This window comes from Ambystoma mexicanum, chromosome 9, assembly GCF_040938575.1.
Source record: "Ambystoma mexicanum isolate Mex_15411 chromosome 9, UKY_AmexF1_1, whole genome shotgun sequence".
NCBI classification, from domain to species: domain Eukaryota; kingdom Metazoa; phylum Chordata; class Amphibia; order Caudata; family Ambystomatidae; genus Ambystoma; species Ambystoma mexicanum.
In genome coordinates, this window is record NC_090931.1 from 25417778 (window position 1) to 25482490 (window position 64713).

The following is a 64713-nucleotide window of genomic DNA, read 5'->3' on the forward strand; positions in this document are numbered from 1 at the left end:
GTAAACACCCTAGGACTCTACCTTGATGCATCCCTGTCCATGACACGCCAGGTCAATGCTATAGCCTCCTCCGCCGCACTCACCATCAAGGTGATCAATGATGTTAAGCCCTTCCTCTCTACTACAAATTGTATATCTATTGCCAGAGCCACAGTAGGTACTAAACTGGACTACTGCAATGCTCTATTCCTGGGCACCTCGGCAAAAAACCTTAACAAACTTCAAGTCACACAGAACAATGCCCTCAGGGCAGCCTGGAGTCTTCCCAAAAGGGACCACATCACACAGGCCAGGAAAGATGCACACTTTTTACCAGAAAAGAAAGCACAGGCTTCAAAATGCTGGCAATCACACACAAGTGTCTTTCAACCGATGCCCCTCCTTATCTGTCAGAAAGAATCACACTCAACCCATCCAATAGACCCATTAGATCGCACCTGACTAACCAGATCTACGTGCCAGCCTTCAAAAGAACTAAAGCTGGAGGGTCCAGCTTTCAACACCTGGCTCCCAAAAATTAATTGGAATGCACTGTCCACAACCCTTAGAAATGAAAGATCTTACACTGCCTTCCGCAAAATGTTGAAAACCATACTGTTCCGCTAGAACTAACCAATATGTATAGACATGCTGCTCAACTGTAACCTTAGTGACAGCTTAACATGCAATTCTCTGTACTATTATGCCTGTTTTCTATACACCGTCAATCTGTTTTATGATATGCCTGTTGCCTAACAGCGCCATGATGCCCTAGGGCCGATGTGCACTTTATGAATGCAAATAAATAAAACAGCTATCAGGTTCTCAGATGGCTTAAAAGTCTCTTTCCAATTAAAAGTCTCTTGCCCTTGAGGGCCTGATAGTTCCAAAAAACAAACACACAGTTCTACTTTGGGTGATGACTTCACTGCTGGGTCCCCCTCCTCTGGGTGCTGACTCTTCACGTTCTTATTCCACTACTTCTACAAAGTACTTCTGGGTGATGGTTTCAGCCCTAGGTCCCCCTCTTGCAGACCTCTCAAACACATTGGATGATAGCTTTCCCCCCTGAATCCCCCTCGGTGGGGCTCAGACCCTAAATGTAATGCGGGACAGTGTACTTCTCCTGCCTTACAGTATTTCTTGGTTTCTCAGTCGGTTGGGCTCAGACTCCAAATGACAAGCGGGACAGTGTACTTCTCCTGTCTTCTCTTTAGTGGGATTCACTTCCCATGTCTTTTCAATGTCTTTTCAAACAGTTCATAGTGGACATCCCTCGGCCGGGTTCACTTTGGTCAACACACTGTTTCTTGGGACTTTAGACTTTGCCCCCTTCTCGTCAGCATCCCTCGGTTGGGTCCACTCTTGCTAAATTCACATTCACTTTACTTTTAAGTGTTGTGGGATTCACGTCCCTTGCTTTCTCTCAATATGGTATTCACTTCCCTTACTTTCTCTCAATTTGAAGTTCAAAGTCTTTTGATTGTACTGGGATTTTACTAGACCTCCTGTATGACCCTTTTGACCTCTTTTGGCAGCTCTCCTGCAGCCTTCTGGTACCTGTAAATTTGATCAGATGGGGATCAACCATAGTCTCTTGAGATCGCAGAAACCTGGTGCAAGTTTCCCTCAGCTGCTGGTCTCCCCTTAACACTTTCAGAGTTCCTTGGAACTTTCTTCAAATAGCCACTTCACAGCTTTCATTTAACACAGTTTTGTTCTTATCGGCTTTCCATTTGACTCACCAGAGCTATGATGAATCGCTTAGCTTCTCTTGTATCCTTAGTCAAGGCTGTTAGCATAGTAGCAAGAGCTTCCCTCGCTTCTGCTTATCGGCGTAGGCTTGCCCTGTGTACCGTTGACATCTTGTGCTATTTTTTGTGGTCTTATATCCTTTTCTATGAACGTTCCGTGGGCCTGGGATGAAAAGGGCAAGGTCGCTTCCCTCCTCACCACCCTCTTGATTCCTGCCACCTTTCTCCTTCTCTGAACTGCCGTGCCTGGTTAGCAGTGCCATCGTGCTATCTGTCGTGCTCGTACTGTGCTGTCTTGTTCCACCTTTTATCCCTGCAGTTAAAGGAAAGGGCTTTCAGGTGTGTTTGATTTGGGTTAATTGCCTGACTTTGCCTGCCCCTTGGGTTGGGACGTATCAGGTGAACAGGTTTAACATTAGTCTGTTTACATTGCAAAGAAGTGTTTGGGTTGAAAAAGAGAGGCAATAGAATTATTGATCATCCGACATTATGGGTTAGGAAAGGTTTATGAAATGGATGGGAATGACCGGGATGGAGAACAGAACATAAGGGATTGTGGGAACTGTAGTAATTTCTTTGAGCAGGTTGGGAGTGGGGAAAATAATAATCAGGGGGACAGTAAGAATAATGATTAGGAGTATTCGGATATGGAACAAGAAAACAGTGTTTCTGAGAGAGATGGTTTCTGAATACAATGGGGTGTGGAGTCTTAGGGGATTTTTTACCTTCAGAGGGGATGGTAGGTTTGGGTAAGATAGATTCAATGGGAAGAAGGTTGGTAAAGTATTATACCCTACAAGGGGCCCAGGTATATTGTCCTCCTCACCATCTTCCCAGGTACAATATTGCATCTCACCTGGGGCAATTCCCCAAGCATAACCTCGGGTTCCTTTACCCAGGTGATCCTCCCTCACTCGTCTACCCCCAGAGTTGGTATCTAAGAGAGACAGCCCTCCACTGGCCACCTTAATAAGGGTTTGCTGAGTTCTTATTGGGGTATACCCTCAGGTTTCTCCCCCACACCAGTGCAACATGCGCCGCTATTGGACAACCCTATAACGGTACTAAAACTCACATTGGCTATCACTGTGGTGAGTTGCACAGCCCATACTAAGAGAAGAACACACATGATTTCTCATGCTAACAAAGCCGCAGATGTTGAAGCAAAAAGAGAAGCATATTTTCGAAATATTTCTAATTTTGAAGTAGAAAGTGTTAAGCAAATTTCAGAACGATACATGCTCATGAAATAAGACTTGAATATGTTATCTATGGTACAGCTAATTGAGCTGCAAGGTCACGCGCCACAAGAGTAACAGGATATATGGAAAAGATGGGGTGTTCTTTATCCACCACAGAGGCTTCATGGAGACAAGATAGTACTGGAAAGCCAGTTATTCCGCCAGCATTATTGAAAGTTGCGCTGGATCAGCTTCATTATCCTGCGCATAAAACCAGAGAGAATCTTGCTGCCATAATTGCAGACAACTGGTTTTTGCCCAATTTGTTAGAACATGTTGCACAGTTTATTGTGAATTGCCATGTCTGTCAGAAATTCACAGCAGGGGATACCTTGCAAACAGTGAGAGGAGCAATACCCTGTCCCAGATGTCCTTCTCAGCATCTACATATGGTTATGTGGATAGGTTGCAAACATCCAATGGCTATAGATATATGTTAGTAATAGTGTGTCTTTTTTCCAGATGGATTGAGGCAGGTCCATGCACGCATCTGAGACCTCATCTGTTGCCAATTTTCTCATATGTGTGGTGTTTCCTAAATGAGGTGTATGCAAAGTCCTGTGGTCTGACGATGGGGCACATTTTGTAAATGAGATGTTCAAACAGATAACTCTTCGATTAGGCATAAAGCATACATTTTCAGAAGCTTATTACACACAAGCAAATGGTATTTTGTGAGTGCTTAAATGGACTCCTTAAAGAAAGGATGGCCAAGTTAAGATGACATTGAAGTAGGGATGACTATATGGTCTACCTCTTGCCCTATTTTGTATTAAGATGATAGCCTCACTCAGATCCCCACCTGACTCCTCATGAGTTGGTGACTGGACGCTGTATGAGAATACCCCTTTCTCCTTCCTCTGATGCCCATAATGTAGCAACAACATTGGGTGATGGGATGCATCATTATTTGACATATATGACCGCTAGCGCTTCTTTTATTAACCAACAGATCAAAAATCTTAGGGAAGGGTCAAAGAAGACTGAAGAAGACAGCAGTCAAATGATCAATCCTATAAACTTGTTAAAGCTGCCTAGTTTGTATCCAGAGGACAAACAGCTTGTAAAGAATTTTCTCTGCACTTGGAATAAGCCCTGTTTTAAAGGACTGTATCTAGTAGAGGGGGTCACACCCGCTGCCATGAAGATGTAAGGAAGATGAGCTTGGCTGCCTATGAATGACGTAAAGCTTTACAAAGGAGAGACCCTCACCCCTCTGGCATCCATTGACAGTGAAACAAGAGAAGAAGTTCAATGAATGAAGACCACATCGGCTACCAAGAGACACCAAGAACAGATGAAATAAAAACAATTCTAACTTTCAATTATTACCAGGTTTAAAGGGTAACAAAAATGTTTTAATGATCAGAGAACTATTTCTGACAGGTTAAAGAGACAATGGGCCTCATTCCGAGTGCGGCAGTAAGGGGTTAACGGCACCAGTGAGGATGCCGGTGCCGTTAACCCCTTACTGCCGCATTCCGAGGTCCTTTAGCGGGCCCCGCTAGCCGTCCTTAGCGGAAGCCGCCAAAGGACCAGGGAGCTAATAACAGGCCCGTTATTATCTCCCTCCCCATACCCATTGAGCCCTATGGGGGCTCGAATGGGAATAGGGATGGCTTCCCTGAATGGGGAAATACCGGGTCCTCCAAGGTTGGAATGACCCGGTAAGTCCCCATTCAGGGAACCCGGACCAGGTATGCGGTATAGGGGTAGCCATGGCGCTAATAGCACCATGGCTACCTCCGTACTCGTAACGAGGCCCACTTCATGCTGCCTTTAACCTTGGACACATTTCTCCATGCTGTTTTCACTTATATACTGCAATCTTTTCAAGCTCTAATGAGATGAAATGTTGATATTGTTATCTTTTTGGGAAATCCCAAGCCAGCTCCAATCATTCAAAGGATCATCATTGCAATATTATTACCATTTCTGTTATTAGAAAGTGTGGTTCTTACTACAAAGAGTAACAAGAACTACATTTGGATAAAAAAACAAAAAACAGATTGGAAATTTTGCAGTTTGTGAGAGACACATTGCTAATGAGAAAGCCGATTAATATATAGAATACATTACGGTGCATCAATTATTTTGCAATATTTCTTGTAGCTGCCGTTTTTTTTGTACAATGTATTGGCTTTTCTTCCTTATTCTTATAGCATTTCGTCAAATTATATTTTACAAAATAGATGAAGTGCCTGACAATGAGACAGCTGTTTTAATCCCTAACAAAAGCACAATTGATATTTTCCCTGCGATTTCCAAACAAATTAACCGAATTAAGAGGGATGTTGGAGCAGATTATCAGAATATAAATACATACCTTAATAATTCAGCCCATTTAAACAATGACATGTGGTATCAACACATAAGTGAGGGAGGGGGTGTCAGATGAGAGCTGCTATGTATGTTCTCTTATAACTTAAGCCATGAGCACAGCCAGAACATTAATAACAAGATAAATACCTATACACAATGCAAAGGGCCTCAGCCATCTAGCAGCATGCATGACAAGAGGACGAGATGAAGGGAAATGGGCAGGGACGTCATTTCACCAAAATGCCTGGGGTAGCGGAAGTGACATCACATGACCCTTGACCCCTGATTGACCCCACCCCAAAGTGATATCACGGGTAGCGATGGAACACAACTTTTCACCCGTTGACAAAACAGGAAGTGGCATCACATAGCATTGTACACTACGAAAAATATGGTTACGATATCACTATAATATGATGTACATTTCATACAAGAATGGATCACCATATGTATCGAGTGTGTATAGGCCCATATTACCAAATTACTGTGAATGCAAGCAGACGTCCATGACCAAATGATAATGATGTTTTATTATATATCACTTACGCTTAAGCGCTTTAATAGAAGACATATACACCCAATATCACCCAACCTGTGTTGATACCCATTTATCGACCTCAGAAGGATGAAAGGCTGAGTTTAGGTGTTTAAGAACAAACTAAATCAGTGACTCACCCCCTGAAGTGTGCCTGAAATAAACCTTCAATGAGTCTGGCAATTATTATATAGAATTCCAGAAAGACACATTTTTTGGCATTCCTATTCTTTCTTATTTAGGGTCAGTGCTGAAAGCTTTAGACTTGTGGCACTCCTGTTCTTATTTTTCTTATTTTTTTAAGGGGCCTGAACAAGAAAGCTGGCCACTCCAGAATTAAAGAGCCACATGGTGCTGGCCACAGCCCAGGAGCTTGCATTGCAAAATAAAACCAAACTAAAAAAATACCTTTTCTTTTTTTAGAGGTCACAAGGGAGACCACAGAGGTCGCAAGGGAAACGTCAGAGGTCGCACTTGCGACCTCTGGCGACACCCAAGTGACGTCCCTGGAAATGGGCAACCCTACGATGGATGTCAAAGAGAATGTTCCCATATGAAGATGCTTTCATAAAAATGCAGAAGATGATAAAAGACCGAGGTTGGAGGAGTAGAATGATCCTGTTCTTATTTAGTGGTCGACTGGAGGATCGATGGGAATTGTTGAACAAAAGAGACTGGATGGTGCAGAAACAAATGAGAAACACCAGGATTGCCAGGATGCTGCAAAAGACCTCAGTTATTGGCATATGGACATGTAGTCACCAGTACAGGATGGGAAGAAGGAATTATGGGATGCAGTGCACATGTATTGATGGCAGTGCCCGTAAAAATAGTGCAAGTAGTAAATGATGGGTGCCTTAAGGAATAGGCTGAGTATTTGAAATTATTACATGGGTTGAAGATGAAGCAGGACCTGTATCCATACTACTGATGAAGAATGCAACACTGTGTTTCAGAAACAGAGGTCTGAGATGGAGAAAAAAAAGGATGTAAGCATATAATTGATGTGCCAGGAATGAAAGGGGGGACTGCTGTGAAAATGGACCACAATTGGGCCTTTGGATCCAAGACTTATATGAAGCTACTAAAAACTGGAGAGGAATATGTTCTATAGTGATAATACAGGTTCCTGCATTGGTGATCCCCCAAAGTGATCTCCACATTGCCGACTTTCAAATAAGGAAGCACACCAAAAGAAGAAGAGGTTGCTCAACCTCACCCCAAAGAAGAGAGAGAACTATTTTTTAGCAAAATCAATAGAAGCTTATCATGACAATCCAGATGAGCACAGATTGTTCATTAGGGCAGCAGTCATATTTACAGCTGTATTCATGCCAGGAATTCAAGCTGCAGTGAATGCCCCAGATGGGAGTTGCTACAAATAATTAACAGAATGATAAAATGATTCAACGTGATTAAAGAAGAATTGATGGACATCAGACTCATGACCCCCTAGAACAGGTATGTCCTGGACTTAATTACAGCAATGAAATGAGGCATGTATGCCAAAATTGGGCCTTCTTGCTGTAAATAAACACCTGCCCATGATGGATTAAATGGAACACTGACATTAGCAATATCTATGTTGTCAACCTGCATTCGAATATGGTGGAGGAAGTAGATGAAACAGAAGATGAAGAACGGTTATCGTCTCTGTTATTGTGGGTACCACCCTGAATGGCAAATGCCTTCAAATCGTTAGGAGCAATACTAGCGTTAGTGTTGCTAGGATTCTGTCTTATAAGAATAATCATAGGACAGTGAAAGAAGACAACGAAGAAAGCAATTGCAAAGAAGATAATGATTGATGTGAATACTGTGAATGATGAACACACACAGACCGAAAAGATCACCAGTGAGCACTTGAAAGGAAGTACCTTGGCACAACTAGGAACAAGGTTTTAGTATCCTAAGGACCATGAGAACTGTGTGGGGAGTTGGGTGTTCTGTTCACCGACTAGTTAATGCTGCTACATAACATGGAGTGTGGATGAACATATAAAAAATGCAGGTGGCCTGAGGGGGGTGACAAAGATATGGATTCCAAAGAAACCACAGTATGAAGAGAAGGTGAAGAAAATTGTTGTCTGCCACTGTCGACGACTGCTGTCGCCGACCGGAGCCGCCGTGCTCCCGTTTGCCTAAGAACTTTCAAATCCAAGGACACTCTCGTCCGCATCGTCACCGCTGTATCCCGCTGGAGAAGGCATGAACGTCGACGCGCCGAGGAGCATCTGCCGGTGGGTTTCCCACCACCCAAAGACCACAGAGACACTGACCACTCGACGCCCCCTTGTGGGCCACAGTTCTTCAAACTCTTTGCGGTCCAGAACTATCGACACCGAGGTGCCCGGCACGCCTCTTCCTTGCTGGACGTTTACGCTTCCCCATCAACGAGGAACGAAGCTGCCACTTCACCGTTGTAGCTCACCCTGTTCTCTGTCGGACATTCGACGACCTGTGACTCCTGCCTTAAAGGGAGGGCACTCAAGAAGGGCCGTTGATTCCCCAACGAGGAACACTACAGCGCTAGGTACTTTGGGGTTGCAGAACTATTGGGAAGTCTCTTGTGAACAATATATGGACTGGGCTTGTATCTTTATTCTATAGGTTGCCCAGGTGGGGGGGATCTCCACACAGAGCTGTGTTTAACAGTAGTGACCAGTATATCTGCCAATTGTTCATATCAACTGCTTTCCTCTTTCCTCTATTGTTGGTTTCCTTTACGACTTGATTTGTGTGCCATTTAACCGTACTGTTGATGCACTTTAAAGAGATCTAATAGTTATTGTGGTACTACGTAGAATTGTATATATTTGCCATTATAGATAACCGAGTACAAAGTGCGTTATCGTGATATTGTATATAACCTTGAATATTAATTATATAAAGACTGTGTTTTAACCGATACAGTGTGCGGACATTCTTTTGTGGGTGTTTAAGAACCAGCCTGCATCACCTTACCGAGAAGCTAGGCCTTGATTGCTCGACCACGTACCAATATTGAGAATCTTGGCAGGGGTCCTCTGTGCCTCTCCTCTACCAAATAGAGAGCGGAAGTACAGATCCCCCATCCGGTCCCTCACAATCCTCCTGCCCCTTCTGAGCTGAACCAGCAGAATGTGAACTCTTCCTTGTACGACTTGGGCCTGTTTCCCTCTTCAGATGGCGCAAACCTCGCGTCTCCTTAACCCCCAATGAGTGATTTTGCATGTGGACGAGGCTCTGTGGAAGCGCAGGCAGGGGTCCAGGGAGGAAGCAGGCTTTCATCGAAACTCTGTGGAATCGCTTACCTCTGAGGCAGGCTTCGCCGCATCCACCCTATGTGTAAGTGCTGGTGTGTTGCCATGTGCAGCCACGTGCCTTTCGCCACCTAAGACCTTTGAAAGTTCATTGGGTTGCCTGCTTCTTCCCTGCACCTCACAGAGGGTGGGCCTTGGGTTCAGAGAGGGGAGAGTTGCTCCCTCAGCCAGGGAGTCCCCAGGCATTCACAAGTCAGAGCCAGTCATGACATGAGCTGCTAGTGAACTCACGAGCATGCCACTGAAATACCCTCCAATGCCAAGGGTTCTCTGGCTATTCACACTGAGTTGCGCTTTCCGAGCCTCTGAAACCACACTATTTCTACTCCTGTACCTACCCTTAAACCTTTAAAGGTGTCTTTAGGATTAGAATGCTGCTTGCAGTGTCCAAATTAACACCTCACAACGCCCCCCCCCCAATCAGATCTCTGCAACCTTTGGCTGAACAAACCAGTGACTATGCTCGCTAGGGATGATGGGAAGTGTAGTCTAGGGATGATGGGAAGTGTAGTCCAAAGCATTTGCAGAGCCAAAGGTTGCAGGCCCTTGCCCTAAATTCGTACAACGGAAACTAGGTTCCGGCCTTGTGTGCAATTCAATTTCCAGTCCTGGGGGACCCTTCTTTACCGAGGATTCAAGAATATATGTTGTCCCTAATTAGGAACATTGATATTTAATATGTGGTAGCAATTTCACTTCTCCACAACCCTCCTCGTAAGAGAAAGTTGAGGTTCGGAAGCAGTTTTTCAAAGGAGATATTTTTAAATAATTGTCCTGTTTTAAACCAAAATCTAACCTGGGCGTCGGCTACTAAAAATAGATCTACCCTTTACACAAGGTAGAAAACCCTGAAGCAGTAGAAATAGGTCCTTAATTAACCGCGCGGACACCAGGTATCTAAAGATGGCTGACTCTGCGCTATATGCACTCCAGTGGGAACAATAATTACGCACGAGGTCCCCATTTAATCCACCTCCCCACCCCCCAGGGTCCCCTGCTCTCTATTGATGATACGTTATTGTTCTTGAATATGTGAACTGGGGCAGTACTTGAGTGTGAGGATTAGCCCGTAAGCCCATCTAAGGAGCACGCGTCAGCCGGACTCTAGCCAACACATAGTGGCAACCAAAAGAGCATTTTATGGAGAGGGTGAAAGAAGACGCTGCCCACGCGTTATCCCCGAAGACGCTGCCCACGCATTATGCCCGAAGACGCTGCCCACGCATTATGCCCGAAGACCCTGCCCATGCGTTATCACCATGATATAAGGGGCACGTGTTTTAGAAGGCGCCAGTACACACAATGCTTAACAGTGAGGCTGCGTACTGTTCACTCTGATCCATGCAAAACCTCATTCTAATGCCTTTTTATAAATATGATCATAGATGTATTTGAAACAAATTGAATTTGTAGACAGGACATCTGAACAAAAATACAAACAATTCAATTCGTTGGCAATCAATAATTGTCATATAATGCAAACAAATAATACATTTGAAAGTGCACGTGCATTTGCCCTAACAATGGTGACTTCTGCTCTGGTCAATGCATTCCACCACATCAATTGTTGACATTCATACTAACCTCAATCCCTCGAACCAAACTACAACACATCATTCATGAGCCATGAACCAAGAGTGGCTACACTGAATAAACCCACAACCCAATGAATCTATAAACTGCAATACATGCTATTTAATCAATGAGGCCAATAGAGCAATAGCCAAAAGCACCAATAAGGAACAACATTTCTTGAACATGCTGAAAGCACAGCCAACTCGAGATTCGGCTGGCAAGTCTCTGATTCAAAGCGACCCAGCCTTCTTCAGGGCAGTTGATTGTGTTACCCAAGGGAATGCATTTGTCGCTGGAGCTTGTATCCACTTAATGATTGTGGGACAGGCCATTCCACATCATATGCCCAACATCACATTTCCGGTCCAGTCTGTCAGCAGCCAGACCCCACGCAAGAAGCTCCACCTAGAGAAAAATGTGTTGCTTCTTTCTACGAAATCGGAATGTTCAATTGTATATCTGCCCAGGTTGCTGAGCACCCTGAGATACCTGCTCGTGGTTACCACACGCCGGCGTTCCTCGCTGTCGCGGTGCGGTCTGTAATTCATCTGAGTTAGCGGTGCATGTAGAATGTGTTTATGGGTTTCCGTGCTGCACCGGTCAGTATGTTAGGTGTCTGAGCTCGCAGAGTCAGTGGCTTTTAACAGCTAGCCCCCATGGTGGAAAATGACTTGTGCGTGTAGAGGGTGCCACGCTACACCTCCCCGCCATCTTGAAGATGCTGCGACTAGAAGCCAGTCCACCTGATTTCCAATTAGGATTACCTATAATTACATAGATTGTCGAATACATGGGATCCAGTGGATTACTAGATCAACAGCAGCGTCGTCTGAAGGTAACTTCTCACAAAGAGACTCCCATTTTGTGGTTGGATGGCCAACATCTCGGTCATGCCTGTAGAGATAAAGGCGACCTTCTTGGGGTCCAGAGAGGAGCTGCACTGAACTAGTCGCTGACGGTGACATGCAGCCAAGATTACTGGTTAATAAAGTAAATTCAAAGGAAAACACAGACCTAAACCCCCCCCCCCCCCTGTAGCAACACTAGGGCTCCTCTGGACAAGGCTAGCAGGGATTGGAGTTACAGGAGTAAACACACAGCTAGGGCTCCTCTGGACCAGGGATTGGAGTTACAGGAGTACACACACAGCTAGGGCTCCTCTGGACCAGGGATTGGAGTTACAAGAGTACGCACACATTCGCAGGAAGGGTAATGAGTTCAGTTCACTTCTTCACTCGTGCAGTGAGGGCCACCTGTTAGTAGTGCAGTGGTGTGCTTTCCTAAAATGCCATTTGCATTTATTTCACTGCAAACGTGAGAGCCAGGTTCCAGTGTTGCAGTGGACCTTGTCTGGTCTGGCGTCAAGGCCACTGGATTCAGTTAAATTGCAGATCTCAGTGTCACACTGATGGCCGTCTATTCAGTCCCAGATGCACTTGTTGGCATTTGCAGTTGGAACAGCACTTTTTGTCCATTGTACACGTCTATCCTAAAAAAAGTGCAGTGCACTCTTTTGTATTTACACACAAGCCTCTATTTAGTGTTTTCAGTGCACACTTGTGAATACTCCAGACTTCGAATGCACGCTTAAAAGCATCAGAAAGAAATGTATAAATGCGCATGTGCACACTTTTGGCAGCCCACTGGGGAACGGTGCAGCACCCCACAGGCCATCCTGTGAACTACTTCCCTGTGCAATGATGTGCTCAGATGACTTACCTGCAGAACAGCTGTTGGGAGACAGATGAATACGTCATCAATAGCTACTGCCCCCCCCCCCAGCCCAATACCATACAGTTGAGAAACGTTACCCACTAAGGCAAACGTGGCCCCCATCTTCCAGCGTAGGGACAACAGGAGATGGACACGATCTAAGCTGAAGATGGCACGAATAACCAAACTAACATTGTGACAATGCATCTGCACGCATTAGACACGGAGCAAATGTGCACTCAACATGAAGAAAGCAAACACGAGCTAATACATGCATATGTACATGAAGAATATTAACATAAGCAACGTATAAACTGAACGCAACATAAATGACGCGCAACTATAGCTCACTAACATAGAAACCTGAAAGTAATGGATGGCCATCTTTTCCAAAATGGAAGCTGCAACACGTTTTTAAGTAAATTAAATGGCTCAAGACTTCATGAGAACTCAAAGTGCTGAAATAACAAAAATTGAGATCCGTGCATAGCTTAGAAAGTAGCTCGCAACCCAAGCCAAGGTTGCCATGAAAAGGAGAGTATAGGATTGTTGCAGTATAAGCATGAGATAACCATTCCTAAGACACAAGCCATATATTATTGGATTAATTTAAAGGACAACCAGCCTTTGTAAGCTAGGTGTGAGCAAACTAGAAACCTAAGAAAACCCCACAATGAATAACTCAAGAGTGTCCACAGTGGTGAAAGGAAACACAACACTTGCACTAATATGAGCTAAAATCCCAATAAATGCAGAGTGAAATAATTCCAAATGCGGTCTTATCACACGTGGCCCATAATTGAAGAACACTGTCCATTCATTAGCAATGAACACTCATGTTATGTTATGTTAAGGCTTCTTGTAAAGTGCACGTTTGCCCAAAGGCATCATGGCGCTGGAGAGATGACTAAATCCCTGACTAACAGCCATCAACCACCCAACCTCGGGATTAGAAGAGATATGTTTTTATGGTCTTCCTCACGCATATTCCCAGAAACAAGGTGCCACACAAGGTTGAATACAAATAAATCACCCTGGCTCATGGCCTAGGAATAGGGATGGTATTTTCTTTCATTGAAGGGAAAGTATTCCACGGACCTCTCTACCCCCTGCTCTTTACTGGCTCATGTCTTGACCTGTCAGTTGCCCAAGGTTGGTCAGTAGAAAGCCAACTAATCAAAACGCCCAAAGTTAGGCCACCCAGTACGTATTATTCCAACCAAGAGTTCTTCGTAGAGATGATGCCTTTTTACTGTTATCAATTTAGAGGTGATCTCAGGAGGAGCCGTCAGATTTTCGTTACCCAATCAGAGGTTTAACCCCTACAGAATGAATGTGTAGTCAATCCCCTGAACCAATCCCTGTCCCCCATACATTTCATTTTGTTAGCTGAGATTACCATATGATGTCAGTTATGACGAATAGAGAGTAGAAAAGCTGTAGCTTTTGTTTTTGCTGAGCAGGCTGAGAGTGTTGAGATGTGTATGCCCGTCTGCTGTCCCTGCTTTATTTGGATGAAAATGAAGCTGGGTTTTGCCTTGCACTTTGTCAATTTCCGTCATTGAGTCCGGTTTGATTTGGCTCCAGAGCCTCTGTGTAATGTGGGGCTTCCCAAGCTGCCTTAACACAGCAGCTATTTATTAATCTGTCTGCTTATGGATGTGGCCACCCCAGTGCCAGGGATGACCTCCAGGATTCAGTGCCAGAGACTATTTCACCCCAGTGCTGTGCCAGCGAAGGATGCCCTCGGGATTAGTGTGTCAGGGCTCTATAGGCAAACATGTGTTGCCATTGATAAATGCTCAAGGTGATATGCTAGGAGAATGCAGGGGAATAAACTAGGAGAATAGAGGGGCATAAAATAGGAGAATGCAGGGGCATAAACCAGGGGAATAGAGGGGCATAAGCTAGGAGAATGCAGGGGAATAAACTAGGAGAATAGAGGGGCATAAGGTAGGAGAATGCAGGGGCATAAACCAGGGGAATAGAGGGGCATAAGCTAGGAGAATGCAGGGGCATCAGCTAGGAGAATGCAGGGGCATTAGCTAGGAGAATGCAGTGGCATTGGCTAGGAGAAGAGAGGGGCATACGCTAGGGGAATGCAGAGGCATAAGCTAGGAGGATGCAGGGGCATAAGCTAGGAGAAGAGAGGGGCACAAGCTAGGGGAATACAGAGGCATAAGATAGGAGAATGCAGGGCCATAAGCTAAGAGAATAGAGGGGCAGAAGCTAGGAGAATGCAGGGGTATAAACTAGGAGAATAGAGGGGCATAATCTAGGAGAATAGAGGGGCAAAAGCTAGGAGAATGCGGGGGTATAAACTAGGAGAATAGAGGGGCATAATCTAGGAGAATAGAGGGGCATAAACTGGGATCATGCAGGGGCATAAGCTAGGAGAAGAGAGGGGCATACGCTAGGGGAATGCAGAGGCATAAGATAGGAGGATGCAGGGGCATAAACTAGGAGAATAGAGGGGCATAATCTAGGAGAAAAGAGGGGCAAAAGCTAGGAGAATGCAGGGGTATAAACTAGGAGAATAGAGGGGCATAATCTAGGAGAATAGAGGGAATAAACTGGGAGAATGCAGGGGCATAAGCTAGGAGAAGAGAGGGGCACAAGCTAGGGGAATGCAGAGGCATAAGCTAGGAGAATGCAGGGCCATAAGCTAAGAGAATAGAGGGGCAGAAGCTAGGAGAATGCAGGGGTATAAACTAGGAGAATAGAGGGGCATAATCTAGGAGAATAGAGGGGCATAAACTGGGATCATGCAGGGGCATAAGCTAGGAGAAGAGAGGGGCACAAGCTAGGGGAATGCAGAGGCATAAACTAGGGGAATGCAGAGGCTGAAGTATATTCCTGGTCCACAATTCCAAATAAATGGCGCTCTCCAAATGCACCATATATTACACAATAGCTTAAGAAACGCTTTTCGAAAAATGTTGCTCTTCACGTGTTGCAACAGAAACACATGACGTTGTGTGAAAATCACATTACACTGGGTCCACCAACACCTTCAGCAGGTATTTTTTGGTAGTACAAGAATTTCATAAAAGTCTCCTATAGCTCCATCATATCTTAATAATGTGCATTTATCAACACAACATGTTTGGGGCACTAACTCCCCTTCATCAAGTGATAAATAAAGGCATCAGGGTTCGCATCATCCTTTCAGTCAGCAAAGTGAACTGCTTACAGTGTTTGGAGTAATTTCCTTAAGTATATTGCGACCAGAAGCCAATTGCCCTGCAGTGCGGCGTTCCGAATGTGTGTGTCCCGGAGGACATTCCATCTGAGAGTGTGCAGAGAAGAATGGCTGTGCTGGCCAACCTATCCATTGGGCTTCCGGGGTGCATGCTCGGTGCACAGGCAGGTCCTCAGGACCGGGCCCTGAACATACACCACGTTTGTTGCTCAGAACCAGTAGCCCACAGTGACAGTGTTCAGGCAGACTCTTCAGGTGTTGTCTCTCCTGTTCCCTGCAAAGCTGGTCCATGTCGCTCTCCGCTCTTGCTTCTCCACTCTTTTTGACTGCGTACTCTCTGTTCTCTCCTCCTCTCCCTTTCTCGCTCTTCCTATCTCCTCCACCCCACCTCTTACTTTATTCTATGCACTTACTCTATCAGAATTGTCCCTGGAGCTAGTATGATAGCAACCTCGTCTGTCTACTCCTTCCCCTCTCCCCTTAGTTGTCCCTCCCACCTCCAGCAATATCGCAAATGTTGTCAGGCCTAGTACGGTAGTCGTCTGTCTGTTTCCATTTCCTTCCCACTCTCCCTCTCCCTTCCTTATCTATGTCTTAACTCTTGCACTATCTTAAATGTCGCCATGCCAAGTATGATAGTTAATTTCATATCCTTACTGTTCAAGGCATGTAAGAATGTCATTGTATTGTCCCTTGCTCCCGCCCTCGCCTTGAAGCGCTTTGAAACACATTGTGTATAGGCGCTATATAAATAAACTATCATATCATATCATGTGCAGCTCATCACAGGTGATGTGAGTAGGAGAGGTGCATAAGGAAGTGTCCATGAGTAAGTCTAGCCTACCCTAGACATTCACCTCCGGAAGGATGTTTAATTCACACAGAAATGGTCACAGGTAACTCTGGCTTACTCCAGAGTTGCTACTATTGAAGCTGGAGTAACACAGGAGTAACACAAAGTTATACATAACTTCCTTGTGATAAGGATGGCCATCTCCAGGTGTAAGCCAGGCGTAAATCAGAGTTAGTAACTTCTTAGTGAATCGAATCGTCCTCTCCAGGAGCAAGTTAGGCCTTTGTAACCCTCTCTTACGGTGTAAATTAGAAGTATGCCAGAGTTATACATAGTAACTTATTAGTGAATCGAGTAGCCCTCTCCAGGTACAAGTTAGGCCTATGTAACCCTCTCTAGGTGTAAGTTAGAAGTATGCCAGAGTTATACATAGTAACTGGTGAATCAAATCGCCCTCTCCAGGTGCAAGTTACACCTATGTAACCTTCTCCAGGTTTAAGTTAAAAGTATGCCAGATATAATCTCCAGGTGCAAGTTAGGCCTATGTAACCCTCTCCAGGTGTAAGTTAGAAGTATGCCAGAGTTATACATAGTAACTTCTTAGTAAATCGAATCACCCTCTCCAGGTACAAGTTAGGTCTATGTAACCCTCTCCAGGTGTAAGTTAGAAGTATGCCAGAGTTATACATAGTAACTTCTTAGTGAACCAAATCGCCCTCTCCAGGTACAAGTTAGGTCTATGTAACCCTCTCCAGGTGTAAGTTAGAAGTATGTCAGAGTTATACATAGTAACTTCTTAGTAAATCGAATCACCCTCTCCAGGTGCAAGTTAGGTATATGTAACCCTCTTAGGTGTAAGTTAGAAGTATGTCAGAGTTATAGATAGTAACTTCTTAGTGAATCGAGTATCCCTCTCCAGGTACAAGTTAGGCCTATGTAACCCTCTCAGGTGTAAAATAGAAGTATGCCAGAGTTATACATAGTAACTTCTTAGTGAATCGAATTACCCTCTCCAGGTGCAAGTTAGGCCTATGTAACCCTCTCAGGTGTAAGTTAGAAGTATGTCAGAGTTATACATAGTAACTTCTTAGTGAATCGAGTAGCCCTCTCCAGGTACAAGTTAGGCCTATGTAACCCTCTCAGGTGTAAGTTAGAAGTATGCCAGAGTTATACATAGTAACTTCTTAGTGAATCGAATTACCCTCTCCAGGTGCAAGTTAGGCCTATGTAACCCTCTCAGGTGTAAGTTCGAAGTATGTCAGAGTTATACATAGTAACTTCTTAGTGAATCGAGTAGCCCTCTCCAGGTACAAGTTAGGCCTATGTAACCCTCTCCAGGTGTAAGTTAGAAGTATGCCAGAGTTATACATAGTAACTTCTTAGTGAATCGAATTACCCTCTCCGGGTGCAAGTTAGGCCTATGTAACCCTCTCAGGTGTAAGTTAGATGTATGTCAGAGTTATACATAGTAACCTCTTAGTGAATAGAGTAGTCCTCTCCTGGTGCAAGTTAGGCCTATGTAACCCCCTCCAGGTGTAAGTTAGAAGTATGCCAGAGTTATACATAGTAACTTCTTAGTGAATCGAATTACCCTCTCCAGGTGCAAGTTAGGCCTATGTAACCCTCTCAGGTGTAAGTTAGAAGTATGCCAGAGTTATACATAGTAACTTCTTTGTGAATCTAATCACCCTCTCCAGGTGCAAGTGAGGCCTATGTAACCGTCTTCAGCTGTAAGCCAGGCGTAAACCATAGTTATTAACTTCTTAGTGAATCGAAACACCCTCTCCATGTGCACGTTAGGCCTATGTAACCCTCTCTTACGGTGTAAGTTAGAAGTATGCCAGAGTTATACATAGTAACTTCTTAGTGAATCGAATCAACCTCTCCAGGTGCAAGTTAGGCCTATGTAGCCCTCTCTTACGGTGTAAGTTAGAAGTATGCCAGGGTTATACACAGTAACTTCTTAGTGAATCGAATCACTCTTTCCAGGTGCAAGTTAGGCCTATGTTACCCCTCTCCAGGTGTAGATTAGAAGTATGCCAGAGTTATACATAGTAACTAGTGAATCGAATCGCCCTCTCCAGGTGCAAGTTACGCCTATGTAACCTTCTCCAGGTGTAATTTAGAAGTATATCAGAGTTATACATAGTAACTAGTGAATCGAATCGCCCTCTCCAGGTGCAAGTTACACCTATGTAACCTTCTCCAGGTGTAATTTAGAAGTATGTCAGAGTTATACATAGACTAGTGAATCGAATCGCCCTCTCCAAGTGCAAGTTACACCAATGTAACCTTTTCCAGGTGTAATTTAGAAGTATGTCAGAGTTATACATAGTAACTAGTGAATCGCATCACCCTCTCCAGGTGCAAGTTAGGCCTATGTAGCCTTCTTCAGGTGTAAGTTAGAGGTATGCCAGAGTTATACATAGTAACGTCTTAGTGAATCGAATCACCCTCTCCAGGTGCAAGTAAGTCCTATGTAACCCTCTTCAGGTGTAAGTTAGAAGTATGCCAGAGTTATACATAGTAACTAGTGAAACAAATCGCCCTCTCCAGGTGCACCTTAGGCCTATGTAACCCTCTTCAGGTGTAAGTTAGAGGTATGCCAGAGTTATACATACTAACGTCTTAGTGAATCGAATCACCCTCTCCAGGTGCAAGTAAGGCCTATGTAGCCCTCTCCAGGTGTAAGTTAGAAGTATGCCAGAGTTATACATAGTAACTTCTTAGTGAATCGAAACACCCTCTCCATGTGCAAGTTAGGTCTATGTAACCCTCTCAGGTGTAAGTTAGAAGTATGTCAGAGTTATACATAGTAACTAGTGAAACAAATCGCCCTCTCCAGGTGCACCTTAGGCCTATGAGCATAAGGCCCTTTGGGTACTGTGCATGCAATGGATGGGGGTGCAAAATAACTCTAACACAAAATAGTCAAACCAACTCAGGAAGATGGCAAAGATGCTGTTTTATTAACAATGATCTAAAACAGGAAGTTACAACAGCACACATCTGCCACTGGTCTTACAACAATGGCCTTATTCTGTGCATGTCACTGGTCGAGAAAAAAGTGATGTAACCATCCCTTAGATCAAAGAGCGGGAAACTGTCAGCGGTAATGGTCAAAGGCAACACAAGCAAAAAAAAGATATTTTATAAAAACGATCGGCTTTCCCTCTAAAGAAGTTGTCTTCCAACTGTGGGACTGGCTTCCCCTAGGGGTCTAAGTGTAGCCCTCTGGGGATCTAAACAAAGAGAAGGATCCCCAGCACGTGAAGCCTTGCTGGGGATCCTTAAAGAGAAAGTAAAGAATTGGAGTAAAGGACTCTTGCGTGTGATCACGCAAGGGTTGCTTTACTCTAATTTTTTAAAGAAAATTCGGTTACAGGAATGAGTAGAGATATGCGGCCAACGGTTTGAACCCTCCATGAATAGGGTTGACCGGCACTCCGCTCTGTGCTCACCACTGCTGCTGGGCCTTCAGTTTATAGCTCCCCTAACAAGCAGGGGAGTGCCTGAACACATCATTGCCGCCCCCCCCGCCCCTCCACGATGCCATCCCGTCACTGCCAGACCCCAGCACTTTTAAGTACCTGCTCTCCCCACAGCAAGGGAGTGCCCAACCTTTTTAGCCCTCCTTGGCTGTGAATATTTATAGGGGCCGCTCCCTGTCAGGTGACCGACATGGACTCCCTGGGCCACACCTGCCAGACGTGGGCCAGGCGGAAAAGAGTTGTGTGGGGCTCTGTACGCTGCCTCTGATTGCTGAGCTGCATCTTGCATGAGCATACCAGCTCATGTAAAGACGCTGGGGCCTCCACACACTATTGTTGCTATTGCCTACTGCGTGTGCTTGCCAGAACCATTTTAAGGGCGCGTGAAGACCAGTCAAGACCAAGAAGAACATCAAGAAAGAACAGCAGCAGGGACTGGGAGGCAGCTCTGGCCAGGTGTCTCTGAAGTGAGATGTTTTTATATATAGTTTTTATACAGTCTGTAGAGACTCTGTACATAATATTAGAGGAATTTTAAATATTTTTAAAGTACTCTATTTTTAGATTTTTTTAAAGGTTTCTTTTTTTATGTTTTATTCAAACCTTTAAAATATGTTCACAATAGTTACATCAAAATTGTATTTCAAATCAATTTTCCATTACCCAAACATTTTTACAACGCGATTTAAAGTTTCTAAATGACAATTGATTTTTCACTAAACCTCTTAATTATATCTTCCAGGAGAAATGTTAGTGCAATTCTTTGTTTTCTTTTTGAGTCCTCAAAACACAAAGCCCAGAACTCATCTATATTCAATGTTTGGTGTTCGGATACTATCTTGCCTAGCTGTTTAGTTCTTTCTTCACGCAGTGTGGTACAAAATAGAATCAGGTGTTTTAAAGATTCCACTTGGATGTTGCATAAACGAGATTTGTTGTCTTTGATTGTGGTCTTATCCCAGTATGCTAGTACTTCTCTTGTTTTAAAAGTGTTCAAGGGGAATTTCAGGAATAAGTCTCTCCGATGTTTATTTGGGAATTTTTCAAAGTACTTCTGGATTTCGTTGAGTTTTTGTGCTTCTGGTGGAACCAAAAGCATTTCTTTTTGTTTACGTCTCAGCTCCCCTGTTTCATACCAATCCTGTTGCCAGAGTTTTTTCTTAGCTTTGTTTGGATTTGAATTGAGCATTTCGGTGTCTAAATCAGGGGTGTTGCTAGGGGGGGGCTAAGGGGGCTATAGCCCCGGATCTTTTGGTTGTAGCCCCGGATAGAATCTCAGGAGCTACAGCCAAAAGACTAGCTAGCCCCCAGTCCCAACAGTACCGACATCAGCTTAGCCCCGGGTCTTTTCCAGACCTAGCAACTCCCCTGGTCTAAATCCTAGTGCTCCGTCACTTGCTTGCAGCGTAACGACCACTGTGCCAACATATTGGTTTGGTTTGGACCACCTAGATGCTGTAAGATCTCAAAATGAGGAGGTGTCGGCTTGATGGTTATCTTACGATAAAGCGTTAGCATATTCCAAGCGACTCTGGAGCTTATAGATGTCAGGTTTAATTATTCATGTCTTATACACACTGTTGGTATCCCCTTTGGTAGCCACAACACCTTCGACCAAAAGATGTTTTCCAGTGTGTTCCAGATTGTGTCAGGGCACCCCAAAGCACAGTCCGCAACGTGCAGCAAGGCTGGCACTGCCTTTTGTTTATAGAACCGTATGGCTGGCAACAATGAGAATTTTCCGTATTTTTTTTGCAAAACTGCTGCCTGTACTGCTAACTGGCGACATTTGGCTTTGATGGTTGTGTCCCAGATCGTGTTTTTCTGCTGGAGCTGATTAACATGCCTAAGTATCTGGGGTTTAAGACAGACTTCACTTGTTCCTTGCCCAAATACCATTTACATTTCTTTTTGGCCAGGGACTTGTGTTTAGATAAATCTTGCAAGGACAAGATTTCTGATTTCTTGATGTTAATACTTAGCCCATTCTTGACTACATATTAATCAATTAGGTTTAGTTTCCGCTGTAACCCTATTGGAGTGGACTCTAGCAGAACCAAATCATCGGCGTAAAGGATCCAACTTATTTCTTTTTCACCAATTTTTGGATTAAATGCAGCAAGATTGTCAAAGTCGTCCCCTATGTCAGATATAAAAAGGTTGAACACAATAGCCGCTAGTGGGCATCCTGGTTCTACTCCAGGGTATGTGTTAATTGGGTTAGACAGAGTGCCGCTTCGATCCAATCTGATTTGTATGGTGATGTTCGTGCGGAGCTCTTTAATTGCGGATAGTAAGCTGCTCGGGCAGTTCCACTTCTGCATTTTCTCCCAAAGTATCTCGCAATTACTGCAGTCAAATGCGTGCGAGAGGTCAATAAATGCGAGATAGATGCATTTTCCAGCCCTTATCGCTTCCATCATCATGATGTTTAGGATGAGTAGGTTAAGGCCACAGCCTACCCCTTTCACAAAGCCAGTTTGTCGGACGTCAAACTGTTGGGTAGTTTAATCCATTCCAACAATTTCTGTTGTAGCATTGTTGCGTAGACCTTTCCTATAACATCCAGGAGTGCAATCGGTCTGTAGTCTTTGGGATTGCACCTATTGGCCTTTTTAAATATGGGCACGATAATTGCCGACTTCCATGAGGCTGGAGATGGTTGTCTTTTGCAATCCTTGCACATATCAGTGCACAAAGTTCGGCCCATTTTTCTGGATGCTCTGTAAGGGTGAAGTTTGTAAGACCGTCAGGCCCAGGTGCTCTGGAAGAGCTGGCTCGATTGATGATGCTTAGGATTTCATTTTCATCGAATTTTAGGTCCCATTTGGCAGCTATAGGTCATTGTGGTTGCTCTTCTTTGCATATAGCTTGCGGTTACCGTGTTGACCTGTAATGCAGATTCGGGGCAGGATTCGTCTTTTATTAACCTCCAAATTTCACGCACGTCTTTGTTATCAAGTCTCTTTAGCATGGACTCAGCGTCTTGCTGTTCTAGCTGAGATCTATGAGCTATCAACCCGTTCTTGTATTTCTGTTTTGCGGCTTGTGCATATGTTTCTTTTAGATATGCAGCTGTTATAGAACAAGTCTACAAAACCCTGCTGGTGTACTGGAAGAACAAGTACCAGCAAAGCAAACAACAAGTGAAAAAGTGCTGCACAAGCATTCCTTTGTCCGTCTTTCCTTAGTTACTTTAGCCCAGTGTCTTTTTCCTTAGGGGTATTTGGGGAAAATCCTACCCTGATCTTGGCTCGTTCCTCCTCCACATCACAGCGGGGCTCAGCAGGGGAATCTTGGACCCAGGCAAGCGGGGATTGGAGACAGGTAAGAGGCGGGTCAAGTCCTCACTGACGTCATATAATAAGCATACTGTGTGCCGCCTATTCCTGTCTCCCTGTAAGGTGCGTGGGAAGCCCAGGAGGGGCGAAGCTTCTGGGAATGGGATTACAGGGGCTGTTTTCTATAGAAAATATAAGCATGTATGGTCTGCGGGCGGAGGGGGCGTGGGGGCCCAGAAAGCATATTTGTACTCAAGCGACAGCTCAGCATAAGCATTTTGGAGAACACTGTTGTAAAGTGAAGTTAGTGGTCAAGGCCCCGTGTAAACACGATGGCGCTGCAGATTTCGGACGACTTAGGGCAGTGCTGTTCGGCAGAAGGCAGCACCAGGGCCCCAGGAGGGCCCCCGCCATTAGGGGGTCTGCGGCGCACACCCTTATCCAGCCAAGCCGCGTATGGGGCCGTTCGTGCACCAATCTGCGTTGTGCATGATGTGGGCCCAGGTGCTTCATCCAGTCCATCTCGGCACCTAGCACTGGTTTCTGCATAGGGAGGGGCGAGAGGGGGCACCATTGCCAATGACTGGTCCTATGCACAGGACGTCTCGTAGGATCACGTGACATGCAATGCACGTGTCCTGTGTCACTCCGCATGCCGAGAGTGGGTTAATGAGGCCGGGGAGCGGGTTCCGCTGCATTCCAGCCCAGTACAGCGCGGCTCCCTCATCGCTGATCATTAACCGGCCTCTCAAACCACAACAGGCCTGGGGACATAGGGCGCGCCTCCGGGAAACCGTGCACGCGCTTTCCGCCCTGGGAGGCAAAAGCACCAGAAGTGGCCAACAGGAAGCCAATGAGAGAGCCCGCCTGGTCTCGGGGATCCCTCTGGGGTCCCCCCAAACCAGTGGGCTAGGTAGGCTCACACTGGCCTTAGCGATTTAGAAACCCATGAGGGGACCCGCCCTGAGATCGGCCGAACCCCTAATGGGGTCATCAGGCGCCCTTCCACCAGTGAGAGGCAGCGGGCCACTGAGCCGTTGATCAGTCACCCATGCCATGTTTAACGGCTGCCCTTTTTTGGTGACCTCTTGGCGCTTTGGGGCCGAGTTGGGTCCGCGGAGCGTGCACGTGCTTTGCTGTTCTTGGTGGGATCTAGGCTGCGGACGGGGTGTGCGTTTAGTGGTTGTGGCAGACCACGCGGCGTGGCCTGGGTCAGGCATGCGGTGAGGGCGAGCCCTCTGTTGGGGGGTCTGAGAGTTACTGCCACAGCCACCCACGTGGGCTTGTGTGGTTACGTTTGTGCTGTTGGGCCCTTGTTTTATGGGGGTCCGGTGGCTGGCGTTGGCGCAGTGTTAAGCAGAGTGGTGAGGGAATACAGAGGTTTTTAGGTTGCTAGGAGACGAGCTCAGTGAAGACAGCCCAGCGTTTCCAGGGGGGCAGACAGACATCTTTAGGGCGGTGCTCGTTACCTGGTCGATGAGTGGATCTGCACCCAGGGGCCAGGAGGGGAAAGAGTGCAGGGTGCTGCCTGTCCCGTTCATCAGTTTCCCGGAGGAGACGCCCTCAGGGGGTGGGTGGGTTACGCTGCCCTGCTAATCCTGTGACCCCACCAGTCAGCCAGGATCTACACGGCGGCTGCTGGGCGCGGGCAGGGGTGTCCAGGGAGGGGGGGGGGAGGGTAGGGTGGGTCGAGTGTGGCCTTGGGGTGGATGCGTGCGGAGGAGGGGGTAGGGGGCTGGATCAATTAGCCCAAACACGTCCGTGAGTTCCAGGAGTGTTCCTCTTTTTATAGGAGTGGTCTGGGTCTGAGCCTTTCACATTGTTCCTGCACAGGGCACTCCCACCTTTGCCACCAGGATGCACATGCCTCAATCCATGAGCCTTAACACACGGCCCCTTGAGTAGATTGTCCCTACCTGGCCCATAGGTCTGGGCACAGTACCCCTGATTACGCCTCTAGTGCACCAGAAGGGATCCAAACAGATTGGAAACAGAAGCAAACTATACACCTCCATTTGCAATTATGGAACAGCAGGCGTATCTCTGCAAGGTCCTGGATCATTGGTTAGTTGCAGCACAGCGAAAATACAATATCACACAATGATAAAAGGCACTGTCCAGCAGTGGCGGCTGCTATGATAGGGCGGAAGGGCGCCGCCCCCCCAGAAAAAAAGAAAAGAGAGAAGCTAAAAGAGATGCAATCAGAGAACTTCTCTGATTGAATCACTTTTAGCCTAGATGCTGCTGCATTTCCTTTGCCAACAGCGCGGGGGCGCTGTGGCAAGGAAACAATAGTCAGTGAAGTCACAGTGTAGTATAGGCCGACCCGGCAGCGGGGCGCGTCCCAATTTAGTATATTTTTTATTATAGTAGAGTGCTTGGAGCTCGTAGCTCCACGCACTCTACGTAGCCCCTTTAATTAGAGGCCTGGCGGGGCGCTTCAGGTGTGGCCCCGCCAGTATTAAAATGTGCGCAAACAGCGCACTTATCAATCCCTCCCCTGCCATGGATACAGTAATGTCATTGGCTGGCAAACAGCCAATGACATTGCTGTATCTATGACTCATGACTGGCGGCGTAGGGTGTGTGCTTGCGCCTGTGCCGCCTTCACACCCGTCTCTTTCTTTCCAAGTCCGACTCGAGTCAACAACAACAGCACACACGAGGAGTGCTGCTGCACCACCAGGCCACCAGCCCAGCAGCGCTGCGGTAAGTACCCCATTGTTATGCGTTCTTTGTTTCTTCTTGGGCCCGGGGACTCGGGAGTGTTGCACTTCCACTCCCCTCCCCGGGCCCAAACTATGTGGTCCACACGCGGCCCAGGCCCAGTCAACACTGAACGACGTGTAGGCCGTGGCCTACACGTCGTTCAGTGTTGCTGCTGAGCTGACTGCCGTCAACTTGGGGCGAGCCTTGGTGGTAGCGGGGCCCGCTACCACCAAGGATCGCCCCAAGTTGGGCATCCACGGCACAGACCAAGGCTAAACAAAGTAGGCCCAGGCGGCCCCCACCTTGGTGGTAGCGGGCCGCCCGCTACCACCAAGGTGGGCGCCGCCTGGGCCTACTTTGTTTAGCCCCGGTCCGTGCCGTGGCCCATGGGCTAAAGCAGAGTTTGGGAGAGTTATTTCAAAATGCTTTATAAGGCCGCGGGAATCCCACCTCATAAAGCATTTCGATTCCCGCCAGCGGCGGTTGAGGGGCACTCTCCCCTGTGAGAGGGAGAGGGGAGCCCAAACTCACCACCACGGCTAGAATGGGCATCTGCTGGTAAGTGGATCCAGTTGACAGGGCTGCGCTTCCTGTTCGGGAGTGACCATTTTCATACCATGCCTGGAAGATGTGCCTCCTGCAGTACACATCAACAGGGGTGGGCGGGGGCTGTATCTTCCTCTCTGTTACAACCCTGTGCCATCCGAAGCTGGGGGTTATTTTAGCCCTAGGCACTAGGGTGATATTCTTTCTTCAATCGTTATAGCTCATATACATAATTGCTTTTCGCTTTACGGCGCAGGAGAGGACTTTGCTATGTAAATTCAATAATGATGCATTTTTTGCTTGGCATATGTTTCGCTTCTTGGGGTGCATAACATGGAGCTGTGCTATTTGCTTTTTATCTGTGGTGACGTGCGTTGTGATATTTGAAATTACCACGGTCTTGGAGATTAGGAGGAAGGGGGACGGAATCGCTTGGGTTGCGTTACACGGGCAGGCTGGTTCATTTTGTGGTGACCCTGCCACATTGTGATTATTGTGAGGCCTCACTTCCCTCCCCAATCCAGCTGGGGATCCCTCTGACACATGCGACGTCGCCACCTGTGTCGCATCGCTGCGCGCCTGTGGTACCTGGTCCTGGAAGGCTCCTTCCCTCTCATTGCGTAGCCCGCACAGGAGCAGGCTCCACCGCAGACAGTCGCTCCCTGTGTCCCCCGGGCGCACCCTGACTCTTGCATACCAGAGAGAGAGACCCGCATTGATTTCCATTGCACTGGTTGTCTCCTCACCAGTACCCCCCACCCCTGCTTCAAGCGTAATGTAATTGGGCGCGTCTCAACTGTTATTTTGTTATTGTACTGTGGGGATAAGAGTTTCGCGCCTGCGTGTGTGGAACAGTCATTAATCCAGTGAAGAGGTCCTCTTTGCAATATCCTATGTTGTGGTTTGCACCGTACTTTTCGTCTGTTTAGCAAGATATTGCTCCAGTTGTGTTTTGGCGAGAGAGTACACAGGAGAAAGTATACGCCTGCATGTGAATCCAAATCTCCCATTGGACCCCCTTTATGTAAACATATACTGGCAGTGTATACCCTTACTAGCCCCGGCTTTTAAATGTACGCCACTGCATGAGAACGTATACCCCCGCACCCCCCCACTACATGTAAACGTGGACCCTGTTTTTGTAAACATACACGGTCAGAACCCCTGCAGGTATATATACACGCTGCATGTAAATATGTGTTGCTTCCTAGAGCCTAGTCCAAAGATGCAAAACACTGACACTTCCATGCCCAAAATGTGTACAATCCACCCACCTGTGCATAATGCGCCAGTGCCAGTTGATGCGAATGATGAGTTTATAATGCCTAAGATTCATGGCCTGTGCTAATAAGGATCTTTGGGAGCACAATACTTGGCGTTAGACTCTCCCTGCACCTAATTCAGAGAAAACGAATTTGCCTGTACATAACATTGTCAATGCTGATCTGCTAAAGCCTAATATTAATGTACATGCTAATGTTGATCGGCCAAAGCTTGATACTGATGTACGTGCTCTTAAGACTGCTAATGGTGATAGACCGGAGCCTATTATTCATGTGCCTGCTAACAAAACTGTAAATGGCGATCAGCGGCAGGCGCCTGCACATAAGGCTGTTAAAGGTGATCTAGTGAAGCCCACTATTGATGCGCTGGTTCATAAGACTATAAATGGGGATCTGCCTGATGTGTCTACACCTAAAATTGCTAATGTTGATTCGCAGCAGCCAAATGTTGTTCACGCTAATCTGCCTGCACCTACTTCCTTGGTAACAGATTTGCCAAAGCCCAACACTAATCTGCTGAGGACCAACTCTAACAGTTCTGCACCTAGTCTTTATGCATACACCATAGTACCAGCTATTCTCAATACAAGCTGCTGTAAAATACAATATCACACTTGCACACATAAGAATAGTGTATCACCAATAATTTGTAAAACCGAATGTTTTTTTCATATTTCAGTGCGTTTTTTGGACAGTAAATTGCACATTTTGTAGGCCATTTTTCCCAAAATTTCGTGGGGGGAGAAACCCCCCGGACCCCACTTGGGGGAGTGGGCTCGCGCGCTGCGCACGCTCGCTACTAAATTCACCCTGGGAAATTTACGCCCCACCAGCTTTCAAACTCACCAGCCGCCACTGCTGTCCAGTCAAGGTTGTATATACATATCTACTTTATTAATACTACAACAGAAAGTTCTAGCACATTACAAAACACAACTCACCATGTAAAGGGATGCAGTGGACAGAGAGTGTCAAGAAGAAAATGGATGTACTCTGGATACTCAGGAGGATAGCTCAGGGGCAACATGCTCGCATTGGAAGCAAGACGACACTGAGCACTTGGAAGCAAGACAACACTGAGCAGCACAGTTTCGATCCTAGAGTCCATGCTTATAAACCTCTGGGTATTAAGCGCATTATGATTTCAACACAAAGGGAGCAATGGGTCATAAATTGTCACTAGGGGCCTTCGGAGAAGGACCAGAGGGACAGAACCACCATGTTCCTTGTGCTTGTAGAAGTTCTTGGTGCTCGACAGTGTAAAGTCGGTTTCAGGGTGCTTTGCATCTCCTGCAACAGAGTTCAAGATGGGAGACAGCTGTGGGTATCAGGCGGTAGGCAGTTTGGAGAGCGAGGATGGACTGACGACTGCAAGCTGGCCTACACGGTGGCTCGGATACAGAAATAGTTGTCTCAGTGCAGGTGGGCGGGTCTGAAGCTCTGGTCGAGGCATCTCGGACAATGTTTGCGACTGTAACATGACAACAGTCAACCGTGCAGTCGGTTGCAGCTTGAGGGACTCAACTGGTTGGAAAAATTTCCTTTAAGGCAGACCCTGGTTGTTGCTTGTCGATGGATTCCTCCTAACTTCTTCACTGGGCTCTTGTTGTCCTTTAAGGCGGCCGGCCCAAAGCTGAGGAGAGTGTTGCAGGCAACAGTCTTGTCCCAGGTTTGGTTCAGAGACTCTCTGGCACTTCCCACCTAGGAAGCTTGCTTGCAGAGCCTAGCAGGGCATGCTGTGTGCTGGCTGCGTACCGGTTCTGGAGCTGCTGGACTGGTCCTATGAGTTCGGTATCTCCCTCTGTTCCGTGGGACATGTTTAGGGGAGGGATCTTGCTTCCCTCTTGGAAATCCTGGCCTTCCTTCACTGGTGGAGGATGTAAGGCAGATGGTACCTTCATCCAGGATCCAAAAGAGTTCTTCTTGTTACTCCTTGCAAAGTCATCAGATGATCTGCATAAAAGAGGGTGTTGACCCACTTTTAGAACCAGATGGGCCACAGTGATTGGTGTGGGATAAGCCTACCTTAATTAACTAATCCTGGGTCCCCACCAACAATCTCCTGTGTGCCTTAGGTCATAACCAGAGTGCTCTGCAACAGAAAAGGAAAAGGGCTGAACACGTGTAATACTAATTCCCAGCCATCTTCCTGTCTGTTGTGGATCAAAGGGTCTCTCTAGTTAATGGAGCTCTCTGTTCTTCTTGATTAAAGCAGCAGGTCTCCCTTGAAGCTGCGGTGAGAAGAGACTTTCTGTCTCCATCAATCCACATACTCGTACCTTCTGAATGGGGTCCCCCTGTGGGGATGAATAATGCAAAAAAAAATAGTCCCAGACATGACAGGTCACAGCCCTGTGATACTGAGAGGCGGAAGCTTGTTTCAGGTTGACACAGTGCATATCAAAGGTTGTTGGGGTTTTCCTGTCTTTTGTTTAGCCTCTGCAGCCAGGCCCCATGTGGACCTGTTTGAAGTATACTCTATTAGTACATTTATTTATTTATTTATTTATTTGGCATTTGTAGAGCGCGCTGAGCCCGAGGGCATCTGGGTGCTGGTTGCAGTACATATATGAGGTAGAATACAGTAATGACAACGTTAACACAAATGGGAGGAATAGTAAGGGAGCTTGACAGTGTGATCTATGAGTCTTGCGTGAAGAACCAGAAGGAGGGGTCTGATGTAAGGGCCTGAGGAAGGTAATTCCACTGTTTAGCAGCCACAAGTGGGAAGCTGCGACCCCCTGCCTTTGCTCATTTGAATATGGGAGTGGCGAGGAGGTGCGAGGTAGTGGCCTGGGTGGGTCAGTCGGAGTAGGGTTTGGCAAATTTGTTGGAGAGTTTAGGGTTCCCTACTAATAGGAGCTCTGTTTTATTGTCATTTAGACAGAGTTCGTGTTGCGCCAATCCATGCTTGGATGATTTAATATGTCTTGTTGAGGGCATGAGTATCCTTGTTGTAGTTCCCAGAGATACACAGGAGAATTTCCATATCATCCGCATAGTTGGTCTAGGAGACGCCTTATTCTTCCAGGAGGTCGAACAGGGGCTTAGTAAAAATGTAATAACGTGTTGGTGATACAGACGAGCCTTGGGGCAGGCCACGAAGGACTGGGGCTGGCGTGGCAGCTGCTAGATTGGTGAAGACCCTCATTGTGTGATCGGATAGGAAGGATTCGATCCAGGCTATGGCTTTGGCAGAGAATTGGGCTGTGGAAGAGAGTGTTGGCATTGGATTTTGTGGTTCACTAGTTCGAATGCCGCAGAGAGGTCGGACAGGAGTAGGGTGGCTAGGGTCCCATTATCTATGATCTCATCCATTTGGATTTTCAGATCTAAAAGTGCTGACTCAGTGCCATGTCCTGTGCAGAAGCCAGATTGGCGTAGGCCGAAGAGGTTGTTCAACTCGAGGCGTTGCTGTATTTGCAATTGTACTGCTCTGCCTAGGATTTTCAGGAGGAAGGAGTCGGTAGTGATGGGGCGGTAGTTGGTAGGGATGTTAGAGACTAGTGAGGATTTTTTTAGGAGCGGGAGGACTCAGGCATCTTTCAGATTGTTTGTGACAATACCTTGTGTAAAGGAGTTGTTGATGAGCGATGTGATGAAAGGGGCAAGTTCTGCCACACAGTCTTTAATAAAGGGGAGGGCAGATGTCGCCATGGCATCTCAAGGGTTTCAGGCCTTTAATGATTTTGGTGACTTCTTGAAGAGACTGGTCTGAATTCAAATAATGTGTTGGGTATGAGCAAGGTGTCAGTGTCAACCGGTGTATCTTGTAGTAGTTAAGTTTTTCTGGAGACACTTATGTTTTGTAGTTGGATGATTTTGTCCAGGAGTGCCTTTTGGATATTCATGCCCCATGTGATGTCCTTCGGCCAACTTTCTGGGGGAGTGACAGGGGATTTGTGTTCCGGCAAGATGGCGAACAGCTCTTTTGTGCCCGTTTCAGCTTTAGCTATGCACTTGTTGTAGGTAAGACCCTTCGCTTGGACAATGGCCTGGTTGTAGGTTTTTGCTGCTCTGAGGAACTGGTCTTTATTAGCTTTGAGGGTGTGGTTTTCTAAGTGTCCAGAAATTTAGGTGAGCTGTTGGTTTCAGTTTGCGTGTGATCAGTGGAGTGACGTTTTCTATAGCTAGAAGGAGAGTATGATTGTAAAGCTCTACCGTAAGGTTGGGGTCTCAGGCTGAGTTTGGATGGTCTGTGATCGGGTCTAGCATCGGGAGCATATTCTCTGGGGTGACATTGTGTGTGTTTCTTGGCCGCGAGGCGGGGGCCAGTTGCAGTAAGGTTTAGGGTGTAGTGTATTCTTGGATAGAGAAGGTGATGACGTTATGATCAGACCAGGGGTAAGGATGGTTGGAGATGATGTTGGTCCTACTGTTCATATCTGCCTACCAGTCTAGCGTGCAGCCTTTTTTGTGCCTGGGGTGGTTTATGCACTTCGTGAATCCTAATGATTCAATTGTGTTAGTTATGGCGTTAGCATCTGCGGGGTCATTGAGGCCTAGAATGAAGTCACCCAAAATAATAATTCTGGAGGAGGGTTTGGCATTGTTAGCAAGAAGGAGGGCGATGTCCTCATCGAAGGATTGTGCTGGGCCTGGTGGTATGTATATTATGTGCGTGGTTAGTGAGGCAGTATCGGGGAATGAGAGTTTGATCGAGAGCAGTTCTTCTGAATGGAAGGTTTGGCTGGGCTATTCTCTAATGGTCATATGCATTTTGGTGGTAAGGGCCACAAATCCTACTTTGGCAAGAGGTCTGTCTTTTCTGAAAATGGTATAGCCTCGGGGATAGCTAAGGAGAGGGACGGGGACGGCAGATGTGTGCAGCCACATTTCCGTGATGGATAGTAGGTCGAGTTGGTTGGAGGTGATGAGATCTGAGATGTGGAGGGCATGAGCTGGGAGGGACCTAGCGTGGATCAGACCTCCTTGGATGTTGGCTGATGGAGGGCTTTATTGGTTGCGGTAGCAGTTATTAATTCATAAGGCCAGGGGACATTGACTTGTGGGCTAAGGCTAGGGTGTTAGGCTCGGTGGAATGCTCTGGCTCTAGAGGGCTTATGGCATTCGGCTTTGATGCAGGGGGCAGGTGCCATGATAGTGCCGGTACTGGGGTCTAGAGGAAATGCGGGTAATGGCAGCAGGCTCAGGAATGCACGGCTCATGCAACATATGAGCAGTGGGCTCGGGTAAGCAGGGCTCATGCCTGGTATCAATAGTGGGTTCACATAGGCTGGGCTCATGCATGGTATCAAAAGTGGGTTCACATAGGCCGGGGTCATGCATTGTATCAGGAGTGGTATCAGGTAGGCAAGGCTCATAAATGGTATCAGCTGTGGGCTCAGGTAGACAAGGCTCATAAATGGTATCAGAAGTGGGATCAGGTAGGAGGGGCTCATACATGGTATCAGGAGTGGGCTCAGGTAGGCAGGGCTCATACAAGGTATCAGTAGTGGGCTCAGGTAGGCAAGGCTCATAAATGGTATCAGCATTGGGATCAGGTGATAAGGTTCATACATGGTATCAGGAGTGGCCTCAGGTAGGCAGGGCTCATACATGGTATCAACAGTGGGATCAGGTAGACTGAGCTCATACATGTTATCATCAGTGACCTCGGGTATGCAGGGCTCATACATGTTATAATTAGTGGCCTCCGGTAGGCAGGGCTCATACATGGTATCAGCTGTGGGATCAGGTAGGCAGGGCTCATATATGGTATCAGCAGTGGGATCAGGTAGACAAGGCTCATGCCTGGTATCAATAGTGGGTTCACATAGGCTGGGCTCATGCATGGTATCAAAAGTGGGTTCACATAGGCCGGGGTCATGCATTGTATCAGGAGTGGTATCAGGTAGGCAAGGCTCATAAATGGTATCAGCTGTGGGCTCAGGTAGACAAGGCTCATAAATGGTATCAGAAGTGGGATCAGGTAGGAGGGGCTCATACATGGTATCAGGAGTGGGCTCAGGTAGGCAAGGCTCATAAATGGTATCAGCATTGGGATCAGGTGATAAGGTTCATACATGGTATCAGGAGTGGCCTCAGGTAGGCAGGGCTCATACATGGTATCAACAGTGGGATCAGGTAGACTGAGCTCATACATGTTATCATCAGTGACCTCGGGTATGCAGGGCTCATACATGTTATAATTAGTGGCCTCCGGTAGGCAGGGCTCATACATGGTATCAGCTGTGGGATCAGGTAGGCAGGGCTCATATATGGTATCAGCAGTGGGATCAGGTAGGCAGGGCTCATAAATGGTATCAACAGTGGACTCAGGTAGACAGGTCTCATACATGGTATCAGCAGTGGGATCAGGTAGGCAGGGCTCGCACATGGTATCAAAAGTGGGATCAGTTAGGAGGGGCTCATACATGGTATCAGGAGTAGTCTCAGGTAGGCAGGGCTCATACAAGGTATCATCATTGGGCTCAGGTAGGCAGGGCTCATACATGTTATCAGTGGCCTCAGGTAGGCAGGGCTCATACATGTTATCCTCAGTGGCCTCAGGTAGGCAGGGCTTATACATGGTATCAGCTGTGGGCTCAGGTAGACAAGGCTCATAAATGGTATCAGCATTGGGATCAGGTGATAAGGTTCATACATGGTATCAGGAGTGGCCTCAGGTAGGCAGGGCTCATACATGGTATCAACAGTGGGATCAGGTAGGCAAGGCTCATAAATGGTATCAGCAGTGGGATCAGGTAGGCAGGGCTCATACATGTTATCCTCAGTGGCCTCAGGTAGGCAGGGCTTATACATGGTATCAGCTGTGGGCTCAGGTAGACAAGGCTCATAAATGGTATCAGCAGTGGGCTCAGGTAGGCAGGGCTCATACATGGTATCAGCAGTGGGATCAGGTAGGCAAGGCTCATAAATGGTATCAGCAGTGGGCTCAGGTAGGCAAGGCTCATAAATGGTATCAGCAGTGGGCTCAGGTAGGCAGGGCTCATGCATGATATCAGCAGTGGACTCAGGTAGGCAAGACTCATAAATGGTATCAATAGTGGGATCAGGTAGGCAGGGCTCATGCATGGTATCAACAGTGGGATCAGGTAGGCAGGGCTCATATATGGTATCAACAGTGCGCTCAGGTAGGTAAGGTTCATAAATGGTATCAACAGTGGGATCAGGTAGGCAGGGCTCATACATGGTATCAACAGTGCGCTCAGGTAGATAAGGTTCATACATGGTATCAGCAATGGGATCAGGGCTCATACATGGTATCATCAGTGGGCTCAGGTAGGCAGGGCTCATACATGGTATCAACGGTGGGATCAGGTAGATACGGCTCATACATGGCATCAGCAATGGGATCAGGTAGATAAGGTTCATACATGTTATCAACAGTGGGCTCAGGTTGGTAGGGCTTATACATGATATCATCATTGGGCTCAGGCAGGCAGGGCTCATACGTGGTATCATCAGTGGGATCAGGTAGATACGGCTCACATATGGTATCGACAGTGGACTCAGGTAGGCAGGGCTCATACATGGTATCAGCAGTGGGATGAGGTAGGGAAGGCTCATACATGGTATCAGCAGTGGGATCAGGTAGATAAGGTTCATACATGTTATCAACAGTGGGCTCAGGTAGGCAGGGCTCATACATGATATCAAAGGTGGGATCAGGTAGATACAGCTCATACATGGTATCAACTGTGGGATCAGGTAGGCAGGGCTCATGCATGGTATCAGCTGTGGGCTAAGGTAGGCAGGGCTCATGCATGGTATCAACAGTGGGATCAGGTAGGCAGGGCTTATACATGGTATCATCAGTGGGCTCAGGCAGGCAGGGCTCATACATGGTATCATCATTGGGCTCAGGTAGGCCGTGCTCATATATGGTATCATCAGTGGGCTCAGGTAGGCAAGGCTCATAAATGGTATCAGCAGTGGGCTCAGGTAGGCAGGGCTCATACATGTTATCCTCAGTGGCCTCAGGTAGGCAGGGCTTATACATGGTATCAGCTGTGGGCTCAGGTAGACAAGGCTCATAAATGGTATCAGCAGTGGGCTCAGGTAGGCAGGGCTTATACATGGTATCAGCAGTGGGATCAGGTAGGCAAGGCTCATACATGGTATCAGCAGTGGGATCAGGTAGGCAGGGCTCATATATGGTATCAACAGTGCGCTCAGGTAGGTAAGGTTCATAAATGGTATCAACAGTGGGATCAGGTAGGCAGGGCTCATACATGGTATCAACAGTGCGCTCAGGTAGATAAGGTTCATACATGGTATCAGCAATGGGATCAGGGCTCATACATGGTATCATCAGTGGGCTCAGGTAGGCAGGGCTCATACATGGTATCAACGGTGGGATCAGGTAGATATGGCTCATACATGGCATCAGCAATGGGATCAGGTAGATAAGGTTCATACATGTTATCAACAGTGGGCTCAGGTTGGTAGGGCTTATACATGATATCATCATTGGGCTCAGGCAGGCAGGGCTCATACGTGGTATCATCAGTGGGATCAGGTAGATACGGCTCACATATGGTATCGACAGTGGACTCAGGTAGGCAGGGCTCATACATGGTATCAGCAGTGGGATGAGGTAGGGAAGGCTCATACATGGTATCAGCAGTGGGATCAGGTAGATAAGGTTCATACATGTTATCAACAGTGGGCTCAGGTAGGCAGGGCTCATACATGATATCAAAGGTGGGATCAGGTAGATACAGCTCATACATGGTATCAACTGTGGGATCAGGTAGGCAGGGCTCATGCATGGTATCAGCTGTGGGCTAAGGTAGGCAGGGCTCATGCATGGTATCAACAGTTGGATCAGGTAGGCAGGGCTTATACATGGTATCATCAGTGGGCTCAGGCAGGCAGGGCTCATACATGGTATCATCATTGGGCTCAGGTAGGCAAGGCTCATATATGGTATCATCAGTGGGCTCAGGTAGGCAGGGCTCATACATGGTATCATCATTGGGCTCAGGTAGGCAGGGCTCATACATGGTATCAGCAGTGGGATCAGGTAGGCAAGGCTCATAAATGGTATCAGCTGTGGGCTCAGGTAGGGAAGGCTCATACATGGTATCAGCCGTGGGGTCAGGTAGGCAGGGCTCATACATGGTTTCAGCTGTGGGATCAAGTAGGCAAGGCTCATAAATGGTATCAGCAGTGGGCTCAGGCAGGCAGGGCTCATACATGGTATCAACAGTGGGATTAAGTAGGCAGGGCTCATACATGGTATCAATAGTGGGATAAGGTAGATACGGCTCATATATGGTATCAACAGTGGGCTCATGTAAGCAGGGCTTATACGTGGTATCATCAATGGGCTCTGGTAGGCCGGGCTCACATGTGGTGTCAGCAGTGGGCTCAGGTAGGCAGGGCTCATACATGGTATCAGCAGTGGGATCAGGTAGGGAAGGCTCATACATGGTATTAGCTGTGGGATCAAGTAGGCAGGGCTCATAAATGGTATCAGCAGTGGGCTCAGGCAGGCAGTGCTCATACATGGTATCAGCAGTGGGATCAGGTAGGGAAGGCTCATACATGGTATCAGCAGTGGGATCAGGTAGATAAGGTTCATACATGTTATCAACAGTGGGATCAGGTAGGCAGGGCTCATACATGGTATCAACGGTGGGATCAGGTAGATACGGCTCATACATGGTATCATCAGTGGGATCAGGTAGGCAGGGCTCATACATGGTATCAGCAGTGGGATCAGGTAGGCAGGGCTCATACATGGTATCATCAGTGGCCTCAGGTAGGCAGGGCTTATACATGGTATCAGCTGTGGGCTCAGGTAGGCATGGTTCATACATGGTATTAACAGTGGGATCAGGTAGGCGGGGCTCATACATAGTATCATCAGTGGGCTCAGGTAGGCATGGTTCATACATGGTATTAACAGTGTGCTCAGGTAGGCAGGGCTCATACATGGTATCAGCTGTGGGATCAGGTAGGCAGGGCTTATACATGGTATTAGTGGGATCAAGTAGATAAGGTTCCTACATGGTATCAGCTGTGGGATCAGGTAAGCAAGGCTCATACATGGTATCAGGAGTGGGCTCAGGTAGGCAAGGCTCATACATGGAATCAGCAGTGGGATCAGGTAGACAAGGTTCATACATGATATCAGCAGTGGACTCAGGTAGGCAAGGCTCATACATGGTATCAGCAGTGGGATCAGGTAGACAAGGTTCATACATGGTATCAGCAGTGGGATCAGGTAGGGAAGGCTCATACATGGTATTAGCTGTGGGATCAAGTAGGCAGGGCTCATAAATGGTATCAGCAGTGGGATCACGTAGGCTGAGCTCATACATCTTATCATCAGTGGCCTCAGGTAGGCAGGGCTCATACACTCATACATTGTATCATCAGTGGGATCAGGTAGGCAGGGCTCATACATGGTTTCAGCTGTGGGATAAAGTAGGCAAGGCTCATAAATGGTATCAATAGTGGGATCAGGTAGATACGGCTAATATATGGTATCAACAGTGGGCTCATGTAAGCAGGGCTTATACGTGGTATCAGCAATGGGCTCTGGTAGGCCGGGCTCACATGTGGTGTCAGCAGTGGGCTCAGGTAGGCAGGGCTCATACATGGTATCAGCAGTGGGATCAGATAGGGAAGGCTCATACATGGTATCAGCAGTGGGATCAGGTAGATAAGGTTCATACATGTTATCAACAGTGGGCTCAGGTAGGCAGGGCTCATACATGGTATAAACGGTGGGATCAGGTAGATACGGCTCATACATGGTATCATCAGTGGGATCAGGTAGGCAGGGCTCATACATGGTATCAGCAGTGGGATCAGGTAGGCAGGGCTCATACATGGTATCATCAGTGGCTTCAGGTATGCAGGGCTTATACATGGTATCAGCTGTGGGCTCAGGTAGGCATGGTTCATACATGGTATTAACAGTGGGATCAGGTTGGCAGGGCTCATACATAGTATCATCAGTGGGCTCAGGTAGGCATGGTTCATACATGGTATTAACAGTGTGCTCAGGTAGGCAGGGCTCATACATGGTATCAGCTGTGGGATCAGGTAGGCAGGGCTTATACATGGTATTAGTGGGATCAAGTAGATAAGGTTCCTACATGGTATCAGCTGTGGGATCAGGTAAGCAAGGCTTATACATGGTATCAGGAGTGGGCTCAGGTAGGCAAGGCTCATACATGGTATCAGCAGTGGGATCAGGTAGACAAGGTTCATACATGATATCAGCTGTGGGATCAGGTAGGCAGGGATCATACATGGTATCAGCAGTGGGATCAGGTAGGGAAGGCTCATACATGGTATTAGCTGTGGGATCAAGTAGGCAGGGCTCATACATGGTATCAGCAGTGGACTCAGGTAGGCAAGGCTCATAAATGGTATCAGCAGTGGGATCACGTAGGCTGAGCTCATACATCTTATCATCAGTGGCTTCAGGTAGGCAGGGCTCATACACTCATACATTGTATCATCAGTGGGATCAGGTAGGCAGGGCTCATACATGGTTTCAGCTGTGGGATCAAGTAGGCAAGGCTCATAAATGGTATCAGCAGTGGGCTCAGGCAGGCAGGGCTCATACATGGCATCAACAGTGGGCTCAGGTAGGCAGGGCTCATACATGGTATCAGCAGTGGGATCAGGTAGGGAAGGCTCATACATGGTATCAGCAGTGGGATCAGTTAGATAAGGTTCATACATGTTATCAACAGTGGGCTCAGGTAGGCAGGGCTCATACATGGTATCAACAGTGGGATGAGGTAGATACGGCTCATACATGGTATCATCAGTGGGATCAGGTAGGCAGGGCTCATACATGGTATCAGCAGTGGGATCAGGTAGGCAGGGCTCATACATGGTATCATCAGTGGCCTCAGGTATGCAGGGCTCATACATGGTATCAACGGTGGGATCAGGTAGATACGGCTCATACATGGTATCATCAGTGGGATCAGGTAGGCATGGTTCATACATGGTATTAACAGTGGGATCAGGTAGGCAGGGCTCATACATAGTAACATCAGTGGGCTCAGGTAGGCATGGTTCATACATGGTATTAACAGTGTGCTCAGGTAGGCAGGGCTCATACATGGTATCAGCTGTGGGATCAGGTAGGCAGGGCTTATACATGGTATTAGTGGGATCAAGTAGATAAGGTTCCTACATGGTATCAGCTGTGGGATCAGGTAAGCAAGGCTCATACATGGTATCAGGAGTGGGCTCAGGTAGGCAAGGCTCATACATGGTATCAGCAGTGGGATCAGGTAGACAAGGTTCATACATGATATCAGCTGTGGGATCAGGAAGGCAGGGCTCATACATGGTATCAGCAGTGGGATCAGGAAGGCAGGGCTCATACATGGTATTAGCTGTGGGATCAAGTAGGCAGGGCTCATACATGGTATCAGCAGTGGACTCAGGTAGGCAAGGCTCATAAATGGTATCAGCAGTGGGATCACGTAGGCTGAGCTCACACATCTTATCATCAGTGGCCTCAGGTAGGCAGGGCTCATTCACTCATACATTGTATCATCAGTGGGATCAGGTAGGCAGGGCTCATACATGGTTTCAGCTGTGGGATCAAGTAGGCAAGGCTCATAAATGGTATCAGCAGTGGGCTCAGGCAGGCAGGGCTCATACATGGCATCAACAGTGGGATCAAGTAGGCAGGGCTCATACATGGTATCAATAGTGGGATCAGGTAGATACGGCTAATATATGGTATCAACAGTGGGCTCATGTAAGCAGGGCTTATACGTGGTATCAGCAATGGGCTCTGGTAGGCCGGGCTCACATGTGGTGTCAGCAGTGGGCTCAGGTAGGCAGGGCTCATACATGGTATCAGCAGTGGGATCAGGTAGGGAAGGCTCATACATGGTATCAGCAGTGGGATCAGGTAGATAAGGTTCATACATGTTATCAACAGTGGGCTCAGGTAGGCAGGGCTCATACATGGTATCAACGGTGGGATCAGGTAGATACGGCTCATACATGGTATCATCAGTGGGAGCAGGTAGGCAGGGCTCATACATGGTATCAGCAGTGGGATCAGGTAGGCAGGGCTCATACATGGTATCATCAGTGGCCTCAGGTAGGCAGGGCTTATACATGGTATCAGCTGTGGGCTCAGGTAGGCATGGTTCATACATGGTTTTAACAGTGGGATCAGGTAGGCAGGGCTCATTCATAGTATCATCAGTGGGCTCAGGTAGGCATGGTTCATACATGGTATTAACAGTGTGCTCAGGTAGGCAGGGCTCATACATGGTATCAGCTGTGGGATCAGGTAGGCAGGGCTTATACATGGTATTAGTGGGATCAAGTAGATAAGGTTCCTACATGGTATCAGCTGTGGGATCAGGTAAGCAAGGCTCATACATGGTATCAGGAGTGGGCTCAGGTAGGCAAGGCTCATACATGGTATCAGTATCAGCAGTGGGATCAGGTAGACAAGGTTCATTCATGATATCAGCTGTGGGATCAGGTAGGCAGGGCTCATACATGGTATCAGCAGTGGGATCAGGTAGGGAAGGCTCATACATGGTATTAGCTGTGGGATCAAGTACGCAGGGCTCGTACATGGTATCAGCAGTGGACTAAGGTAGGCAAGGCTCATAAATGGTATCAGCAGTGGGATCACGTAGGCTGAGCTCATACATCTTATCATCAGTGGCCTCAGGTAGGCAGGGCTCATACACTCATACATTGTATCATCAGTGGGATCAGGTAGGCAGGGCTCATACATGGTTTCAGCTGTGGGATCAAGTAGGCAAGGCTCATAAATGGTATCAGCAGTTGGCTCAGGCAGGCAGGGCTCATACATGGCATCAACAGTGGGATCAGGTAGGCAGGGCTTATACGTGGTATCAGCAATGGGCTCTGGTAGGCCGGGCTCACATGTGGTGTCAGCAGTGGGCTCAGGTAGGCAGGGCCCATACATGGTATCAGCAATGGGATCAGGTAGGGAAGGCTCATACATGGTATCAGCTGTGGGATCAGGTAGATAAGGTTCATACATGTTATCAACAGTGGGCTCAGGTAGGCAGGGCTCATACATGGTATCAACAGTGGGATCAGGTAGATACGGCTCATACATGGTATCATCAGTGGGAGCAGGTAGGCAGGGCTCATACATGGTATCAGCAGTGGGATCAGGTAGGCAGGGCTTATACATGGTATCATCAGTGGCCTCAGGAAGGCAGGGCTTATACATGGTATCAGCTGTGGGCTCAGGTAGGCATGGTTCATACATGGTATTAACAGTGGAATCAGGTAGGCAGGGCTCATACATAGTATCATCAGTGGGCTCAGGTAGGCATGGTTCATACATGGTATTAACAGTGTGCTCAGGTAGGCAGGGCTCATACATGGTATCAGCTGTGGGATCAGGTAGGCAGGGCTTATACATGGTATTAGTGGGATCAAGTAGATAAGGTTCCTACCTGGTATCAGCTGTGGGATCAGGTAAGCAAGGCTCATACATGGTATCAGGAGTGGGCTCAGGTAGGCAAGGCTCATACAAGGTATCAGCAGTGGGATCAGGTAGACAAGGTTCATACATGATATCAGCTGTGGGATCAGGTAGGCAGGGCTCATACATGTTATTGACAGTGTGATCAGGTAGGCAAGGCTCATACATTGTATCAACAGTGTGATCTGGTAGGCAGGGCTTATACATGGTATCATCAGTGGGATCAGGTAGGCAGGGCTCATACATGGTTTCAGCTGTGGGATCAAGTAGGCAAGGCTCATAAATGGTATCAGCAGTGGGCTCAGGCAGGCAGGGCTCATACATGGCATCAACAGTGGGCTCAGGTAGGCAGGGCTCATACATGGTATCAGCAGTGGGATCAGGTAGGGAAGGCTCATACATGGTATCAGCAGTGGGATCAGTTAGATAAGGTTCATACATGTTATCAACAGTGGGCTCAGGTAGGCAGGGCTCATACATGGTATCAACAGTGGGATCAGGTAGATACGGCTCATACATGGTATCATCAGTGGGATCAGGTAGGCAGGGCTCATACATGGTATCAGCAGTGGGATCAGGTAGGCAGGGCTCATACATGGTATCATCAGTGGCCTCAGGTAGGCAGGGCTCATACATGGTATCAACGGTGGGATCAGGTAGATACGGCTCATACATGGTATCATCAGTGGGATCAGGTAGGCATGGTTCATACATGGTATCAACAGTGGGATCAGGTAGACTGAGCTCATACATGTTATCATCAGTGACCTCGGGTATGCAGGGCTCATACATGTTATAATTAGTGGCCTCCGGTAGGCAGGGCTCATACATGGTATCAGCTGTGGGATCAGGTAGGCAGGGCTCATATATGGTATCAGCAGTGGGATCAGGTAGGCAGGGCTCATAAATGGTATCAACAGTGGACTCAGGTAGACAGGTCTCATACATGGTATCAGCAGTGGGATCAGGTAGGCAGGGCTCGCACATGGTATCAAAAGTGGGATCAGTTAGGAGGGGCTCATACATGGTATCAGGAGTAGTCTCAGGTAGGCAGGGCTCATACAAGGTATCATCATTGGGCTCAGGTAGGCAGGGCTCATACATGTTATCAGTGGCCTCAGGTAGGCAGGGCTCATACATGTTATCCTCAGTGGCCTCAGGTAGGCAGGGCTTATACATGGTATCAGCTGTGGGCTCAGGTAGACAAGGCTCATAAATGGTATCAGCAGTGGGCTCAGGTAGGCAAGGCTCATAAATGGTATCAGCAGTGGGCTCAGGTAGGCAGGGCTCATACATGTTATCCTCAGTGGCCTCAGGTAGGCAGGGCTTATACATGGTATCAGCTGTGGGCTCAGGTAGACAAGGCTCATAAATGGTATCAGCAGTGGGCTCAGGTAGGCAGGGCTTATACATGGTATCAGCAGTGGGATCAGGTAGGCAAGGCTCATACATGGTATCAGCAGTGGGATCAGGTAGGCAAGGCTCATAAATGGTATCAGCAGTGGGCTCAGGTAGGCAAGGCTCATAAATGGTATCAACAGTGGGATCAGGTAGGCAGGGCTCATGCATGGTATCAACAGTGGGATCAGGTAGGCAGGGCTCATATATGGTATCAACAGTGCGCTCAGGTAGGTAAGGTTCATAAATGGTATCAACAGTGGGATCAGGTAGGCAGGGCTCATACATGGTATCAACAGTGCGCTCAGGTAGATAAGGTTCATACATGGTATCAGCAATGGGATCAGGGCTCATACATGGTATCATCAGTGGGCTCAGGTAGGCAGGGCTCATACATGGTATCAACGGTGGGATCAGGTAGATACGGCTCATACATGGCATCAGCAATGGGATCAGGTAGATAAGGTTCATACATGTTATCAACAGTGGGCTCAGGTTGGTAGGGCTTATACATGATATCATCATTGGGCTCAGGCAGGCAGGGCTCATACGTGGTATCATCAGTGGGATCAGGTAGATATGGCTCACATATGGTATCGACAGTGGACTCAGGTAGGCAGGGCTCATACATGGTATCAGCAGTGGGATGAGGTAGGGAAGGCTCATACATGGTATCAGCAGTGGGATCAGGTAGATAAGGTTCATACATGTTATCAACAGTGGGCTCAGGTAGGCAGGGCTCATACATGATATCAAAGGTGGGATCAGGTAGATACAGCTCATACATGGTATCAACTGTGGGATCAGGTAGGCAGGGCTCATGCATGGTATCAGCTGTGGGCTAAGGTAGGCAGGGCTCATGCATGGTATCAACAGTTGGATCAGGTAGGCAGGGCTTATACATGGTATCATCAGTGGGCTCAGGCAGGCAGGGCTCATACATGGTATCATCATTGGGCTCAGGTAGGCCGTGCTCATATATGGTATCATCAGTGGGCTCAGGTAGGCAGGGCTCATACATGGTATCATCATTGGGCTCAGGTAGGCAGGGCTCATACATGGTATCAGCAGTGGGATCAGGTAGGCAAGGCTCATAAATGGTATCAGCTGTGGGCTCAGGTAGGGAAGGCTCATACATGGTATCAGCCGTGGGGTCAGGTAGGCAGGGCTCATACATGGTTTCAGCTGTGGGATCAAGTAGGCAAGGCTCATAAATGGTATCAGCAGTGGGCTCAGGCAGGCAGGGCTCATACATGGTATCAACAGTGGGATTAAGTAGGCAGGGCTCATACATGGTATCAATAGTGGGATAAGGTAGATACGGCTCATATATGGTATCAACAGTGGGCTCATGTAAGCAGGGCTTATACGTGGTATCATCAATGGGCTCTGGTAGGCCGGGCTCACATGTGGTGTCAGCAGTGGGCTCAGGTAGGCAGGGCTCATACATGGTATCAGCAGTGGGATCAGGTAGGGAAGGCTCATACATGGTATCAGCAGTGGGATCAGGTAGATAAGGTTCATACATGTTATCAACAGTGGGATCAGGTAGGCAGGGCTCATACATGGTATCAACGGTGGGATCAGGTAGATACGGCTCATACATGGTATCATCAGTGGGATCAGGTAGGCAGGGCTCATACATGGTATCAGCAGTGGGATCAGGTTGGCAGGGCTCATACATGGTATCATCAGTGGCCTCAGGTAGGCAGGGCTTATACATGGTATCAGCTGTGGGCTCAGGTAGGCATGGTTCATACATGGTATTAACAGTGGGATCAGGTAGGCGGGGCTCATACATAGTATCATCAGTGGGCTCAGGTAGGCATGGTTCATACATGGTATTAACAGTGTGCTCAGGTAGGCAGGGCTCATACATGGTATCAGCTGTGGGATCAGGTAGGCAGGGCTTATACATGGTATTAGTGGGATCAAGTAGATAAGGTTCCTACATGGTATCAGCTGTGGGATCAGGTAAGCAAGGCTCATACATGGTATCAGGAGTGGGCTCAGGTAGGCAAGGCTCATACATGGAATCAGCAGTGGGATCAGGTAGACAAGGTTCATACATGATATCAGCAGTGGACTCAGGTAGGCAAGGCTCATACATGGTATCAGCAGTGGGATCAGGTAGACAAGGTTCATACATGGTATCAGCAGTGGGATCAGGTAGGGAAGGCTCATACATGGTATTAGCTGTGGGATCAAGTAGGCAGGGCTCATAAATGGTATCAGCAGTGGGATCACGTAGGCTGAGCTCATACATCTTATCATCAGTGGCCTCAGGTAGGCAGGGCTCATACACTCATACATTGTATCATCAGTGGGATCAGGTAGGCAGGGCTCATACATGGTTTCAGCTGTGGGATCAAGTAGGCAAGGCTCATAAATGGTATCAGCAGTGGGCTCAGGCAGGGCTCATACATGGCATCAACAGTGGGCTCAGGTAGGCAGGGCTCATACATGGTATCAGCAGTGGGATCAGGTAGGGAAGGCGCATACATGGTATCAGCAGTGGGATCAGTTAGATAAGGTTCATACATGTTATCAACAGTGGGCTCAGGTAGGCAGGGCTCATACATGGTATCAACAGTGGGATCAGGTAGATACGGCTCATACATGGTATCATCAGTGGGATCAGGTAGGCAGGGCTCATACATGGTATCAGCAGTGGGATCAGGTAGGCAGGGCTCATACATGGTATCAGCAGCGGGATCAGGTAGGCAGGGCTCATACATGGTATCAACGGTGGGATCAGGTAGATACGGCTCATACATGGTATCATCAGTGGGATCAGGTAGGCATGGTTCATACATGGTATTAACAGTGGGATCAGGTAGGCAGGGCTCATACATAGTAACATCAGTGGGCTCAGGTAGGCATGGTTCATACATGGTATTAACAGTGTGCTCAGGTAGGCAGGGCTCATACATGGTATCAGCTGTGGGATCAGGTAGGCAGGGCTTATACATGGTATTAGTGGGATCAAGTAGATAAGGTTCCTACATGGTATCAGCTGTGGGATCAGGTAAGCAAGGCTCATACATGGTATCAGGAGTGGGCTCAGTTAGGCAAGGCTCATACATGGTATCAGCAGTGGGATCAGGTAGACAAGGTTCATACATGATATCAGCTGTGGGATCAGGAAGGCAGGGCTCATACATGGTATCAGCAGTGGGATCAGGAAGGCAGGGCTCATACATGGTATTAGCTGTGGGATCAAGTAGGCAGGGCTCATACATGGTATCAGCAGTGGACTCAGGTAGGCAAGGCTCATAAATGGTATCAGCAGTGGGATCACGTAGGCTGAGCTCACACATCTTATCATCAGTGGCCTCAGGTAGGCAGGGCTCATACACTCATACATTGTATCATCAGTGGGATCAGGTAGGCAGGGCTCATACATGGTTTCAGCTGTGGGATCAAGTAGGCAAGGCTCATAAATGGTATCAGCAGTGGGCTCAGGCAGGCAGGGCTCATACATGGCATCAACAGTGGGATCAAGTAGGCAGGGCTCATACATGGTATCAATAGTGGGATCAGGTAGATACGGCTAATATATGGTATCAACAGTGGGCTCATGTAAGCAGGGCTTATACGTGGTATCAGCAATGGGCTCTGGTAGGCCGGGCTCACATGTGGTGTCAGCAGTGGGCTCAGGTAGGCAGGGCTCATACATGGTATCAGCAGTGGGATCAGGTAGGGAAGGCTCATACATGGTATCAGCAGTGGGATCAGGTAGATAAGGTTCATACATGTTATCAACAGTGGGCTCAGGTAGGCAGGGCTCATACATGGTATCAACGGTGGGATCAGGTAGATACGGCTCATACATGGTATCATCAGTGGGAGCAGGTAGGCAGGGCTCATACATGGTATCAGCAGTGGGATCAGGTAGGCAGGGCTCATACATGGTATCATCAGTGGCCTCAGGTAGGCAGGGCTTATACATGGTATCAGCTGTGGGCTCAGGTAGGCAAGGCTCATAAATGGTATCAGCAGTTGGCTCAGGCAGGCAGGGCTCATACATGGCATCAACAGTGGGATCAGGTAGGCAGGGCTTATACGTGGTATCAGCAATGGGCTCTGGTAGGCCGGGCTCACATGTGGTGTCAGCAGTGGGCTCAGGTAGGCAGGGCCCATACATGGTATCAGCAATGGGATCAGGTAGGGAAGGCTCATACATGGTATCAGCTGTGGGATCAGGTAGATAAGGTTCATGCATGTTATCAACAGTGGGCTCAGGTAGGCAGGGCTCATACATGGTATCAACAGTGGGATCAGGTAGATACGGCTCATACATGGTATCATCAGTGGGATCAGGTAGGCAGGGCTCATACATGGTATCATCAGTGGCCTCAGGAAGGCAGGGCTTATACATGGTATCAGCTGTGGGCTCAGGTAGGCATGGTTCATACATGGTATTAACAGTGGGATCAGGTAGGCAGGGCTCATACATAGTATCATCAGTGGGCTCAGGTAGGCATGGTTCATACATGGTATTAACAGTGTGCTCAGGTAGGCAGGGCTCATACATGGTATCAGCTGTGGGATCAGGTAGGCAGGGCTTATACATGGTATTAGTGGGATCAAGTAGATAAGGTTCCTACCTGGTATCAGCTGTGGGATTAGGTAAGCAAGGCTCATACATGGTATCAGGAGTGGGCTCAGGTAGGCAAGGCTCATACAAGGTATCAGCAGTGGGATCAGGTAGACAAGGTTCATACATGATATCAGCTGTGGGATCAGGTAGGCAGGGCTCATACATGTTATTGACAGTGTGATCAGGTAGGCAAGGCTCATACATTGTATCAACAGTGTGATCTGGTAGGCAGGGCTTATACATGGTATCATCAGTGGTATCAGGTAGGCAGGGCTCATACATGGTATCATCAGTGGGATCAGGTAGGCAGGGCTCATACATGGTTTCAGCTGTGGGATCAAGTAGGCAAGGCTCATAAATGGTATCAGCAGTGGGCTCAGGCAGGCAGGGCTCATACATGGCATCAACAGTGGGCTCAGGTAGGCAGGGCTCATACATGGTATCAGCAGTGGGATCAGGTAGGGAAGGCTCATACATGGTATCAGCAGTGGGATCAGTTAGATAAGGTTCATACATGTTATCAACAGTGGGCTCAGGTAGGCAGGGCTCATACATGGTATCAACAGTGGGATCAGGTAGATACGGCTCATACATGGTATCATCAGTGGGATCAGGTAGGCAGGGCTCATACATGGTATCAGCAGTGGGATCAGGTAGGCAGGGCTCATACATGGTATCAACGGTGGGATCAGGTAGATACGGCTCATACATGGTATCATCAGTGGGATCAGGTAGGCATGGTTCATACATGGTATTAACAGTGGGATCAGGTAGGCAGGGCTCATACATAGTATCATCAGTGGGCTCAGGTAGGCATGGTTCATACATGGTATTAACAGTGTGCTCAGGTAGGCAGGGCTCATACATGGTATCAGCTGTGGGATCAGGTAGGCAGGGCTTATACATGGTATTAGTGGGATCAAGTAGATAAGGTTCCTACATGGTATCAGCTGTGGGATCAGGTAAGCAAGGCTCATACATGGTATCAGGAGTGGGCTCAGGTAGGCAAGGCTCATACATGGTATCAGCAGTGGGATCAGGTAGACAAGGTTCATACATGATATCAGCTGTGGGATCAGGAAGGCAGGGCTCATACATGGTATCAGCAGTGGGATCAGGAAGGCAGGGCTCATACATGGTATTAGCTGTGGGATCAAGTAGGCAGGGCTCATACATGGTATCAGCAGTGGACTCAGGTAGGCAAGGCTCATAAATGGTATCAGCAGTGGGATCACGTAGGCTGAGCTCATACATCTTATCATCAGTGGCCTCAGGTAGGCAGGGCTCATACACTCATACATTGTATCATCAGTGGGATCAGGTAGGCAGGGCTCATACATGGTTTCAGCTGTGGGATTAAGTAGGCAAGGCTCATAAATGGTATCAGCAGTGGGCTCAGGCAGGCAGGGCTCATACATGGCATCAACAGTGGGATCAAGTAGGCAGGGCTCATACATGGTATCAATAGTGGGATCAGGTAGATACGGCTAATATATGGTATCAACAGTGGGCTCATGTAAGCAGGGCTTATACGTGGTATCAGCAATGGGCTCTGGTAGGCCGGGCTCACATGTGGTGTCAGCAGTGGGCTCAGGTAGGCAGGGCTCATACATGGTATCAGCAGTGGGATCAGGTAGGGAAGGCTCATACATGGTATCAGCAGTGGGATCAGGTAGATAAGGTTCATACATGTTATCAACAGTGGGCTCAGGTAGGCAGGGCTCATACATGGTATCAACGGTGGGATCAGGTAGATACGGCTCATACATGGTATCATCAGTGGGAGCAGGTAGGCAGGGCTCATACATGGTATCAGAAGTGGGATCAGGTAGACAGGGCTCATACATGGTATCATCAGTGGCCTCAGGTAGGCAGGGCTTATACATGGTATCAGCTGTGGGCTCAGGTAGGCATGGTTCATACATGGTTTTAACAGTGGGATCAGGTAGGCAGGGCTCATTCATAGTATCATCAGTGGGCTCAGGTAGGCATGGTTCATACATGGTATTAACAGTGTGCTCAGGTAGGCAGGGCTCATACATGGTATCAGCTGTGGGATCAGGTAGGCAGGGCTTATACATGGTATTAGTGGGATCGAGTAGATAAGGTTCCTACATGGTATCAGCTGTGGGATCAGGTAAGCAAGGCTCATACATGGTATCAGGAGTGGGCTCAGGTAGGCAAGGCTCATACATGGTATCAGTATCAGCAGTGGGATCAGGTAGACAAGGTTCATTCATGATATCAGCTGTGGGATCAGGTAGGCAGGGCTCATACATGGTATCAGCAGTGGGATCAGGTAGGGAAGGCTCATACATGGTATTAGCTGTGGGATCAAGTACGCAGGGCTCGTACATGGTATCAGCAGTGGACTCAGGTAGGCAAGGCTCATAAATGGTATCAGCAGTGGGATCACGTAGGCTGAGCTCATACATCTTATCATCAGTGGCCTCAGGTAGGCAGGGCTCATACACTCATACATTGTATCATCAGTGGGATCAGGTAGGCAGGGCTCATACATGGTTTCAGCTGTGGGATCAAGTAGGCAAGGCTCATAAATGGTATCAGCAGTTGGCTCAGGCAGGCAGGGCTCATACATGGCATCAACAGTGGGATCAGGTAGGCAGGGCTTATACGTGGTATCAGCAATGGGCTCTGGTAGGCCGGGCTCACATGTGGTGTCAGCAGTGGGCTCAGGTAGGCAGGGCCCATACATGGTATCAGCAATGGGATCAGGTAGGGAAGGCTCATACATGGTATCAGCTGTGGGATCAGGTAGATAAGGTTCATACATGTTATCAACAGTGGGCTCAGGTAGGCAGGGCTCATACATGGTATCAACAGTGGGATCAGGTAGATACGGCTCATACATGGTATCATCAGTGGGATCAGGTAGGCAGGGCTCATACATGGTATCAGCAGTGGGATCAGGTAGGCAGGGCTCATACATGGTATCATCAGTGGCCTCAGGAAGGCAGGGCTTATACATGGTATCAGCTGTGGGCTCAGGTAGGCATGGTTCATACATGGTATTAACAGTGGAATCAGGTAGGCAGGGCTCATACATAGTATCATCAGTGGGCTCAGGTAGGCATGGTTCATACATGGTATTAACAGTGTGCTCAGGTAGTCAGGGCTCATACATGGTATCAGCTGTGGGATCAGGTAGGCAGGGCTTATACATGGTATTAGTGGGATCAAGTAGATAAGGTTCCTACCTGGTATCAGCTGTGGGATCAGGTAAGCAAGGCTCATACATGGTATCAGGAGTGGGCTCAGGTAGGCAAGGCTCATACAAGGTATCAGCAGTGGGATCAGGTAGACAAGGTTCATACATGATATCAGCTGTGGGATCAGGTAGGCAGGGCTCATACATGTTATTGACAGTGTGATCAGGTAGGCAAGGCTCATACATTGTATCAACAGTGTGATCTGGTAGGCAGGGCTTATACATGGTATCATCAGTGGTATCAGGTAGGCAGGGCTCATATATGGTATCAGCAGTGGTATCAGGTAGGCAGGGCTCATACATGGTATCAGCTGTAGGGCTCAGGTAGGCTGGGCTCATACATGGTATCATCAGTGGGCTCAAGTAGGCAGGGATCATGCATGGTATCAGCAGTGGGATCAAGAAGGCAGGGCTCATACATGGTATCAGATTTGGGCTCAGGTAGGCAGGGCTCATAGGTGATAGCAGGAGTGTGCTCAGGTAGACATGGCTCATACATGTTATTGACAGTGTGATCAGGTAGGCATGGCTCATACATTGTATCAACAGTGGGCTCAGATAGTCAAGGTTTATACGTAGTATCAGCAGTGGGTTTAGGTAGGCAGGGTTCATATGTGGTATCTACAGTGGGCTCAGGTAGGCAAAGCTTATACGTGTTATCAGCAGTGGTCTCAGGTAGGCAGGGCCCATATGTGGTATCAACAGTGGGCTCATGTAGGCAGGACACATACGTGGTATCAAAAGTGTGCTCAGGTAGGCAGTGCTCATACATGGTATCAGCAGTGGGATCAGTTGGTTAAGGTTCATACATGGTATCAAGAGTGGGCTCAGGTAGGCATGTCTCATACATGGTAGCAGGAGTGGGCTCAGGTAGGCAGGGTTTATACATGGTATCAAGAGTGGGCTCAGGTAGGCATGTCTCATAGTTGGTAGCAGGAGTGGGCTCAGGTAGTCAAAGCTCATACATGGTATCAACAGTGGGCTCAGGTAGGCAGGGCTCATACGTGATATCAGGAGTGGGCTCAGGTAGGCAGAGCTCATACATGGTATTGACAGTGGCATCAGGTAGGCAAGGCTCATACATGGTATCAATAGTGGGCTTGGGTAGGCAGGGCTCATATATGGTATCAACAGTGGGCTCAGGTAGGCAGGGCTTATACATGGTATTAGCAGTTGGCTCAGTTAGGCAGGGCTCATACGTGGTATCTACAGTGGGCTCAGGTAGGCAGGGCTCATATTGTTACATGTCTTTACAACAAATAATTTCATAATGAATGCACATATACCAAATATTTTATAACAACAAAACATAACACATTTTTTTACTTCTTTTTTGCTCGGAGTTCCTTTGAAACCCCTGTTTCCCCACCTCTAAAAACCCACCCAACCGTTTCCCCAGAAGATTTAACCCTTTACTCCACCCCACATACATTTTCATTATATATTCATTCTACATAATATTTTTGTCATAAAGACTGCATACCGCTCATACATGGCATCAGCTGTGGGCTCAGGTAGGGAAGGCTCATACATGGTATCAGCAGTGGGCTCAGGTAGGCGGGGCTCATACATGGTATCAGCAGCGGGATCAGGTAGGCAGGGCTCATACATGGTATCAGCAGTGGGGCTCAGGTAGATACGGCTCATACATGGTATCATCAGTGGGAGCAGGTAGGCAGGGCTCATACATGGTATCAGCAGTGGGATCATGTAGATAAGGTTCATACATGTTACCAACAGTGGGCTCAGGTAGGCAGGGCTCATACATGGTATCAACGGTGGGATCAGGTAGATACGGCTCATACATGGTATCATCAGTGGGAGCAGGTAGGCAGGGCTCATACATGGTATCAGCAGTGGGAGCAGGTAGGCAGGGCTCATACATGGTATCATCAGTGGCCTCAGGTAGGCAGGGCTTATACATGGTATCAGCTGTGGGCTCAGGTAGGCATGGTTCATACATGGTTTTAACAGTGGGATCAGGTAGGCAGGGCTCATTCATAGTATCATCAGTGGGCTCAGGTAGGCATGGTTCATACATGGTATTAACAGTGTGCTCAGGTAGGCAGGGCTCATACATGGTATCAGCTGTGGGCTCAGGAAGGCAGGGCTTATACATGGTATCAGCTGTGGGCTCAGGTAGGCATGGTTCATACATGGTATTAACAGTGGGATCAGGTAGGCAGGGCTCATACATAGTATCATCAGTGGGCTCAGGTAGGCATGGTTCATACATGGTATTAACAGTGTGCTCAGGTAGGCAGGGCTCATACATGGTATCAGCTGTGGGATCAGGTAGGCAGGGCTTATACATGGTATTAGTGGGATCAAGTAGATAAGGTTCCTACCTGGTATCAGCTGTGGGATCAGGTAAGCAAAGCTCATACATGGTATCAGGAGTGGGCTCAGGTAGGCAAGGCTCATACAAGGTATCAGCAGTGGGATCAGGTAGACAAGGTTAATACATGATATCAGCTGTGGGATCAGGTAGGCAGGGCTCATACATGTTATTGACAGTGTGATCAGGTAGGCAAGGCTCATACATTGTATCAACAGTGTGATCTGGTAGGCAGGGCTTATACATGGTATCATCAGTGGTATCAGGTAGGCAGGGCTCATATATGGTATCAGCAGTGGTATCAGGTAGGCAGGGCTCATACATGGTATCAGCTGTAGGGCTCAGGTAGGCTGGGCTCATACATGGTATCATCAGTGGGCTCAGGTAGGCAGGGATCATACATGGTATCAGCAGTGGGATCAAGAAGGCAGGGCTCATACATGGTATCAGCTTTGGGCTCAGGTAGGCAGGGCTCATAGGTGATAGCAGGAGTGTGCTCAGGTAGACATGGCTCATACATGTTATTGACAGTGTGACCAGGTAGGCATGGCTCATACATTGTATCAACAGTGGGCTCAGATAGTCAAGGTTTATATGTAGTATCAGCAGTGGGTTTAGGTAGGCAGGGTTCATATGTGGTATCTACAGTGGGCTCAGGTAGGCAAAGCTTATACGTGTTATCAGCAGTGGTCTCAGGTAGGCAGGGCCCATATGTGGTATCAACAGTGGGCTCATGTAGGCAGGACACATACGTGGTATCAAAAGTGTGCTCAGGTAGGCAGTGCTCATACATGGTATCAGCAGTGGGATCAGTTGGTTAAGGTTCATACATGGTATCAAGAGTGGGCTCAGGTAGGCATGTCTCATACATGGTAGCAGGAGTGGGCTCAGGTAGGCAGGGTTAATACATGGTATCAAGAGTGGGCTCAGGTAGGCATGTCTCATAGTTGGTAGCAGGAGTGGGCTCAGGTAGTCAAAGCTCATACATGGTATCAACAGTGGGCTCAGGTAGGCAGGGCTCATACGTGATATCAGGAGTGGGCTCAGGTAGGCAGAGCTCATACATGGTATTGACAGTGGCATCAGGTAGGCAAGGCTCATACATGGTATCAATAGTGGGCTTGGGTAGGCAGGGCTCATATATGGTATCAACAGTGGGCTCAGGTAGACAGGGCTTATACATGGTATTAGCAGTTGGCTCAGTCAGGCAGGGCTCATACGTGGTATCAACAGTGGGCTCAGGTAGGCAGGGCTCATATTGTTACATGTCTTTACAACAAATAATTTCATAATGAATGCACATATACCAAATATTTTATAATAACAAAACATAACACATTTTTTTACTTCTTTTTTACTCGGAGTTCCTTTGAAACCCCTGTTTCCCCACCTCTAAAAACCCACCCAACCGTTTCCCCAGAAGATTTAACCCTTTACTCCACCCCACATACATTTTCATTATATATTCATTCTACATAATATTTTTGTCATAAAGACTGCATACCGCTCATACATGGCATCAGCTGTGGGCTCAGGTAGGGAAGGCTCATACATGGTATCAGCAGTGGGCTCAGGTAGGCGGGGCTCATACATGGCATCAGCAGCGGGATCAGGTAGATACGGCTCATGCATGGTATCAGCTGTGGGCTCAGGTAGATACGGCTCATGCATGGTATCAGCTGTGGGCTCAGGTAGGCAGGGCTCATGCATGGTATCAGCTGTGGGCTCAGGTAGGCAGGGCTCATACATGGTATCAGCAGTGGGGCTCAGGTAGGCGGGGCTCATACATGGTATCAGCAGCGGGCTCAGGATAGCACTGGAAAGCCGGTGATGCCAGTAGCATTATTAAAGGTTGTGCTAGAACAACTTTATTACCCTGTGCATGTAACTAGGGGGAGTCTTGCTGCAACTATTGCGGAAGACTGGTTCATTCCAAATTTTTTAGAACATGTTGCATTATTTATAGTGAATTGCATCATGTGTCAAAACTTTACTGCTGGGCATACACTAAGACCGATTTGAGGAGTAATACTGTGACAAAATGGTCCCTTTCAGCATTTACATATTGATTATGTTGATATGCTGCAAGTATGTAATGGATATAGGTATCTGATATTGGTGGCGTGTCCCTTTTCTAGGTGGATTGAGGCAGGTCCGTGTACACACCCTGATGTCACTTGCGCAGTGAAGTTGTTAGAGTGAAAATTATTTCCGAGATGGTGTGTGTGTAAAGTGCTGGGATCCAATAATGGGCCACATTTTGTTAATGAGTTGTTTGAACAGATAGGGCTCCTATTGAATATTAAGCACATGTTTCTTCTGCTTATCACCTGAAAGTAAACAAGATATGTAAGAGACTTAACAGCCTCCTTAAAGAAAGGATTGAACAAATAAAATGGACTCTCAAGAAGGTATGGCTATTTTGCCTACCCCTAGCTTTATATGCCCTACAGATTCAGCCTGGTTTGGACCATCACCTCACCCCCCACAAACTAGTGACAGGGAGGCAAATGAGAATGCCTCTTACACCTCCATCTAGGAGTAAAAGTGATGCCCAGAGTACAGCTAAAATGGTGATGAATTGAATAACTATTTGACATGTGTGACGTCTAGCATCTCTCTCATTTCAGATCAACTCAAGCATCAGGGGGGCCAGTCTCAGAACACAGATGAAGACAATTCAGCAATCAAATTACCTGAACTTTTATCGGCACCCAAGTTATTTGTTGGAGACCTTGTGCTCTAGGATTTGGCATGAGGCAAGCTTCTATTGCCTCTTTTGCATTGAAGAATTAACCCACTCAGCAGTTAAAAATCCAAGGCAGGCGAGCTTGGCTTCACTTAGGAGACATCAAGGTGTATAAAGGCAAGACAACCCCTCCCACCATTGCCAATCCAGAAGAAGAATTTCAGCGTGTGCATACTCAATCAATGATAAAGAAGAAGGACGATAACAATACCAGTTGATACATTCAGATATTGCATTTGGACTAAAACCCTGATACTCCTTATAGATATTTTAGCAGGAGTGCAAACCCTTGCTGAGAGTTTTAGTAATCTTGAAAAAAATGAACTTTAGAAATTTACTGACATATCAAACTGATGCTTAAATGACAGTTTTTGATTAAGAATTGGAAACAAGCTCAATATCCAGATCCATTTCTTTGTGCATATTTGTTCTAAACAGTTAACCTCTATGGTCCTAACAGACAGTGACAGTGATGTGCAGTGATGTGCATAGGCGTGTGATTGCTGTTTCTGTATTTATCCTTCAAGCTTAGCCTGCTCTTGTCACACTTTTTTACAGGATCCTAAAAATGGCCCTATGATTAAAAGGCTGCTCATTGCTATTATTGAAGAGATACTGCAATTGCAAGTATAAGTTAATTTGGCAAAGTGTATTAAAATGAGAAATTTGGAAGCTACCACGCTTCTAGAGGATGAACGACAAGTGCCAATCTGTCACTGAAGATGGGCAGGGGGCAGCATGTATGTTTTGGTTTATAATGTATTTGTGCACTATTTCTCCTCCTTCACATTAATACTTCTGCTGAGACAGAAGCCATTATGGTTCCCCCACTATGGGAACTGTTACTGATTTGCCCACTAACACTGAGATAGAAACGTCTGTGATGTCCCCCAATAGGATAGCTGCTTTAGAGTTGTTTCCATATATCTCAACCCGTATGTTTGGGAGATGAAAGAGAAGTTCAGAGGAAGATAATGAGGGGATAAATGCATGCTTAGACAATGCAGCACACATGGGAAATAACATGTAGTATCAGCACATGAAAAGTGTGGGCAAAGAACATCTAAGGAGAGTTGCTACGTCTGCACTCGCATACCTTATGCCATGAATGCAGCGTGAGCTTTCATTACAGAGAGATTCCAGAACACAATGCCAGATGCCTTGTTCATCTTGCGGCATGCATAACCAGTTGGGCCAGTGTGCAAGGGAGATCAAAATGGCCGTTCTAGTTTCAGGACGCTTATATCAAGACTACTCAGATGGAAAAACAACCACCTGGGCGCTTGTGTATCCTGCAGGTGGACAGGAAGAAGTAGTCATACAAGACCTGAAGAGGATGGAATGCCCAGACATAACAGAGATAGCTGGATCACCTGTATGTTGGGTCAAACTAAATTCTTTGTTTATGGACAAGTGCAATCTAAGAAAGGATGGGAAACAGTAATTATGTCATGTGGAGCTCATCTACTGAAGTCAGAATATGTGCAAAAAGTACAGAGTAAACAACGCATGTTTGAAGTCATGGGCGGAGCATGCCAAACTGCTGACATGGGTAGAAAACGAATCAGGTCCAATGACGGTGATTCCGCTAGCAAATGCAACATTGGGCTTCCGAAGTGAAGGACAAATTTGTGTGGGAGACAACAAAGGTTGCAAAACTATAATTGACATGATCAGAATGGGAGCAGGGACAGCAGTCCTGATGGATGGATATTGGGCTTGTGGGCCTAGAGCCTACATGAAGCTGACCAAGGATTTGGGAGGAACGTGTTCCTTATTGCTCAGCCATATTCCAGCATTAGTGATTCCTCAGAGTGACCTGAATATTGAAGAATTTCCAAAAGTAGATGCCCGTTTGAGAAAGAGAAGATTGCTTGAATGTCTCAATCGAACCAGACAAGAGAACTATTTCTCGCTAAATCAATAGAAGCCTTTGAAGCTATTCCATACAAGTGCAGGTTATCTAGCCAGACTGCTTCGATATTTACAACTATATTCATGCCTGGGGTTCAGACGATGGCCAATGCTAAATGGTTGCAGATTACCAGATGGGAGCTCCTGCAAACAATCAATACCACCCTAAAGTGATACAATGCTATCAGGGACAAGCTGAGGACCTTAAGACTAATGACTATGCAGAACAAATATGTCCATGACATGATCACAGCGATGGAAGGAGGAGTTTGCACCAAAATTGGGCCATCATGTTGCATGTTCACACCTTCTCATGATGACGGGAATGGGACCTTGATAGAGTCCATAACATTGCTGACGAACCTGCATACTAAGATGGAAGATGAGACAGGAGACATTGCAGATGACAGTTGGTTTGCGTCTATATTCTCTTGGATTCCACAGTGGATGGTGAACATCTTCAAGTTCCTTGGAGCACTACTGCTCATAGTGATGTCCGTATTCTGTATAATCAAGATAATAATTACAGATTGTAAGACGAGAGCAAAGAAAGCAGTAGGAATGAAGATCGTGATTGATGTCAAATCAGGGTTTAGACCCAAGGAATTGGCTGATGAAGAAATCAGACAAAATATAGAAGCCAGCATCGTAGCACCTGAAGGAACAAAGTTCCTGTATCCAAAGAATCACAAGAAGTGTGTGGGACGATGGGTCTATTGTAATCTGAATGGACAATGTAGCTATATGACCTGGAGTGTGGATGAACAAATCAAATCAGCTGGTTCCTTGAAGGGAGTGATGAAGATCTGGACTCCAAAAAAGCACTTCTTCAAAAGAAGGTGTCAAAATGTGGAGACCAGTGAAGATGTGGTTGATGGCTTGACCAGAGGGTGGTGTTTAGAGAAGCTGATGAATGCCTCTACAGGAAGTCCTGCCGCCCTCCTTCAAGTATGTTGGGAGCCTGAGATTTCGCCAAGTTTGACACCAGCAGTTGTGACCATACCACGGTTGAATATTCGAGAACAGGTATCCACTGAGAAAACCATACCATATGTATGCCCGAAGAGATGACAATCTGAAGGAGGCACTCCCAGAATTAATATGAGAACAAATGAAAGAGGAGCTAGTGACATCACAGGAGAGGAACGTGACACCCTGAGAAGGCTGACAGAAGCAGAAAACATATGGACCTTATATAAACTGATGACGAAGTTAAGAATCAAGTACACTTTCAGATGTGAAAAGAAGATTGCATGTGTGAAGAGCACTGTAGAAAATACAAGCCGTTCAATAAATGTACAGATGCAGCAACACAAGTAGACTAAGTGACCTTAGAAGCTGGCTATACATAGTGAATAGACTGCAGGCAGAGCCGCCATAGTACAAAAGCTGGACATCAGTGTCGTGAATTAATAAACTCAGACCCATGGAGAAAGACAAATTGAGAGCTGTGTCGCAGCAAAGAATTAGCTGAGATTGTGGACTTGAATGGTGAAGCTGTTTGGCCTGATATCAAAGTTGAAGCAAGCCAAGGCTGGTTATCTACTCTCAAGACAGCAAACGTGAGAAGCTGAATCATTACTTGTTAAGGTGTAAAGAAAAAACACTGTGCATGCAAAGTTTCATTCAGTTAAGACTTTTAATTACTGCTAAATGGACCAGATCGTGGTCTTGTCTCGTAAGCCAAGGATGTAAATAGAGTTGGGCATTGCCTTCCAAAACTATGATAGCATTCAAAGACAACATTCAGAAGCCATGGGTGATGAGAGACGTTGAGCTCATTGGGTGGGGACGTAAAGCCATGCCCACCTCCTAGCACCTGGGTATTAGTTTACATGCTGCTAAGTGAGCCAAATGTTCCAGACTGGCATGAGCGTGCCAACCAATTGTAGAGGGCCATATAACAATGGGCCTTATAGTCTGAGAGCCAATGAGATGCAGTGTACTTAATAATGATGAATATGACTTGCACTAGAGGAGGGCATAAGTTGTCCACCTGGCAGTAGATATCCTATCACAACCCAACCCCTTATAGAAAGTATACTTAGATGCTCCTCTTGAATGTATCACAACCCGTCATAGGTTTTTCTTATTTGCCATGTAGTATGACATCACATAAGACACATTTTTAGTATGTAAGTGTGTTTTTTGTGTAAAATGTTTGAGAGCCTGTGTGACGTTCGTTGATGTTCGATGTAATCCCTTGTTTTAGATAATTGATATTAAAACAGAAAATACTTTGCCATCTTCCTGAGTTGGTTCCGTTATTTGGTGTAAGAGTTACTCTGCCTCCCATCCACTACATGACACGCTACCCAAAGGGCCATATGTTCACTGTATTCACTGATTTCATTGTATGGCTCTACAGCTCATGTTACCCCTCTTAAGATAAGCCTGGCTGCTCAGTCACATTACCAACCTGTGTAGTACAAGCCTATATTAAAATGTGGGTTACCTAATACCAAGAAGATAAGCCTTGTAAATTATCACACCAGTTGGACCTAACTCTGGTGGCAGGTGGTGGGATTGGTGTAGAGTGGATTAAAGTGGCTATTGGTTATACTTCTGCCCAAATAAACCATACACAGGGCTAGCGCCACCAAAAAGTAAGGATAACTTGTAACAAAATGGAACCATTGAAAGATGTATGTAGAGCAAGGGGACTGAGTTTAAAAGGAAGAAAACATGAGTTGATTACAAAGTGTTTAAATCACCACAATCATGAGAATAGGCCCATAACCCCTACTCCCAACATTGATATGGAGGGGATTGATGAAAATGATAGCTCAGAGTTTAGCTCTAATCTGGCAAATGGGTCAGAGGGTGAGGAAGGATCCTCAAGGGCTGAGCCACCCCCCTCCACAGCATTCTCCTGTACCTCAACAACCTCTTATCATGAGCCCCGTGGGTCACAATGTCAGCCCTGAATATCTATCACTTGAATGAATGAGACTGGAACTAGAATTCAACACACTTGCAGTATAGTCTGAGGACAAATACAAGGAGAGAAAGCTCAGAGAAAGGGAAATGCAGCATGAGTATGGTATGAAGAAGATGCCCCTTAATTCTGCTTCCTTCACAGGGTTCCCTCGGTCTGCTAGTCCCAAGAGACCTCACCTACCAAAAGAGGCTATACCTATGTATGATCCTAAAATTCATGTGTTGGATTGGTTGAGTAATTTTGAATTCACTTAGGGTTTGCAGAATATTTGTGGTATGCTTTAGTTGCATCGATCATGTGTAGGCTACACTAGAATGGTTGTGATGCTATCATGGAATTGAGTGCACCTGACAGAGAAGATTATGGACTAGTCAAACAGGCTCGTATTGACAGAATTGGGACGACTCCTTCTCAATACCTTAAAAGGTTGAGAGACCATGACAAGAAAGATGGTACCCTTTCGGCTTCCTGATATTGCGAATGCTTCAAAACGTAGATGGTTGGGTTAATGGTTAGAAAGTAAACTCCTTTGAAGGCATGAGGAATTTATTTTTACTAGACAATATGTGTTGTGCCTGCTCTCCTGAGCACAGACGGCACCTGGCTGACAATAAGGAACTTGATCCCAAAAGACTAGCTCAATCTGCTGACTTATGGATAGCCAACAGGGCCACTCATAAGGCTTCTGGGGCAACTCAGAAAAAAGGATGAGGGGAAAAGCACAAGAAGTATAGTAAATAAAGTTCTAATCATCCACCCCCTAAAGAGGGCCCAAAAACCATAAGGGTAAATACCAAGGGAAGCCATGCAGGTCTAGTGAAAACATGAAACCTCTGGAGCCAAACCAGTAGGAGGTTACCAGAAACCCTCATTCTAGAAAAGCTTTGGTAAATGTGTGGATTGTGGGTCTGGTGACCATGTGAAAGGGGATCCCAGATGCAAGGGTACACCTTCAAGGGTCCATATTGTCTCCTTAGCCTTCCTTCCTGAGAATGAAGCTCCAATGACAAGTGCTCACTTTCACTTACTAGCTGAAGAACCCTTTGGAGTTGAAGCTAGTGTTTCTTTAGTGTCCTTGAGTCTGTGGGAAAAACAGAATATATATGTGTATAAAACCATACCCGACAATACAAAAGAATATTAAAAGAACAGTGTGCTTGTAGATGACCAGGAGACTCCTGTCATCAGAGACACTGGGGCCAGCATCACAGTGGTTTCAAACCTGAGGATGTAGCTAAGGCACCCAAAACCCCCATTAAACTTACTCGAGGCCTTATCCAAATGGATTCCATTTTGCCAGTCCTTATCCAGTGCAATAACAAGACTCTACAAATTCCTGTTAGTGTGCAATCTGAAGTACCTGGGAGAGTTATGTTGGGTAATGATTTGAAAACTCTGGGAGTAGTCTCCAATGTCCACAGGCCTCCCAGCAAAAAGAAACAGTGTCTGACAAGACTGGCCAGAGAGGCAACCTTGAGCGACTCTCAGTTTGAGATCAAGTAGAAATCCTGTATCTCAAACCAACAGGCAGACCAACCTTCCACTTCAAGAAAGAAGAAAGAGCCCAAGGAGAAATCCAGAGTCTCTGGTAAGAAAAAGGGTCTCAAGCCCAAACATGCTCTGAAAAAAGGACCAGAGGACAGTCCAGGTCACCCCAGTGACCCCATCCCCAGCTGAGGCTGAGTGGGTGGACAAACCAACTCCTAAAAACCCAGCTACTGGTGAAACAGAACTGGAAGATACCCTTCCCTTCTTGGAAGATCTGGATCCTAGAAACCATCTTGAGCTACAGACTTTGCTTGCAGAAGGTAAACCCTCTAGTGCAGATTTCAGCAGAGGACAAAGGGAGTTTTCCTCTCTAGAAGGTCTCAAACAACAGACAGCTTCCCAGCAGGAAGGGCAAGAGACAGGGATGCATTGACTCTGCTGGGAGGATGGCCTACTCTACGGAGAACCCACAGAATCTACCCCAGGGGACTTCAGGTGACTGGTACTTCCCCAGGAGGTGATATTCAAGTTCCTACAACTAGCACATGAGATCCCTCTGGCTGGTCATTTAAGTTCCAAGAAGACTGAAGAGAGGCGTTCTCTATACTTGTACTGGCCCAAGACAGGTGCAGATGTTGACAAACATTGTAGGAGCTGCCACACCTGCCAGACCTCTGGCAAGAGTGGATCCAGGAATTTGGCACCTTTAGTGCCCCTCCCATTGGTGGGTGTTTCTTTTGAGGGCATGGGGATTGACATTGTTGGTCCCCCTAGCCCCTCCAACCTCCTCACGCAACTGATTTATATTGGTTGTGGTACACCATGCTACCAGGTATCCTGAACCCATACGAGAACTCTTACTGCCCAAGCAGCGGCTAAGGCCCTCATTGGTATATATATATTTTTTTTTTTTACCACAGTTGGGTTTCCCAAGGAAGTTATCTCTGACAGGGGGTCAAATTGTATGTCCCACTACATGCCGACCATGTGGAAAAGCTGTGGAGTAACTTACAAGTTCTCAACTGCCTACCACCCTCAAAGAAATGGGCTGGTAGAGAGGTTTAACCGGACGATGAAGAACATGATAGGTGCCTTAGAGCAACCCCTGAGAAGAAAGTGAGACCTTCTACTGCCATGCATTCTATTTGCTTTTCGAGAGGTGCCTCATGCTTGAGTGGTTTTCAGCCCCTTTGAGCTCTTTTACGGTCATCTTGTCAGAGGTCCTTTGGCCCTGATCAAAGAAGGGTTGGAGAGTGATCCATCCCCAAAGCCAGTCTGTGTCACTGACTATGTACTAGGCCTCAGGAAGAGGATGGTACTCTAAATGACCGAAGCAACTGAACATGTGAAAGCTGGTCAGGCTCTGGTCAAGCATTGGCATGACCAGAAGGCCAACGTGGTGGAGTTTACTTCAGATCAGTTAGTACTAGAGATGGTTCCCACAAGGCAGAGGGCCTTACAGGACAAATGGATTGGACCCTTCAAAGTTGTATGCAAACCTGGAGAGGTTAATATTTAGTGAACTTGGGCAACCCCAAGGGGGCCCTAGGGCCTTTCACACTAGCCATCTGTAGGCCTATGTCTCTAGACCAGACCTAGGAGCTTTGTTTCAAGCCTCTGGTCAGGAGGAGGGGTAGACTGAGCATTTCCCTGATCTCCTCAGAGGACACCCTTCATATGAGTCACTTGAAGGAGAGAAACTCTCGTCAAATCTGAGTCTGCATCAACAGGTAGAGTGCAAAGCTCTGTTGACTTAGTTTGCCTCCCTGTTTTCTCTAACAACAGGCTCAACCCCTTTGGGCCAGCATGATATACTCACTGGTGGCAGTCTCCCTGTCAAAAGCAGGGCTACAGAATGTCTGATCATGTCAGAACTCACATAAA

At 47.1% G+C, this 64713-nt stretch overlaps 1 long non-coding RNA gene across 1 annotated transcript; it reads left to right on the forward strand.

The window, feature by feature from the left end:
* Positions 1–24913: 24913 nt before the first annotated feature.
* On the forward strand, positions 24914–60645 carry LOC138487623 (uncharacterized). The gene is made up of 2 exons (XR_011274515.1): positions 24914–25897; positions 56368–60645. It is a non-coding gene; the product is annotated as an uncharacterized lncRNA (long non-coding RNA).
* Positions 60646–64713: the final 4068 nt, after the last annotated feature.